This window comes from Hordeum vulgare, chromosome 5H (assembly GCF_904849725.1).
Source record: "Hordeum vulgare subsp. vulgare chromosome 5H, MorexV3_pseudomolecules_assembly, whole genome shotgun sequence".
NCBI classification, from domain to species: domain Eukaryota; kingdom Viridiplantae; phylum Streptophyta; class Magnoliopsida; order Poales; family Poaceae; genus Hordeum; species Hordeum vulgare.
Genome location: NC_058522.1, coordinates 385,975,515 through 386,047,603, shown reverse-complemented (window position 1 = coordinate 386,047,603; position 72,089 = coordinate 385,975,515). Strand labels below are relative to the sequence as shown.

Genomic DNA, 72,089 nt, shown 5'->3' with positions numbered 1-72,089 from the left:
CTGGATAGTTCTTGCCCAAGACTTTGAGGAGAAGCTTTCAAGTAAAGCTCTCCAGATTGTAGCAACAGTAGTGTAGTTCAAGACCTGAAGTAAAACTTCACGGGATAGAGATGCAAGCAGGAACATAAGCACCTATTGATCCTGAATTACCCAGATGGCATGCTTGGGATTTGGCATGGTGATGACCTCCTTCTTCCCGACGACATCCTTCTCGCCAAGAAGAACAGCAGCTCGCTCCTGGATCGATCAGGTAGGCAATCATCCCTGCTGAACTGATGTGCGGAAATACCTGTGCCCTCCACACTAGAAAGTTCTCTCTCGTGAGCTTCTCGGTGATAGTCTGACCAAGCGATGCAAGGCTGTCGACATGGCAATGGGAGTGGAGGAGGTCGACACAGCTAGATGTGTTGGGAGTACCAAGCTATGTATAACATGTGAAAAAGGAGCCTGAAGCATATGCCTATGGGCAGAGACGTGTGCGTGTTATATATGCATGTAGGAAAGCGGATAGATTACATGAGGTTAAGGAGCGGTTTGGCATTGGATTGATCTACAAGGAAACTAGCTATAACTTAGGATCAGATCACAATGGACCGACCTCCTGATTAAAAGACATGCGCGTACAAGTCCTAGCTACATACGGTTTATATCACACCGTATAAAGAATGTTCAACATGTCGATCACTCACTAAGAAGATGGCTGCCTCTCCCACGAACGCGTTGCCAGAGTAGGGAAGCCAGCGTCTTCCCAAAATTGCTGGACGAGCTCGGCTTCCGTCTTCCTCCTCCGGCCAACCACCAGAATCCACTCCGTGCCAATCCCACCATCGTCGAGCACGTCCATGGCCATCTAGCTCTCGATAGGAGGCGCATAATTCTCATCAGATGAGATGTACTCAACGCCGAGGCACAACTATCTTGATCCACTAGAGCATCCTGTAGTGGAGAGCGATGTCGGCGAGGCCAGCGGAGGCGGCGACTCCGACTTGCCCCGTGGCTTGCCCCATGCATCGCGGGGTCAATAGCTCTTGTGCGGAATGTTTCCTGTGAATTGGTGATACGTCTCCATCGTATCTAACTTTCCAAACTCTTTTGCCCTTGTTTTGGAATCTAATTTGCATGATTTGAATGGAACTAACCCGGGCTGACGCTGTTTTCAGCAGAACTGCCATGGTGTTGTTTTTGTGCAGAAATGAAAGTTCTCAGCACATCCTGAAAATTTACGAAGATCTATCATGTAATCGAGTTAGTTTTGACGGGGATTTATCCCTAGTATCCACTATGTTCTGAGATTGATGTTGCTACTACTTTGCCATGCGTAATGCTTGTCACTAGGGCCCGAGTGCCATGATTTTGAGATCTAAAATTATTATGTTGTCGCCAATATATGTGTGTTTTGGATCCGATCTTGCAAGTTGTAGTTACCTACTATGTGTTATGACCCGGCAACCCCGGAGTGACAATAACCGGAACCACTCCCGGTGATGATCATAGTTTGAGGAGTTCATGTGGTCACCAAGTGCTAATGCGTTGTTCCGGTTCTTTATTAAAAGGAGAACCATAATATCCCGTAGTATCCTTTTGGACCCCACTGCCACGGGAGGGATCGACAATAGATGCCATGCAAGTTCTTTTCCCTAAGCACGTATGACTACACACGGAATGCATGCCTACATCACATTGACGAACGGGAGCTAGCCACATATCTGTCCATGTTATAACTGTTGCATGATGAATATCATCCAAACGAATCGCCGACCCATTGGCTATGAGTTTGTCCCACTGCTGTTGTTACTTGTCTTGCTCTGCTGCTACTGCTGTTACTACTGTCGCTTGCTATTGCTGTCTCTTGCTACTGTTGCTACTTGCTACTTTTCTCACTATTGATGTTCCTTGCCACTGCTATTACTCGTTACACTGCTGCTACTTGCTACAATTTGGTTCGCTGGTCGTTGACGGGAACAGACAATTTCCGTCAACGGGCAACTTCTGGCGCCATTGATAAAATCGTTAGGAATAGTCTACCATCAACAGAACGTTTCTGACACCGTTGTTATCATACTACTTTGCTGCTGACACTTTGCTTGCAGATACTAATCTTTTAGGTGTGGTTGAATCTGACTCATTCATCTGCTAATACTCGAGAGTATTCTCTCACCTCATGTCTGGCGTATCAACAAATTTGGGTCGAATACTCTACCCTCGAAACTGCTGCGAACCCACACGTTGGTGGGCCATCAACAACATTCTTCTAGTTTCGTTGTCGGGGAGTGCTAGCAGCATTCTTCTGGTGCCGTTGCAGGGGAAGGTCTGTTGTCACAGAGTCAACATTTTTCTGGCGCCGTTGCCGGGGAGGTATTACTATATTCTCTGGGTCACTTGGGATTTATATCTGCTGATCACTATGAAGAATCTGAAGGATCCAAAAATCAAAATCTTGCCCTCAACTACGAGAGGAGGTAAGGAACTGCCATCTAGCTCTGCACTTGATTCACCTTCAGTTATGAGTAAGTTTGCGAGATCACCTCCTCCTAGAAATCTTGATATGTTGCATGTTCTTGATGATGCTTATGATGCTACTATGCCTGATACTTCTAGAGATGCTATGCTTGATACTGCTATAGATTCTATACGTGATACTGCTATCCATGATGCTATGCTTGATACTGCTTCGCCTGATGATGCTAGAGATGCTATTTTGCCTAATGATGGTATGCTTGATACTGCTAGAGATACTACTTTGCCTGATATACCACTAGGGGTATTCCTTGATGCTCATATTGCTAGAGTTACTACCAATGCTCGTGATGCTTCTGAAACTGCCGATACTATTGAGATAGAACCTGCTTTTGCTCCTGCTAGATCTAGCTCTCCTAGATATGAATTGCCTGATATACCTGATGGTTACGTTATGGAGGGAGAGATAGCTGAGGATTTTCTTGCGTGTAAGGATGCCTATGACGCTGAGAAATTACTTCTCAAGTGGAAGGAAAAATCTCTAAAAGCTAGGATGAAATACGACCTGAAGTTTGCCAATTCACCTATCTTTATCACCGATAAGGACTATGAATTCTCTGTTCATCCTGATATAATCCCTCTAGTCGAATCTGATCCTTTCCACGGTTATGAGTCTGAGACGGTCGTAGCCCATCTTACCAAACTACACGATATAGCCACCCTTTTCACTAGTGAGGAGAAGATCCGCCACTACTATATCCTTACGCTGTTTCCTTTCTCTCTAAAGGATGATGCTAAAGCCTGGTTCACTTCTCTTGCTCCTGGATGTGTGAGTAGTCACCATGACATGGTATATTACTTCTGTGAGAAATATTTCCATGCCCATAAGAAGCAAGCTTCCTTGCAGGAAATATACAACTTTGCTCAACTCAAAGAAGAGAGTCTCCCACAAGCTTGGGGGAGGCTCGTCTAGCTACAGAACGCTTTGGCTGATCACCCTCTTAAGAAGAACGAGATACTTGATATCTTCTATAATGGACTTACCGATGCTTCTAAAGACCACCTAGATAGTTGTGACGGTTGTGTTTTTAGGGAACGAACTATAGTACAAGTTGAGACTCTACTGAATAACATCTTGATCAATGATAATGCTTGGACTATTCCCGAACCACCTCCTAAGCCAACTCCAAAGAAAAGAGGTATTCTATTCCTCATTCCCGAAGATATGCAAGAAGCCAAGATATCTATGCAAGAGAAAGGCATTAGATCTGAAGATGTCAAAAATCTACCAACCTATCGAAGAGATCCCTGGTCTCGATAACCCGATACAGGTAGTGGGAGTAAATTCTCTGCGTAGGTTTGATGAGAGTGATATTCCTTTTGATAAACCTGCTAGCCTATGCTTTGATGAATTTGACAACTTTATTGCCAAACAACAGAGTTTCAATCATTATGTTAGCAGACATTTGGAACAAAGTACTCGTATGCTTAGTCATTTAAGTGCTTGTGTAGACAGAAATGTCAATGATCTGAAGCTTTTGAGTAAACATGCCTCTATGATTAATACTCAGGTAGAACATGTACTTAAAGCTCAGAATGACCTGCTCAATGAATTAAATGACAACTCTGTCAGAGTCATTACTAGAGGAGGCAAAATGACTCAGGAACCTTTGTATCCTGAGGGTCATCCTAAGAGAATTGATCAAGATTCTCAAGGAATTAATGCAGATGCACCGAGTCATCCTAAGGAGAAGAAGAAGGATGATAGAAACCTGCATGTTAGTTCACCAAATACAGTCACACCTGAAGAACCAAATGATATTTCTGCGTCTAATGCAGAAACGCAATCTGGTGATGAACATGAACCTGGTGACAATGTGGACAGCGATATTCATAATGATGCTCAACCTAGGAATGATAAGGATGTGGAGATTGAACCTACGATTAATCTTGATAACCCACAACCTAAGAGATATGATAAGAATGACTTCACTGCTAGGAAGCATGGTAAAGAAACGGAGCCATGGGTTCAGAGACCTATGCCCTTTCCTCCTAAGCCACCCAAGAAAAAGGATGATGAGTATTTTTAGCCCTTTATTGAATTGATAAGACCCGTCTTTTTGCAGATGCGGTTAGTTGATATGCTCAAAATGTCTCCGTATGCCAAGTACATGAATGATATCGTGACCAATAAACGCAAGATACCAGATCTTGAGATCTCCACCATGCTTGCCAATTACACTTTCAAAGGTGGAACTCCTAAGAAACTTGGTGATCCCGGAGTGCCCACTATACCTTGCTCCATTAAAGGAAAGTACGTAAGAACTGCCTGATGTGACCTTGGAGCCGGAGTTAGTGTTATGCCTCTCTCTCTTTATCGTAGAGTTGAACTGGATAAGTTGACACCCACTGAAATTTCTCTGCAAATGGCCGACAAATCAACTTCTTTCCTTGTCGGCATTTGCGAGGATGTGCCTGTTGTGGTTGCTAACACCACTATCTTAACAGACTTTGTTATCTTGGATATTCCCGAGGACGATGCCATGGCAGTCATCCTCGGAAGACCCTTTTTAAACACTTCAGGGGCTGTTATAGATTGCAACAAAGGCAATGTCACTTTCCATGTCAACGGTAATGAGCATACCATGCACTTTACGAAGAACGATATCCAGTACATTGCATCAATGCTATCAAAAAACTTCATCGATTCTTATTGGGAGCTTTGAATGCCATATTCCTCGTGTCAAGATGAAGTATGAATTGCTTGTGGGGGAGATTCATATCCCCATTGAGGTGACTTAGTGGCTATTCGAAGATTCTCCATTCTCTCTTGCGATTCGAGAAGGTTTTGTCATAAGGATTTGATCAACCCCATTGACGGATTTCTTTCGATGACCATGAAATGGATGAACCAAAGAGTCACATACCTCTGTTTTAAGCTTTCACTTTCTGTTGTTTAGAAGAAAAATGATATATTTCGTTTAGTTTTTCATGTTTCCTGTTTTAGCGTCCCGGAGAAAAATACCTCGAAAATAAAAGTTCTCCGATGGTCCTGAAAATCTAGTATGATTTTTTCTGGAATATTTGAAAAATACTGGGACAGAGAGCTGTCCTGGGGGGCCACCCCAGTGGGCCACAAGCCCTGTCACGACGGGCCACCCCCGTGGCCGCGGGGAGCAAGCTTGTGGGGCCCACAGGGGCCCCCTCCACTCACTCCAGCTCCCATCCTCTTCTTCTTCCTCGAGAAAAAATTGTTTCGCAGCTCAAACCCGTGTTTTTGCTCATTTGGCTGTGATTTTCGATCTCCTTGCTCAAAGCATAATTCTCCAAACCGTTTTGGGGAAATTTCTCCTTGGTAAGTGACTCGTCCATTGGTCAAATTAGTTTTTACTCTAGTGCTTTATCCTTCGCGTATTCTTGCTACCTTGGTGACCCTGTTCTTGAGCTTGAAATGTTGATTTTAGCTGGTCCCAAGTAGTTTTAGCGCGTGATACGGTCTCTAGGCACTAGTAGGAGTAGTTGCTACGAGTTGGGTTAATCCTTATGCACTTTTCTTTCGAAGTCTCTAAAAATTTCTGAATTTTTCAGAGCTAGAAAAGGAAAAAGATGAGGAGGTTCTTGAGAGGATCTTCAAGCTGTAACCCCAAGGAGGATGAGAAGAACCTCCTCAAGTACGTGGTTCCTCGAGTCATGGAAGTTCGAGCTTGCGAGTGGCCAAGTGATGAATTTTTATGCGCCATCGGGCTTTATGAAGACTTTTATTACTTGGTGGAGAACGCATGTCTTACCGCGTTCGTTGAAGATAAGTGCTCACAATACCTCGTCCTCACCAATATTTTCCTTCAAAGCTTCAACTTTTATCCGAGATAGAATCCTCCAATGGTTGAGTTGGTCGCTTCCTAGTCTTTTGCTAGCCTTCACCTGTACTAAGCGGAATATTGCTTGTGCATCCACCTTCATAAACCCAAAAGTTTTTCCATGACAGTCCACCATACCTACCTATTTGCGATATTTACCTCCCGTCCCAAGTAAATTTGCATGTTCCATTCTCTAAACCTTCAAGAACTAATATGTTTTGCATGCCCGAACCGCTCATGTGGTGACAGGGAGCTGTTGGTATCTTCCATGTTAGGCGTGTTATCCTTGACATGTGTTTATTCACTGTCATTCACGAGAAAGGGGCCGGTAATTGGATGCCCAGTTACACACTTAAATCGAAAACATAACTATAAAACAAGACTCCCCCTGGATTGATGTTAGTATGGACGGTACCCGAGGATTCGGCTAGCCGTGGAGTGTGATTGATTGGTGGTCGGGGAGTTAAAAATTTACTTTTATATTTGGGAACCGCCAATAGCATGAGTAGCGTGGAAGATATTGAGAACTCTTGGTCATTGCGTTGACAATGAAAGCATGCCACCCAAAATTATTATCTCTGTTTTCAAAGCTTGAGCTCTGGCACCACTGCAAATCAATGCTTCCCTCTGCGAAGGGTCTGTCTATTTATTTTCCTGTTGAGTCATCCTCTTCTTATATAAGCACCAATTAGAGAACACCTTTGTCACTTTATGCTTTGCTTTTGATTGATATTGAGTATGACTATGACTGGATCTTCGTTGCTATGAATTAAAATATTTAGTCAGCCCTTGATCTTTGAAAGTGCTCTGCATTTATTTTTTGCGGTCTGAGAAAGAGCTAGCGAGACACCACCTATTAATATTGCTTCATGCTTGTTTTCATTGAATTGTTGGTATCTGAAACTCATTATTATTTGCTCGCTAGCTGATTATGCCATTGATATTAGTTTACCGTGAGACCTTTGTGTCACTTGCTTATGTGGTTAACTTGTGATCTTGCTGAAATTCTGGTTATGAGTTAGACATAGTTGCAACAACAAGATCAAACAGAGTTTGTCAAAGTTTTTTTCTTTCTCTCTCAGTTTGTCAACTGAGTTGCTTGAGGACAAGAAAGGTTTTAAGCTTGGGGGAGTTTGATACGTCTCCATCGAATCTACTTTTCCAAACTCTTTTTCCCTTGTTTTGGACTCTAATGTGCATGATTTGAATGGAACTAACCTAGACTAACGCTGTTTTCAGCAGAATTGGCATGGTGTTGTTTTTGTGCAGAAATGAAAGTTCTCGGAACGTCCTGAAAATTTACGGAGAATTTTTCTGGAAAATATGAAAAATACCTGCTCAAAGATCCACCAGAGGGGGTGGGCCACAAGCCCTGTTGCCGCGGTCACCCCCCTAGCCGCGGCAACCAAGCTTGTGGGGCCCACGTGGCTCTGCCGCCCCCAATCTCAGCTCTATAAATTCTCTTTCGCCCAAAAAAATCAAAAGAGAAGGTTTCGTCGCGTTTGCGATACGGAGGCGCCGCCACCACCTGTTCTTTATCTGGAGGATAGATCTGGAGTCCGTTTTGGGCTCCGGAGAGGGGAAATCGTCGCCATCATCATCATCAACCTTCTTCCCTCTCCAATTCCATGAAGCTCTTCATCGTTCGTGAGTAATCTATTCATAGGCTCGCTGGGCGGTGATGAGTAGGATGAGATCTATCATGTAATCGAGTTAGTTTTGACGGGGATTGATCCCTAGTATCCACTATGTTCTGAGATTGATGTTGCTACTACTTTGCCATGCTTAATGCTTGTCACTAGGGCCCGAGTGCCATGATTTCAGATCTGAAATTATTATGTTGTCGGCAATATATGTGTATTTTAGATCCGATCTTGCAAGTTGTAGTTACCTACTATGTGTTATGACCCGGCAATCCCGGAGTGACAATAACCGGAACCACTCCCGGTGATGATCATAGTTTGAGGAGTTCATGTGTTCACCAAGTGCTAATGCGTTGTTCCGGTTCTTTATTTTAAGGAGAACCTTAATATCCCGTAGTATCCTTTTGGACCTCGCTGCCATGGGAGGGATGGACAATAGATGTCATGCAAGTTCTTTTCCCTAAGCACGTATGACTACACACGGAATGCATGCCTACATCACATTGACCAACGGGAGCTAGCCACATATCTCTCCGTATTATAACTGTTGCATGATGAATATCATCCATACAAATCACCGACCCATTGCCTACGAGTTTGTCCCACTGCTGTTGTTACTTGTCTTGCTCTGCTGCTACTGTTGTTACTACTGTCGCTTGCTACTGCTGTCTCTTGCTACTGTTGCTACTTGCTACTGCTGTCACTACTGCTGTTCCTTGCCACTGCTATTACTCGTTACACTGCTGCTACTTGCTACAATTTGGTTCGCTGGTCGTTGACGGGAACAGACAATTTCTGTCAACGGGCAACTTCTGGCGCCATTGATACAATCCTTAAGAATAGTCTGGCGTCAACAGAATGTTTCTGACACCGTTGTTATCATACTACTTTGCTGCTGACACTTTGCTTGCAGATACTAATCTTTTAGGTGTGGTTGAATCTGACTCATTCAGCTGCTAATACTCGAGAGTATTCTCTCACCTCCTGTCTGGCGTATCAACAAATTTGGGTCGAATACTCTACCCTCAAAAACTACTGCGAACCCACGCGCTGGTGGGCCATCAACAACATTCTTCTAGTTTTGTTGCCGGGGAGTGCTAGCAGCATTCTTCTGGTGCCATTGTAGGGGAAGGTCTGTTGTCACAGAGTCAACTGGTTGCAAAGTAACATCGTTCTTAAAAACAGCTCTATTGCGACATCTCTCTATGCACAAACAACCCAGGCATGCACTAGTGGAAAACATGGCTTTGGTTCGGGCCTGGCCAGCCCATTAGTCCCGGTTCTTCACGAATCAGGACAAATGGGGGGCATTAGACCCGGTTCATGAGCCCAGGGGGCCGGCTGGGGCCGGCTGGGCATTGGTCCCGGTTCGTCTGGACCCATTTGTCCCGGTTCTAGGCACGAACCAGGACCAATGGGCTGCGCTCCTAGCCCGCATCCATTGGTACCGGTTCATTTCTTGAACCGGGATGAATAATTTGCCTATATATACCCATCGCCGCGGCAGAGCACTCTGTTTTTTCTGGCCGGCGAGGGGAGGGCATTTGGGTGCTCCAGCTCACCTCCTATGCACATGAGGTGTTCGATGAAATGCCCGAGGCACACTAGTTATGATTTCTCCTCTCGAAGCTCGACCTCGGAGCTCCATTTTTCCCGAGATTTGTCTAGATATAGCGGGCCGTCACGCCCCGTCCCCGTTTTCACCGCCGTTGATCGCGCGCACCGATCTCGTCGCCAGCACCACCGTGGTGAGCCTCTTGTTCTTATCTTCTTTCTGATTTTCTTACTTTAGATAGAGACTTGTCTGATTTTCTTACTTTAGATAGATACTTGTCTCATTTTCATACTTTTGACACAAATAATTATGCACGTAAATGAACCGACAATGGATGTATGGTGACAGACACACCTCTGAGTACATTAAGGGCGTGCATAATTTTCTCGAAGTGGTTGAGGCAAACAAGAAGAATTGTTTTATGTGTTGTCCATGCCCTAAATGTGGGAATACGAAGTCTTACTCGGACCGGAAAATCCTTCAAACCCACCTGCTTTACAAGGGTTTCATGCCACACTATAATGTTTAGACGAGGCACAGAGAAATAGGGGTTATGATGGAAGACGGCGAAGAATAAGAGGACGATGACAACTATGTGCCCCCTGAATACGGTGATGGTGCAACGGGGGGAGCTGCTGAAGATCAAGAGGAACGAGACGATGTACCCGATGATGCTGCAACGGGGGAAGCTACTGAATATCAAGAGGAACCAGACGATGTGCCCGATGATGATGATCTCTCTCGGGTTATTGTCAATGCAAATACGCAATACGAAAGTCAAAAGGAGAAGCTGAAGTTCGATCACATGTTAGACGATCACAAAAAAGGGTTGTACCCCAATTGCGAAGACGGCAACACAAAGCTGGGTACCGTACTGCAATTGCTACAAAGGAAGGCAGAGAATGTTGTGCCTCACAAAGGATTTGATAAGCTACTAAAAATATTGAAGAAGAAGCATCCAAAGGATAACGAATTGCCCGACAGTACGTAAGCAGCAAAGAAGGTCGTATGCCCTCTAGGATTGGAGGTGCAGAAGATACATGCATGGCCTAATGATTGCATCCTCTACCGCGGTGCGTACAAGGATTTGAACACATGCTCGGTATGCGGTGCATTGGGGTATAAGATCAGACGAGATGACCCTGGTGATGTTGACGGCGAGCCCCGAAGGAAGAGGGTTCCTGCGAAGGTGATGTCGTATGCTCTTATAATACCACGGTTGAAATGACTGTTCAGAAACAAAGAGCATGCCAAGTTGATGCGATGGCACAGTGAGGACCGTGAGAAAGACGGGAAGTTGAGAGCACCCGCTGACGGGTCGCAGTGGAGAAAAATCGAGAGAGAGTACTAGGATGAGTTTGCACGTGACCCAAGGAACGTATGGTTTGGTTTAAGCGCGGATGGCATTAATCCTTTCGGGGAGCAGAGCAGCAATCACAGCACCTGGCCCGTGACTCTATGTATGTATAACCTTCCTCCTTGGATGTGCATGAAGCGGAAGTTCATTATGATGCCAATTCTCATACAAGGCCCTAAGCAACACGGCAACGACATTGATGTGTACCTAAGGCCATTAGTTGAAGAACTTTTACAGCTGTGGAATGGAAACAGTGTACGTTTGTGGGATGAGCACAGACAAGAGGAATTTGACCTGCACGCGTTGCTGTTTGTAACCATCAACGATTGGCCCGCTCTCAGTAACCTTTCAGGACAGACAAACAAGGGATACCACGCATGCACGCATTGTTTAGCTGACACTGAAAGTATATACCTGGACAAATGCAGGAAGAATGTGTACCTGCGCCATCGTCGATTTCTTCCGACCAACCATCAATGTCGAAAGAAAGGCAAGCATTTCAAAGGCGAGGCAGATCACCGGAAGAAGCCCGCCATGCGTAACGGTGATCACGTACTTGCTATGTGATACTGCAACAAAAGACCTTCCAATGGCACCAGATAGGCACGTCGACGGGAGAATACTTGGCTTGATCCTTCTGCTGCGGCTATGCCTTAAGGGACTTCCTGGGAAAGTATGCAAAGGATTTCCCCCGTGGCCTTGGAGCCTTGCGTTGGTGTTCCCTCAAAGCGGAAAGGGTGATGTAGCGTAGCGGTGGTAAGTATTTGCCCCAGTTTGAGAACCAAGGTATCAATCCAGTGGAGGAGTATCTCAAGATCCTGCACAACCACAAAAGCTTGCTCCCAACGCTATGAAGGGGTTGTCAATCCCTTATAGATTGTTTGCCAAGTGAGAACTGAAAGCAACAAAGTAACAAAGCAAAGTAAAAGCAGAGGTGTAAACGATGGATGTGAATAGACCCGTGGGCCGTAGTGTTTACTAGTGGCTTCTCTCATGAAAGCAAGTAGACGGTGGGTGAACAAATTACTGTCGAGCAATTGATAGAACCGTGTAAAGCCGTGACGATATCTATGCAATGATTATATCTATAGGCATCACGTCCAAAACAAGTAGACCGATACTTTCTGCATCTACTACTATTACTGCACACATCGACCGCTATCCAGCATGCATCTAGTGTATTAAGTCCATAAGAACAGAGTAACGCCTTAAGCAAGATGACATGCTGTAGAGGGATAATCTCAAACCAATGATAAAACCCCATCTTTTTACCCTTGATGGCAACTACTTGATGTGTGCCTTGCTGCCCCTACTGTCATTGGAAAGGTCACCACATGGTAGAACCCAAAACCAAGCACTTCTCCCATTGCAAGAATCACAGATCTAGTTTTCCAAACAAAACCCAAGACTCGGAGAGACTTACAAGGATATAAAATCATGCATATAAGAAATCAGCAAAGACTCAAATATATATCATAGATAATCTGATAACAAATCCACAATTCATCGGATCTCAACAAACACACCGCCAAAGAAGATTACATCGCATAGATCTCTATGAAGATCATGGAGAACTTTGTATTGAAGATCCAAGAGAGAGAAAAAGCCATCTAGCTACTAACTACGGACCCGTAGGTCTGAAGTGAACTACTGATGAGTCATTGGAGGGGCGATGATGATGATGAAGAAGCCCTCCAATGCCAAAGTCCCCTCCGGCAGGGCGCCGGGAAGGGTCTCCAGATGAGATCTCGCGGAAACGGAAGGTTGCGGCGGCGGAAAAGTATTTTCGAGGCTCCCCTGAGTTTTTGCTGAATATTTGGGAATATATAGGCCAAGGATCTAGGTTAGGGGGCGGCCAGGGAGGCCACAAGCCCTGACACCGCCGCCTCCCCTCTGTTGGCGGAGTGGGAGCTTGTGGGCTCCCTGGAGCTCACTTGGCTTGGCCCAGAGGCCCCCTGATCTTCTTCCGTTCGGGAAAAAATCATTTCGGGGTTTTTATTCCGTTTGGACTCCGTTCCAAAATCAGATCTGAAAAGAGTCAAAAACACAGAAAAAACAGGAACTGGCACTTGGCACTGAATTAATAAGTTAGTCCCAAAAAAGATATAAAAGGTACATAAAACATCCAAAGAAGACAAGATAACAGCATCAAACCATCAACAATTATAGATACGTTTGAGACGTATCAAGCATCCCCAAGCTTAACTCCTGCTCGTCCTCGAGTAGGGAAGTGATAAAGAATGAACTTTTGATGCTTTCATGCTACCTAGCATAGATGTCCTTTGTAATTCCTCTTATGTGACGTGAATGTTCAGATCCATTAGATTTAAAACAATAGTTTTCTATTGACGTGGAAACAATAATAATTCAAGCAAACTAGCAAGGTAATCATGAACTTTCAAAATAACAAGGCCAAAAGAAAGTTATCCCTACAGAAGCATATAGTCTGGCTATGCTCTATCATCATTGCACAATGAATTTAAATCATGCACAACCCCGGTATTGGCCAAGTAATTGTTTCACACTTTTACTTTCTCAAACCTTTTCAACTCTCACACAATACATGAGCGTGAGCCATGGTTATAGCACTATAGATGGTGTGGAGTGTGGTGGAGGTTGCAAGACAAAAAAGGAGAAGATAGGCAAGTTAACTAGGCATATCAATGAGCTATGGAGATGCTAATCAATAGATATCAATGTGAATGAGTAGGGATTGCCATACAAATGATGCACTAGAGCTACGAGTATGTGAAAGCTCTTAAAGAAAACTAGTGGGTGTGCATCCAACTTGCTTGCTCACGAAGACCTAAGGCAATTTTGGGGAAGCCTATCATTGGAATATACAAGCCAAGTTATATAATTAAAATTTCCCACTAGCTATATGGTGGTGACAAAACGAGAGACTCTCAATCATGAAGATCATGGTGCTTAATATGCACAAGTGTGGAAAAAGTGGTAGGATTGTCCCTTCTATCTTTTTCTCTCATTTTTTTATTTGGTGGGCTCTTTGGCCTCTCTTTTTTTGGTGTGCTTATTTGGCCTCTTTTATTTCCTCACATGGGACAATTCTCCATTAATGATGATCATCACACTTTCAACTCAAAACTTAGAGTAACGATGACTCTATATGGAATGTCTTCGATAGTGTACCGTGGCAATGATCTAGCATGGCATAGACATTAATGGAAAAATCATGCTAGCTATCTTATGATCATGCAATGGAAATGTAGATGTGGTGGCACATGTCATGGTGGTAGTTGCATGGCAATATATCTCGGAATGACTTTGAAAAAGCCATAGTAGGTAGGTATGGTGGCTGTTTTGAGGGAGGCAAATAGTGGGTTTTGTGCACCGGAGAAAGTTGCACGGCACTAAGAAGATAGTGATGGTGGAACGTGAAACTGCATCTAAACCAAGGACTCAACATTAGTCATGAAGAACTCATATACTTGTTGCAAAAAATTTATTAGTAATCGAAACAAAGCATTCAACGCATACTCCTAGGGGAAGGGTTGGTAGGTGTAAACCATCGCGCGATCCCGACCGCCACGCAAAGGATGACAATCAATATACTAATCATGCTCAGATTTCATCACATAGCGGTTCACCATACGTGCATGCTACGGGAATCACTAACTTCAACACAAGTATTTCTAGATCCACAACACCTTACTAGCATGACTTCAATATTACCATAACCACAACTCAAAACTAATTGAGATGAATCAAACTTCTCTAACTATTCAATGCACATGAAGGTGGAAGTTTTCGTATCCCTTTGGATAACTACCCCTTTTGAGACTACTTTCAAAGAATAGATCAACTAGCAACCCACGCACCGCTATGCTCTAAAAGATATAAGTGAAGCACATAGAGCAAAAGTATCTAGGTCAAAAGATATAAGTGAAGCACATGTGAGCTGAATTGTCTACCAAAAGATATAAGTGAAGCTTGACAAAATCACGGTGAGTGCATGTATCTCTCTATAGGTGTGCAGAAAGGATAATTGTGACACAACAAAAATAAAAGACTCCTACGATACAAGACGCTCCAAGCAAAAACACATAACATTTGGTGAATAAAAATATAGCCCCAAGTAACGTTACCGATGGATTGAAGACGAGAGAGGGGATGCCTTCCCGGGGCATCGTCAAGCTTAGGCTTTTACGACATCCTTGAATCTCTTGGGGTTCCTTGTGCATCCCCAAGCTTGAGCTCTTGCCACTCTTTATCTCTTTGTCCATAAGAACTTCACCCAAAACTAGAAAACTTCACAACATGAAACTTAAACAGAAACTCATGATAACATTAGTACAAGAAAGCAAACCACCACTTCCTTAGGTACTGTAGCAACCTTAAATTCTACTTGTGCTGATGTTGGGTTAATGTACTTTCAATCTTCCATGGCTAATACCCCCCGGTACTATCCATAGTTTCATCAAAATAAGCAACCAACACAACAAAAACAGAATCTGTTAACAGCAGACCAGTCTGTAGCAATCTATATATTTCGTATACCTCTGTTACTTCAAAAATTCTGAAATATTACGACAGGCTGAAGAATTCCGATAGCAATCAGAAGAAAAAAAGAATCAACTCAAAATATCTTACAGAAAAACAATGAAAATTCTTTTCGTGAGCAGAAAGTTTCTGTCTTTTCCTGCATGACCAAACGATCATCCCCAAGACTAATCATAACGGTTTTTCTTGGCAAAAACGCAAAAAGAAACACAAAAATCACAATCATAACAGAATTATGAAAGTGTGGAAAACAAAAAACAGAAATAAAAAGGATAGATTCGTTGGGTTGCCTCCCAACAAGCGCTTTTGTTTATTGCCCTTAGCTAGGCAAAAAGTGATGGAATCACGTATAGTCATCTTTGGTGCTCAAACCATAAGTAGTGTGATCGTTTATCATCTTAAGATTTTCATCTTTATTAGATGACTCACCACTAGATTTAGGAACAAAAATAGGCTTGACGGTCTTTTTGAGAGTAAGATTTGGAGTATTTTGCACAGCGGCAAAAGTGGAACCCAAGTTGGTTATGACATCTTCTAATTTGCCAATTCTAGAAGAATCATTAACTATAAGTTCCTTCTCCTTTAAATTTTTCAAAAAGTTTCCCACTTTGGATCCGTACTGAGTAATTTGATGGATCTTTGTATCCAAACCCTCAATAAGTTCAATTGTGGCAATTTTGTTTTCAATAGCGTCAAGCCTTGGCATCACGTGTTCCAAGGTCAAGATAGTTCCATTAACCATGAGCGGGGGTGAGCCTACCAAATTAATGATAGCTCTATAGGAGTCCACAGCATGGCTCCCCAAAAAGTTCCCGCCTACAATGGTATCAAGGATATACCTATTCCAAGGAGAAATTCCAACATGCAAACTGCGAAGGAGGACGCTAGTGGATTGCTTACGAGTAGATCTACTTTGAGCATTGCAAATCCTGTACCAAGCGTCCTTCAAATTTTCTTCCTCATTCTGCCTGAAATTGAGAACTTCATTTTTAGGGGTGTCGTTTGGAGTGGTGGGTCTAGCCATTGATGGACTGGCTCACACACAAACGGGCGGGAAGAGAGAGTGAAACGGGCAAAAGAAAATGGCAAAAAGGCAAAAGAAAACGGCGAAGGAGAAAGGCAAATGAAAACAGCAAATGAGAAGTGGGGGAGAGGAAAACGAGAGGCAACTGGCAACAAAAGTAAATGCAAGAGAAGAGTTTGTGAGACCTACTTGGATAGATCTTGATCTCTCCTCCCCGGCAACGGCGCCAGAAATACTTCTGCTACTGCAACAAAAGACCTTCCAATGGCGCCAGAAATAGGCACGTCGACGGGAGAATAATTGGCTTGATCCTTCTGCTGCGGCTACGCCATAAGGGACTTCCTGGGCAAGTATGCAAAGGATTTCCCCCATGGCCTTGGAGCCTTGCGTTGGTGTTCCCTCAAATCGGAAAGGGTGATGTAGCGTAGCGGTGGTAAGTATTTCCCTCAGTTTGAGAACAAAGGTATCAATCCAATGGAGGAGTATCTCAAGATCCTACACAAACACAAAAGCTTGCTCCCAACGCTATGAAGGGGTTGTCAATCCCTTATCGATTGTTTGCCAAGTGAGAACTGAAAGCAACAAAGTAACAAAGAAAAGTAAAAGCAGAGGTGTAAACGATGGATGTGAATAGACCTAGGGGTCGTAGTGTTTACTAGTGGCTTGTCTCATGAAAGCAAGTAGATGGTGGGTGAACAAATTACTCTCGAGCAATTGATAGAACCACGCAAAGTCGTGACGACATCTATGCAATGATTATATCTATAGGCATCACGTCCAAAACAAGTAGACCGATACTTTCTGCATCTACTACTATTACTGCACACGTCGACCGCTATCCAGCATGCATCTAGTGTATTAAGTCCATAAGAACAGAGTAACGCCTTAAGAAAGATGACATGATGTAGAGGGATAATCTAAAACCAATGATAAAAACCCCATCTTTTTACCCTTGATGGCAACTACTTGATGTGTGTCTTGCTGCCCCTAGTGTCACTGGGAAAGGTCACCACATGGTACAACCCAAAACCAAGCACTTCTCCCATTGCAAGAATCATAGATCTAGTTGGCTAAACAAAACCCAAGACTCGGAGAGACTTACAAGGATATCAAATCATGCATATAATAAATCAGCAAAGACTCAAATATATATCATAGATAATCTGATCACAAATCCACAATTCATCGGATCTCGACAAACACACCGCCAAAGAAGATTACATCGGATGGGTCTCCATGAAGATCATGGAGAACTTTGTATTGAAGATCCAAGAGAGAGAAGAAGCCATCTAGCTACTAACTACGGACCCATAGGTCTGAAGTGAACTACTCATGAGTCATTGGAGGGGCGATGATGATGATGAAGAAGCCCTCCAACTCCAAAGTCCCCTCGAGCAGGGTGCCGGGAAGGGTCTCTAGATGAGATCTCGCGGAAACGGAAGCTTGCGGCGGCGGAAAAGTATTTTCGAGACTCCCCTGATTTTTTGCTGAATATTTGGGAATATATAGGCCAAGGATCTAGGTCAGGGGGCGGCCATGGAGGCCACAAGCCCTGACACCGCCGCCTCCCGCCCTGGTGGCGGAGTGGGAGCTTGTCGGCTCCCTAGAGTCCACCTGGCTTGGCCCATAGGCCCCCTGATCTTCTTCCGTTTGGGAAAAAATCATTTCGGGGTTTTTATTCCGTTTGGACTCCATTCCAAAATCAGATATGAAAAGAGTCAAAAACACAGAAAAAACAGGAACTGGCACTTGGCACTGAATTAATAAGTTAGTCCCACAGAAGATATAAAAGGTACATAAAACATCCAAAGAAGACAAGATAACAGCATGAAACCATCAAAAATTATAGATACATTTGAGACGTATCACTATGGTCAATGATTTAAAAGTAATCTTCGGAAAGGGTCCCGGCAGACTATCTGTTCCGAGTGACGTTGCGGGACACGCACCCATGTGGAAGAAGAAATCTATATTTTGGGACCTACCCTACTGGAAAGACCTAGAGGTCCGCTCTTTGATCGACGTGATGCACGTGATGAAGAACCTTTGCGTGAACCTGCTAGGCTTCTTGGGCGTGTATGGGAATACAAAAGATACGGCTGAGGCACGGAAGGACCTGCAACGTTTGCATGAAAAAGACGGCATGCCTCCAAAGCAGTATGAAGGTCCTGCCAGCTACGCTCTTACCAAAGAAGAGAAGGATATCTTCTTTGAATGCCTTCTTAGTATGAAGGTCCCGACTAGCTTCTCGTCGAATATAAAGGGAATAGTCAATATGGCAGAGAAAAAGTTCCAGAACCTAAAGTCTCATGACTGCCACGTGATTATGACGCAACTGCTTCCGGTTGCATTGAGGGGGCTTCTACCGGAAAACATCCGATTAGCCATTGTGAAGCTATGTGCATTATCAATGCAATCTCTCAGAAGGTGATCGATCCAGAAATCATACCAAGGCTAAGGAGTGATGTGGTGCAATGTCTTGTCAGTTTCGGGCTGGTGTTCCCACCATCCTTCTTCAATATCATGACGCACGTCCTAGTTCATCTAGTTGACGAGATTGTCATTCTGGGACCCGTATTTCTACATAATATGTACCCCTTTGAGAGGTTCATGGGAGTCCTAAAGAAATATGTCTGTAACCGCGCTAGGCCAGAAGGAAGCATCTCCATGGTCCATCAAACAGAGGATGTCATTGGCTTTTGTGTTGACTTCATTCCTGGCCTTAAGAAGATAGGTCTCCCTGAATCACGGTATGAGGGGAGACTGACTGGAAAAGGCACACTTGGAGGGGAATCAATAATATGAAGGGACGGATATTCTTGGTCTCATGCACACTACACAGTACTAATGAACTCTACCTTGGTGACCCCGTATGCCGATGAATACAAGAACAGTTTGCGCTCCAAACACCCGGAGCGGTGCGACGACTGGATTACAAGTGAACACATCAGGACTTTCAGCAGTTGGTTGGAAACACGTCTCAGAGGTGAGAACACTGTTTGTGCTGAGTTGTATTCTTTGTCCAGGGGACCATCTTCGACTGTATTGACTTACAAAGGATACGAGATAAATGGGAATACATTTTAGACGATCGCCAAAGATCAAAAGAGCACCAACCAAAACAGCGGTTTCCGCTGATACGTCCATTTTGCATCATGCTTTTATGTTGATATTTATTGCTTTTTCGGCTATTATTACATTTCACGGTATAATACTTATGCCTTTTCTCTCTTATTCTACAAGGTTTACATGAAGAGGGAGAATGCCGGCAGCTGGAATTTTGGCCTGAAAAAGGAGCAAGTTTGACATGCCTATTCTGCACAACTCCAAAAGCCATGAAAATCAACGTGGATTTTTTTTGGGATTTATAAAAAATAATGGGCCGAAGAAGTGCCAGAGGGGCGCCAGCAGGAGGCCAGAAGCCTGCTAGGCGCGGCCTCCCCCCTGGTCATGCCTAGGGGGCTTGTGAGCTCCCTGCTGGCCCACTAGCACCCCTCTTTTGCTACAAGAAGGGTTTCGGTCTGGAAAAAAATCAGGAGGAGGCTTTTCGGAGGATTCTCCGCCGCCACGAGTCGGAACTTGAGCAGAACCAATCTAGAGCTTCAGCGGGACGATCCTGTCGGGGAAACTTCCCTCCCGGAGGGGGAAATCATCGCCATCGTCATCACCAACACTCCTCTCATCGGAGGGGGCTCATCACCATCAACATCTTCATCAGCACCATCTCATCTCCAAACCCTAGTTCATTTCTTGTAACCAATCTCCGTCTCGCGACTCCGATTGGTACATGTAAGGTTGCTAGTAGTGTTAATTACTCTTTGTAGTTGATGCTAGTTGGATTACATGGTGGAAGAGTTTATGTTCAGATCTTTGATACTACTCATTACCTCTCTGGTCATGAATATAATTATGCTTTGTGAATAGTTACTTTTGTTCCTGAGGACATGGGATAAGTCTTGCTATAAGTAGTCATGTGAATTTGGTATTCGTTCGATAATTTGATGTGTTGTATGTTGTTTTTCCTCTAGTGGTGTTATTTCAACGTCGACTACATAACACTTCACCATTATTTGGGTCTAGAGGAAGGCATTGGGAAGTAGTAAGTAGATGATGGGTTGCTAGAGTGACAGAAGCTTAAACCCTAGTTTATGCGTTGCTTCGTAAGGGGCTGATTTGGATCCACTAGTTTAATGCTATGGTTAGACTTTTTCTTAATTCTTCTTTCATAGTTGCGGATGCTTGCGAGAGGGGTTAATCATAAGTGGGATGCTTTTCCAAGTAAGGGAAGTACCCATGCACCGGCCCACCCACATATCAAACTATCAAAGTAGCGAACGCAAATCATATGAACATGATGAAAACTAGCATGACAGAATTTCCCATGTGTCCTCGGGAGCGCTTTACCTCCTATAAGACTTCGTCCAGGCTTGTCCCTTGACACAAAAGGGATTGGTCCACTTTGCTGCACCGTTGTTACTTTTGTTACTTGCTACTTGCTACGAATCAACTCACCACACAACTACTTGTTACCGATAATTTCAGTGCTTGCAGATATTACCTTGCTGAAAACCACTTGTCACATCCTTCTGCTCCTCGTTGGGTTCGACACTCTTATTTATCGAAAGGACTACGATAGATCCCCTATACTTGTGGGTCATCAAGACTCTTTTCTGGCGCCATTGCCGGGGAGTGAAGCGCCTTTGGTAAGTGGAATTTGGTGAGGAAACTTTTATATAGTGTGCTGAAATTTATTGTCACTTGTCACCATGGAAACTAATCCTTTGTGGGGCTTGTTTGGGGTATCTTCACCTCGAACGGAAGCACAAAGAGTTTCTCCTCAACCTGCTGCACCTACTGAAAATATTTTCTATGTATTTCTTTCGGGCATGCTTGAGAAACTACTGGCTAATCCTTTTACAAGAGATGGAACATCACATCCAGACTTGCATCTAATCTATGTAGATGAAGTTTGTGGTTTATTTAAGCTTGCAGATTTGCCCGAGGATGAGGTCAAGAAGAAGGTCTTTCCCTTATCTTTGAGGGATAAGGCGTTGACATGGTATAGGCTATGTTATGATACTGGATCATGGAACTACAATCGGTTGAAATTGGAATTTCATGAAAAGTTTTATCCTAGGCATTTAGTACATCGTGATCAGAATTATATTTATAATTTTTCGCCTCATGACAGAGAAAGCATCTCTCAAGCTTGGGGGAGGCTTAAATCAATGTTATATTCATGCCCCAACCTTGAGCTCTCGAGAGAAATTATCATTCAGAACTTCTATGCTCGGCTTCCTCATGATGATCGCACCATGCTTGACACTTCTTGTACCGGTTCTTTTATGAAGAGAGATATTGACTTTAGATGGAATTTATTGGAAAGAATTAAATGCAACTCTGAAGATTGGGATCTTGATGAATCTAAGGAGTCAGGTATGAATTTCAAGTTTGATTGCGTTAAATCATTTGTTGAAACAAATACCTTTTGTGATTTTAGCGCTAAGTATGGACTTGACTCTGAGATAGTAGCTTCATTGTGTGAATCATTTGCTGCTCATATTAATCTCCCTAAAGAGAAGTAGTTTGAATATCATCCTCCCTTAGAATTCAATGTAGTTAAACCCAATCCAGTTGAAGAGAAAGTAATTTCCTATAATAATCCTATTGTTCCCAGTTCTTACATTGAGAAACCACCTTTCCCTGTTAGGGTAAAGGATCATTCTAAAGCTTCAACTGTCATACGTAGGGGGCTACATTAGAACACCTACACCCCCTGAGCAAATTAGAGTTGAACCTAGCATTGCTATATTATCAAAGATCTCCTGTCCGACAATGTTGATGACCATGATATTCACTTTTGTGAAGATGATGCTAGAATTGCTAAACCACATGCTAGAGACAAACGTAGGCATGTTGTTGGCATGCTTGTTGTTTCTGTTCAGATAGGAGATCATTGTTGTCATGGTTTATGTGACGTGTGTGCTAGTGTTAGTGCAATACCTCAATCCTTATATGATGAAATTAAAGACGAGACTGCACCTGTTGATATAGAACCAATTGATGTCACTATTCAGCTTGCCAATAGAGATACTATGTGCCATGTGGGAATTGTTAGGGATGTTAAAGTCTTGTGTGGTAAAACGAAGTATCCTACTGATTTCCACGTTCTTGCTACCACCCAAGATAGCTTTTGTCCCATCATATTTGGCAAACCTTTTCTCAATACTGTCAATGCTCATATTGACTGTGAGAAGCAAACTGTCACTGTTGGCTTTGAAGGTGTGTCACATAAGTTCAATTTCTCCAAGTTTGGTAGATAACCTCATGAAAAAGAGTTGCCTAGTAAGGATGAAACTATTGCCTTAGCTTCTATTGGTGTGCCTCCTACTGATCCTTTAGAGAAATACTTGCTTGAGCATGAAAATGATATGCATATGGATGAAAGGGATGAGATAGATAGAGTTGTCTTAGAACAATATCCTATTCTTAAGAATAATTTGCATGTTGAACTGCTTGGGAATCCACCCCCACCAAAGGGTGATCCTGTGTTCGAGCTTAAACAGTTGCCAGATACTCTTAAGTATGCTTATCTTGATGAAAAAGAGATATATCATGTTATAATTAGTGCTAGCCTCTCAGAGCATGAAGAAAAGAAGATACTAAAAACTCTGAGAAAGCACCATGCTGCTATTGGATATACTCTTGATGATCTTAAGGGCATTAGTCCCACCCTATGCCAGCACAAGATTAAAACATATCCTGATGCCAAGCCAATTGTTGATCATCAACAGAGATTAAATCCTAAGATTAAAGAGGTAGTAAGAAAATAAATACTAAAGCTCCTGGAAGCAGGTATTATCTATCCTGTTGCTCATAGTGATTGGGTGAGTCCGGGGCATTGCGTCCCTAAGAAGGGAGGTATTACCGTTGTCCCTAATGATAAGGATGAATTGATCCCCCAACAGATTATTACTGGCTATAGGATGGTGATCGATTTTAGGAAATTGAATAAAGCCACTAGGAAAGATCATTACCCTTTGCCTTTAATCGACCAAATGCTAGAAAGACTGTCTAAACACACACTTCTGCTTTCTAGATGGTTATTCTGGTTTCCCCCAAATACCTGTTGGACAAGCTAATCAGGAGAAAACCACTTTCACCTGCCCTTTCGCTACCTTTGCTTATAGACGTATGACTTTTGGCTTATGTAATGCACCTGTCACCTTTGAAAGATGTATGATGGCTATATTCTCTAACTTTTGTGAAACGATTGTTGAGCTTTTCATGGATGACTTCTCCGTTTACGGCTCTTCTTTTGATGATTGCCTTAGCAACCTTGACCGAGTCTTGCAGAGATGTAAAGATACCAATCTTGTCTTTAATTGGGAGAAGTGCCACTTTATGGTTAATGAAGGCATCGTCTTAGGACATAAAATCTCCTAAAGAGGTATTGAAGTCGATAAGGCTAAGGTTGATGCAATCGAGAAAATGCCATGCCCCACAGATATCAAAGGTATAAGAAGTTTCCTTGGTCATGCTGGTTTCTATAGAAGGTTCATTAAAGACTTCTCTAAGATTTCTAGGCCTCTTACCAATCTCTTGCAAAAGGATATCCCTTTTGTCTTCGATGATGATTGTGAGGAAGCCTTCGAGATACTTAAGAAGGCCTTGATAACTGCACCTATTGTTCAACCACCTGATTGGAACTTACCTTTTAAAATCATGTGTGATGCTGGTGATTATGCTGTTGGTGCTGTCCTAGGGCAAAGAGTTGATAAGAAGTTGAATGTTATTCACTATGCCAGTAAAACTCTGGATAGTGCCCAAAGAAACTATGCTACTACGGAAAAGGAATTTTTAGCAGTCGTGTTTGCATGTGAAAAGTTCAGATCTTACATAGTTGATTCCAAAGTCACTATTCACACTGATCATGCTGCTATTAAGTACCTCATGGAGAAGAAAGACGCTAAACCTAGACTCATCAGATGGGTTCTCTTGCTACAAGAATTTATTTGCATGATGTCGATATGAAGGGTGCCGATAACCCCGTAGCAGATAACTTGTCTAGGTTGGAGAATGTTCTTGATGACCCACAACCTATTGACGATAGCTTTCCTGATGAGCAATTGAATGTCATCAATACTTCACGTAGTGCACCATGGTATGCTGATTATGAAAACTATATCGTTGCCAAATATATACCACCTAGTTTCACATACCAGCAAAAGAATAAATTCTTCTTTGATTTAAGACATTACTTCTGGGATGATCCTCACCTTTATAAGGAAGGAGTAGATGGTGTTATTAGACATTGTGTACCTGAACATGAACATGGACAGATCCTACATAAGTGTGACTCCGAGGCCTACAGAGGACACCATGCGGGAGATAGAACTGCACACAAGGTATTACAATCAGGTTTCTATTGGCCAACTCTCTTCAAGGATGCCCGTAAGTTTGTCTTGTCCTATGACGAATGTCAAAGAATAGGTAATATTGGTAAACGTGTGGAAATGCCTATGAATTATTCACTTGTCATTGAACCATTTGATGTTTGGGGCTTTGATTATATGGGACCTTTTCCAAAATCCAACGGGTATACTCACATCCTAGTTGTTGTTGATTACGTCACTAAGTGGGTAGAAGCTATCCCCACTAGTAGTGTTGATCACAACACCTCTATCAGGATGCTTAAAGAAGTTATTTTCCCTAGATTTGGAGTCCCTAGATATCTAATGACCGACGGTGGTTCACATTTCATTCATGGTGCTTTCCGTAAAACACTTGCTAAGTACAATGTCAATCATAGAATTGCATCTCCCTATCACCCTCAGTCCAGTGGTCAAGTAGAGCTAAGCAATAGAGAGATTAAACTAATTCTGGAAAAGACTGTCAACAGGTCTAGAAAGAATTGGTCTAAGAAGCTCGATGATGCATTGTGGGCTTATAGAACTGCCTATAAGAATCCCATGGGCATGTCTCCGTACAAGATGGTGTACGGTAAAGCATGTCATTTACCTCTTGAGCTAGAGCATAAAGCTTATTGGGCAATCAAAGAGCTCAACTTTGATTTCAAACATGCTGGTGAGAAGAGGTTATTTGACATTAGCTCACCTGATGAATGGAGAATTCAGGCATATGAAAATGCCAAGTTGTTCAAAGAAAAGGTTAAGAGGTGGCATCATAAAAGGATACAAAAGCGTGAGTTCAATGTAGGTGATTATGTCTTGCTATATAATTCTCGTTTAAGATTTTTTTTGCAGGCAATCTTCTCTCCAAATGGGAAGGTCCTTACATTGTTGAGGAAGTATATCATTTCGGTGCCATCAAGATCAACAACACGGAAGGTAATTGTCCGAGAGTGGTAAATGGGCAGAGAAGCAAGCATTATATCTTAGGTACTCCCATAAATGTTGAAAGCAATATTATCAATACCATAACTCCGGAGGAGTACCTAAGGGATATTTATCAGCATGTTTCACACTCCGAAAACGAAGAGGTATGTGATTCGGTAAGTAAACCGACTCCAAAACTATTCCAGTAGGATTTTTCGTCCATTTTTGAATTTTGAAAAAATAGAAAATTTTGAAGTAGTCCGAAAAGCGCACGAGGAGGCGACAAGCCTGCCAGGTGCGGGCCACCCCCTGGTCGCGGCTGGGGGGCTTGTGGTCACCTCGTGTGACTCCCGAACTCCCTTTTCTTGCGGAGTACTTCTTCTCGTCTGGAAAAAATCATTATATCTTCTTCCGTAAGGTCTGACCCTCGTATCACGCAGATTTCCTCTGTTTTCGTTTCGAGCCTATTTTCTGCCGTAGATTTAGGGCAAGATGTCTTCTCAGGATTCAGAGGGGGAGAGCTATGTGGTCGATTATCTTGCTAGCCCCAAGGTCTATGGGACTTCGATTGTTATGGTTGGACCACTAATGAAGAAGAAGATTATGATCCCAAGGGGAAGGAAGGAACAATATCCGATGAAGAGGAGGCTCCTCTACCTCCACCTGGAGACACCCATGTGGAGTTCAGGAAGTCGAGCCTCCCTGACTCAAGGAAGAAGCCTAAGACTTTGTTTATCCCTTCTTGTTTCTTGCAGGAGAGTAAGCAGGAATTATGCCAAAGGGTGTTGAGGTTTGAAGAGGAAAATGATGATCTGAGGGAGCAGAATTTTATGATCAAGTGGAAATTAAACAAGTTCAAGACATCTGCAACAACTCCACCACCATCACCTCCAAAGGAAGACAACTAAGCACGGGTATGGGCAATCCCCTTGGCTTGTGCCAAGCATGGGGGAGTTGCCCCCGTATCGTATCACAATCACATCTTTTGCCTTTACCTTTGTTTTAGTTTGTTCCTTTTCAGTTTTCTCTTTCTCTAGTAGAATAAAGGTCTTAGTGTTTTAGGCTTGAGTTTTGCTTTGTGTCACCCCCGATGTATTCGAGCTCGTGAGCCATATGATGAAGAGTGACTTAGTTAAGGGCCTTGCCTCACGCCATGATCAAAAGGATGAGAAAAGAACAAAAGCATGAAAGATCATGTAATGATCTTATGGGAAGTGATGGCTTCACATATAAAAAGAATGATGATTGAAACTTGTTGAGGGTAGACAAACGTAGACCTTGGTCATTGTTGCAATTAATAGGAAGTGATAAAGAAGGAGGGGTTCACATATAAATATATCATCTTGGACACCATCTATGATTGTGAATACTCACTAAACTATTACATGCTTAGAAGTAGATGTTGGACAAGGAAGACAACATAATGAATTGTGTTTGCTTGGTTCCGAACAATGTTATATGACTAGAGATCCCTTAGCATGTGACGATTGCTTCCACCTCATATCAGCCAAAACTCCCGCACCAAGTAGAGATACTACTTGTGCATCCATAAACCTTTAACCCAGTTTTACCATGAGAGTCCACCATACCTACCTATGGATTGAATAAGATCCCTCAAGTAAGTTGTTATCGGTGCGAGCCATGAGAGGACACACGTCCAAACCTCAAAAGCGCATGACAATCTCTGCTTCCTTCTGCGAAGGGCCTATCTTGTACCTTTACTTTTTGCCCCTGAAAGAGTCATGGTTATCTTCACCAATTCCTTATTTCGCCTTTATCTTGGCTAACGTCATATGCTAGGGAAAGATCTATATTCATATGTCAACTTGGAAGTAAGTATTCATGAATTATTATTGTTGACATTACCCTTGAGGTAAATGGTTGGGAGGCAAAACTATAAGCCCCTATCTTTCTCTGTGTCCTACTGAAACTTTGATCTCATGAGGACCACATGAGTTCTAGCAATTGTAGAGAACGAAAAGATGATTGAGTATGTGGATTTTCTTTACAAGCTCTTATTTGACTCTTTTCCGATGTTGTGATAAATTGAAATTGCTTAAATGACTAAAGGCTATCGGCTGTTAATTCTCGGTAAGGTTCTTGATCCATGCTTTACTTTGTGAAGGAATTGTCACTTTAGCATAAGAGATGATATGATGGTATTGTGTATCTGATCATTATCATGTTGCCTGCATGTTTGTATCTTGTGTTGTCGACACCTCTCTCCCTAAACATGCGGGCATGTTTATTGATCTAGGCTTTCTCTTGAGGACAAGCGAGGTCTAAGCTTGGGGGAGTTGATACGTCCATTTTGCATCATGCTTTCATGTTGATATTTATTGCTTTTGGGGCTGTTATTACACTTCACGATATAATACTTATGTCTTTTCTCTCTTATTTTGTAAGGTTTACATGAAGAGGGAGAATGCCCGCAGCTGGAATTCTGGCCTGAAAAAGGAGCAAGTTTGAGATGCCTATTCTGCGCGACTCCAAAAGCCGTGAAAATCAACGTGCATTTTTTTTGGGATTTATAAAAAATACTGGGCCGAAGAAGTGCCGGAGTGGTGCCAGCAGGAGGCCACAAGCCTGCTAGGCACGGCCTCCCCCTTGGCTGCGCCTAGGGGGCTTGTTAGCTCCCTGCTGGCCCACTGCCCCGCCTCTTTTGCTACAAGAAGGCTTTCAGTCTGGAAAAAAAATCAGGAGGAAGCTTTTCAAAGGATTCGCTGCCGCCACGAGGTGTTACTTGAGCAGAACCAATCTAGAGCTCCGGCAGGACGATCGTGCCGGGGAAACTTCCCTCCCGGAGGGGGAAATTGTCACCATCGTCATCACCAACAATCCTCTCATAGGAGGGGACTCATCACCATCAACATCTTTGTAACCACCATCTCATCTCCAAACCCTAGTTCATCTCTTGTAACCAATCTCCGTCTCGCGACTCCGATTGGTACTTGTAAGGTTGCTAGTAGTGTTAATTACTCTTTGTAGTTGATGCTAGTTGGATTACTTGGTGGAAGAGTTTATGTTCAGATATTTGATGCTACTCATTACCTCTCTGGTCATGAATATGATTATGCTTTGTGAGTGGTTACTTTTGTTCCTGAGGACATGGGATAAGTCTTGCTATAAGTAGTCATGTGAATTTGGTATTCGTACGATAATTTGATGTGTTGTATGTTGTTTTTCCTCTAGTGGTGTTATGTGAACATCGACTAGATAACACTTCACCATTATTTGGGCCTAGAGGAAGGCATTGGGAAGTAGTAATTTGATGATGGGTTGTTAGAGTGACAGAAGCTTAAACCCTAGTTCATGCGTTGCTTCGTAAGGGGCTGATTTGGATCCACTAGTTTAATGCTATGGTTAGACTTTGTCTTAATTCTTCTTTCGTAGTTGTGGATGCTTGCAAGAGGGGTTAATCATAAGTGGAATGCTTCTCCAAGTAAGGGCAGTAGCCAAGCGCCGGTCCACCCACATATCAAACTATCAAAGTAGCGAACGTGAATCATATTAACATGATGAAAACTAGCATGACAGAATTTCCCATGTGTCCTCGGGAGTGCTTTACCTCCTATAAGACTTTGTCCAGGATTGTCCCTTGCTACAAAAGGGATTGGGCCATTTGCTGCACCGTTGTTACTTTTGTTACTTGCTACTTGCTATGAATCATCTCACCACACAACTACTTGTTACCGATAATTTCAGTGCTTGCAGATATTACCTTGCTGAAAACCACTTGTCAGATCCTTCTGCTCCTCGTTGGGTTCGATACTCTTACTTATCGGAAGGACTACGATAGATCCCCTATACTTGTGGGTCATCATCCGCTTTGATGCAGCAACCGAGAGGGGAATAGACATATATTATGGTTACATAGTGGACATATGGGAACTTGACTACAGACATGATTTTAAGGTCTATTTATTTAAGTGCAAATGGGTCAATCTGTCAGGAGGTGGGGTACAGGTAGACCCACAGTACGGAATGACAACAGTGGATCTGAACAATCTTGGGTACACTGACGAACCGTTTGTCCTAGCCAATGATGTGGCACATGTTATCTATGTGAAGGACATGTCTACCAAACCGAGAAAAAGAAAAGATAAGGAAGCGAATACATCATACGATGAGCCAAAGCTCCACATAGTTCTTTCAGGAAAAAGGGACATCTTGTGATTGGAGGACAAGACATACATGTTTGAAGATTATGAAAAGTTTCATGAAACTCCTACCTTCAAAGTCAAGGCTGACCCAAGCATCCTGATAAATGATGAAGATTATCCATGGTTACGGCGCAATAAGGAAAGGACACAAGCGAAGAAAAAGTGAAGACTTTCTCCACAACTATTATGACGATACCCGTCCAACTTTCAACCTTTTCGTAGTTCATTTGAAATGCTTGTTGTAACAGACAAGTTTCCGTATAAAATCCTGATACTTCGAAAGAGATTGTCCGTTTTGTACACGAAGTGCATCCAGTTTTGTCCTTAACCCTCTCAACTTTCTTGCATATGCTATGTAGATGAAATGATGATACCATGCCAAATTCCAACCTTTTCAGATTTCATTTCAAATGCTTTTCAATTTCAGGGTCTTATAGCTCAAAATAATCAGTAAATGCATGAAAAATAACAAATGAAGTCAGAAAGGGTTGTAAATTAATGATGTGGCTTTGAATGGTGCATTTTGAACACAGAAAAACTATGGAGTTCAAATAAGTTCAAAAAAATGAAATCCCTTTGTAACAGACGAGTTTCCGTATGAAACCCTGATACTTCGAAAGAGATTGTCCGTTTTGTACACGAAGTGCTTCCAGTTTTTGCCGTAACCCTCTCTACTTTGTTTCACATGCTATGTGGGTTAAATGATGATACCATGCCAACTTGGAACCTTTTCAAAGCTCATTTCAAATGCTTTTCAATTTCATTGTCTTATAGCTCAAAATAATAAGTAAATGCATGAAAAATAACAAATGAACTCAGAAAGGGTTGTAAATTGATGATGTGGGTTCGAATGTTGCATTTTGAACACAAAAAAACTATGGAGTTCAAATAATTTCAAAAAAAATGAAATTCCTTTGTAACAGACGAGTCTCCGTACGAAACCCTGATACTTTGAAAGAGTTTTTTCGTTATGTAGATGAAGTGTATCCAGTTTTTGCCATAACCCTCTCAACTTTCTTGCACATGCTATATGGATGAAATGATGATACCATGCCAACTTGGAACCTTTTCAGAATTCATTTCAAATGCTTTTCAATTTCATGGTCTTATAGCTCAAAATAATCAGTAAATGCATGAAAAATAACAAATGAAGTTAGAAAGGGTTGTAAATTGATGATATGGCTTTGAATGGTGCATTCTGAACAAACAAAAACTATGGAGTTCAAATAAGTTCAAAAAAATGAAATCCCTTTGTAACAGACGAGTTTCCGTATGAAAACCGTGATACTTCGAAACAGATCGTCCGTTTTGTACACGAAGTGCATCCAGTTTTTGCCGTAACCCTCTCAACTTTCTCGCACATGCTATGTGGGTGAAATGATGATACCATGCCAACTTGGAACCTTTTCAGAGTTCATTTCCAATGCTTTTCAATTTAATGGTCTTATAGCTCAAAATAATCAGTAAATGCATGAAAATAACAAATGAAGTGAGAAAGGGATGTAAATTTCTGATGTGGCTTTGAATGGTGCATATTTAACATAGGAAAACTATGGAGTTCAACTAAGTTCAAAAAAATGAAATTCCTTTGTAACAGACGAGTTTCCATACGAAAGCCTGATACTTCGAAAGAGATTGTCCGTTTTGTACACGAAGTGCATCCAGTTTTTTCCATAACGCTCTCAACTTTCTTGCATATGCTATGTGGATGAAATGATGATACCATGCCAACTTGGAACCTTTTCAGAGTTCATTACAAATGCTTTTCAATTTCATGGTCTTATAGCTCAAAATAATTAGTAAATGCATGAAAAATAACAAATGACGTTAGAAAGGGTTGTAAATTGATGATCTGGCTTTGAATGGTGCATTTTGAACACAGAAAAACTATGGAGTTCAAATAAGTTCAGAAAAATGAAATCCCTTTGTAACAGACGAGTTTCTGTATGGAACCCTCATACTTCGAAACAGCTTGTCTGTTTTGTACACGAAGTGCATCCAGTTTTTGCCGTAACCCTCTCAACTTTCTCGCACATGCTATTTGGGTGAAATGATGATACCATGCCAACTTGGAACCTTTTCAGAGTTCATTTCAAATGCTTTTCAATTTCATGGTCTTATAGCTCAAAATAATCAGTAAATGCATGAAAAATAACAAATGAATTCAGAAAGGGTTGTAAATTGATGATGTGGCTTTGAATGGTGCATTTTGAACATAGAAAAACTATGGAGTCCAAATAATTTCAAAAAATGAAATCCCTTTGTAACACACGAGTTTCCATATGATATCCTGATACTTCGAAAGAGATTGTCCGTTTTGTACACGAAGTGCATCCACTTTTTGCCGTAACCCTCTCAACTTTCTTGCATATGCTATGTGGATGGAATGATGATACCATGCCAAATTCCAACTTTCCTGAAGCTAAGCAACGTGCAGGTGAGCACTGCGCCACTCCCTTCATCGTCTCTACACTCAGGGCTTGTAAACCGCTGCGACTGCCTCTTTCTTGGCAAGGTGGGATTTAAAAAACAGTTCCAGAAAGAATCAACTAAAAAACTCTCTTACCGGTTCATGCCACGAACCGGTACTAAAAGGTGCTCGTGGGGCCCCAGCCTTAGAACCTGTACCAAATAAAATGCCTTTGTAATAGACTTAGAACTGGTACTTAAGGAATCAACTAAAAAGCTTTTATAAACCTCTAGTATTATTGAAACTAAAATTATACAGAATTTATGCAACTAAAATTATCAAAGTGTTTTCTATTCAAAACATTAAAAGCAAAAAAGAATTATCATAAAAGAAAATAAATAAGTAATTAGAATTTTGTTACAAACTTTAATAGCAAAAATAATTATCATAAAAGAAAATAAATAAGTAATTAGAAACAAAAAAGAAAGCAAAAAACTGGAAAAAAAATGAAAAAAAGTGCCACCTACACGGCCACCACGGCCTGCATACAACTAGAAACCCATTACTAGCGCCAGGATGCAGGCCCGTAGTAGGCCCAATAGGCCCACAAGCACATAGAGTGATTTTAGGCCTGTAAGCCTACAGTAGAGAGGAGCTCGAAGTGGTTGGTTCGGCAGGGATTATAAACCACTCCGAGCCCCTCTCGGCTAGAGAGGTGGGACTAAACATAGCACCGCACCACGCTAGTGCAAGGCCTTTGGTCCCGGTTGGTGGCACCAACACGGACTAAAGGGGGGCACTGGTACCGGTTGGTGCCACCAACCGGGACCAAAGGCCTCTGCTTCCCGCCCTTCGGGCTGCTGAAAAGAGACCTTTGGTCCCGTTTGGTGACACCAACCGGTACCAATGCCCCCCATTAGTCGCGGTTGGTGCCACCAACCGGAACCAAAGGCTTCTGCTTCCCGCCCTTCGAGCTGCTGAAAACAGACCTTTGGTCCCAGTTGGTGACACCAACCGGGACTAAAGAGGGCATTGGTACCGGTTGGTGGCACCAACCGGTACCAATGGCTTTGCTATATAAGCCAGACTTGTGAAAATTTCGTCAGTTTCTTCGATCGATCCCTCCGAGGACGCCGCCAGGCTGCCCGAGCTCGTCGGGCCTCTGCCGCGACGCCGACCACGCCGCCGTTGCCCCGCCCCGACCACGCCGCCGTCGCCCCTGCCCCCCGACCACACCGCGTGCCCTCGCCGCGCCCCCGACCCACCCCGCCGACGCCGTCACCGCCCTCTGCCCCGTCGACACCGTCGTCGCCGTCGTCGCCCCTGCCCCGACCAAGCCGCCGTCCTCTACACCGACCACGCCATCGTCCTCTACACCGACGTCGCACACCCCCGACCCGCCCCATCGACGTCGTCGTCGCCCCTGCCCCTATCTTTTACTTCCCCTCCGGTGCCTACTCCTCCGCCGCCGGCGTGTTCGAGGACGAGTGGCTCGCCGTGGTGGACAAGCCCGCTGGCGTCTACTGCGAGGCCCTCCTCTCTGCCCTCCCTTGCTCCACCGCCTCCTCAGGTACTTCAAAAAGTTTAGGTAGATCGTGCCATTAGCTTGCAATGGCACAGCAAAATCCTGAGATACTCTCGGGGTAGTAAATTTCAAGAGTAGTTCATGCTGATGAAACGCAGATTTGGTTGCTTTCTGCTTTGTGTAGTGTGTACCACTGCAGTTTTTTTGGCGCAGAGGGTGGATGTGCTAGCCGGAGTGTCTAGCCATGGCAAGGGCTTGGCGGTTGTCGAGCCTAGCAGCATTTTCTTTTCTTTCCGAACAATTTAATAATTTTATGAACTATGTGTAGTTATGACTGGAAATATTTTTCTTTTCGATGAAAGAAAAACCATATATCCTTGGAAGCAAGCGTCTAGTCAATGTAAACAAGATCGTGAAGCTTATGAAACATATGGACTATTTTGTTATTGACGGAAGCATGTCTGAAGCAGCTTTCTAGTCATCTAGTTGCCTAGTGGATGGAAGCAAGATCGAGATGCTGTTGTAACATGTGAAATAATTTTATTTCTTGATGAAGGCGGTACGAAGCAATTCTCTAGCCGTCTAGTCGACCGATGCAATATCGTGATGCTTTTGAAACAAAATATCACGTTGGTTACACAAGGCATACATTTTAAATAAAACTAAGCAGATTTCATGCATGAGATAACCAAATTCTTCAATGAACGGAAACATATTTTTTAATTTTTATAGCATGAACGGAAATGTGAATAATATAATTACGAACAAAGGTGGAATCATGTATTAGTTCCGTTATATATATAGCTAGGAAGAAGAAAAAGTTTTATATATGCAAAAGTTACATTTTTAGAAAAGTATTATATATCTAGCTAGGAAGATAAGGAAGAAGAAGAAAAAGAATGAGAGGAAAAAGGAAAATAAGAAGAGGAAGAAAGGAGAAGAAGAGAAGAGGAAGAAGAGGAGAAATAAATAAGAAGAGTAAAAAATAAGAAAAATAAGAGGACAAGAAGAAAGGAATAGAGAAGAAGAAGAAAAAAATAAAATATTTTCTATTTTTTTATTCTTCTTCTCCATTCCTTTCTTCTTCTCCTTTTATTTCTTTTTTTTTCTTCGATCGCTTCTCTTCTATTCCTTTCTTCTTCTCCTCTTTTTATTTCTTCTTTTGTCTTCTTATTTTTTATCGGGTATGTCGTTATCGATATACCCCCTCCCGATAACCTTAACACGAGGGGGGCTCGATATACCCCCCTCCCCGATAACATTATTTTCCCATGTATGTATGTCGTCGTTGTGGATATAACCCCCCCTGGATAACTTCGACATCGGGGGCGGTCAATATATATACCCCCTCTCGACTGTGATAACTTATACCACGGGAGCACCCCCCCCCCCGACCCTCTCGCTCGACCAAAACTCCCGAGGACACCCAAACCCTAGAAAAAATGATGTTGGTCTCCTACCCCCTCACGCTGCACCCCTACCCGACAAACTCTCTCGAGGACACCCAAATTTACCAAGTTAAAAGAGCGTTGTCGTCGAGGCCACCCCAAACCCTTGAAGCGTTGCGGAGGCCACCCCAAACCCTAGAGAAGCAGCGTCGTTGCCACTAATATGATTCTTTATTGTGATTAGCTAGCTAGTTCTACGTTTGCCACTAATATATCCATCTATCATGTTTGAATAATAATTGCCATGTTGTAAATATTTGCAGAAACTATGGAGCACCCCCGAGACGAAGCAACAGAAGAGATGTTGGGGGAAATAATCGCAAAAGGAAGTGATGTCGTCTTGTCGTTTCTCAACGACACCGATGGTCTGGAAGGACAGGGTGAAGAAGAAGGCTATGATTATGATGGCTCCGGTGACCCATTAATGCTGGTACAAGAAGAAGGCTATGATTATGATGGCTCCGGTGACCGAATCGAGTGCGGCCAGGTATATATATTAGTTAAGCATGTGCTGACTAGCTAATTGATGCATTCATTATTTTCGTATGTACACATATTAATTAACTCTCGTCTTCCTTCTTTTCCTAGCCCTCCGGATTGAGCACAAATTCGATAAAGAGACGAGGCCCGAAGAAAAAGTTGCGCTCGGATAAAAGGTTTGAGATCATAGCAATCGCGCGTGATGGCAAGCTGATTTAACCATACCGGACAATGGAAGCATTTTCTAATCAGTGCGGGGTTCTTGTTAGGGACAAGATCCCGATTAGTACCCAGCGATGGTTAAAGCCTAAGAAGGAAGACCCTGAGGTGTCTTATGTCTCCGATAGCAGAAAGAAGATCTTTGGACAATGCTTAAGACAAATTTCACCCTACCGCCAGAGGAGGATCCGGAGAAGCCAGTTATAGAGCAATTGATCAAGTCTCATGCTCTTAAGAACTATTCAGGAGGTGGAAGAATGAGCTGAAAACGTTTGTCGACAAAGAAATTACACCAGAATTCACCGGCCGGTTTGAGAAGATCAGATATCACTGGCCCGCATTTGTGGCCCACAAGACATCGGAAAAGAGTAAGAAGATGTCAACAACAAACAAGAAAAATGTTGCAAAGAAGAAGCATCACCATCGCATGGGGCCAGGTGGCTACCTCAAAGCCCGACCATTGTGGGACAAGGCTGAGAATGACCTGATTGCTAAAGGGGTCGAACCAGAGACATTGAACTGGCCAGACCGTTGCCGTAATTGGTTCTTCGGGGTTGGCAGAACCTTGGACCATATATCAGGGAAGTGCGTTTGGACGGAAGAGCAACTGTGAATACCCGTCACGAGGCTTAAGGAGTATATCGAGAAAGCGCAGCAAGGGATGTTCGTTCCACACACAGAGAAGGACGAGCTCACAATGGCCCTCGGGAATCCTGAGCACCCTGGACGGACACGAGGCATGCCAGGCTCCGTTCCGTGGAAGGTTGGGTTTCCGGACGTAGGGGGTTACAAATGCGAGGAGAGGAGGAAGAAAGAGGAGCATACCAACTGCAGGCGCTGCATGAAAGGGTACAAGGGCTAGAGGAACGAGAAGGAGATCGCAGCAAATGACCTGCCGAAGCTTCCCTTGAAGCTACCCCGCCATCTCAGCGGAGAAGCAGCATGGCTTCCACCGAGCAGACTCAGCAGCTGGAGCCTGTCTTCACGGCTCTTGCTAGCTACCTCGTGGATGCTATCACGGAGTCTCAACATTGCCACCTTATGGCGCGATGGGTGACATTGAAAGTCAAGGCGGCTGTTGGAGCTATTTTACCTACTGAACCAGGCACAACCTACCACGGCCGGTCGATTCCAGAAGGATATGCTAGGGTGATGGTGGATCAAATAACGAACGGATTTGAGGACCCTCAGCTTGACCACCCTACGGGTGAAGGGGAGATTCGGTTGGGTTCTTCTCTAAAGACTTCATGCCTATGGCGGAAGGAGCTCATCAACCTTCCGAACTGGACGCCTCCGCCTCCTCCTCCTCCTCCTCCGGCGAGTTAGGTCACTCCGCCTCCTCCTTCGGCGAGTGATCAGGGCACTCAGTCTCCTTCTCCGACGCGTGGCGGCACTCCGCCTCCTTCTCCGCCTGCGCCGGCGAGCCCGAGCAGCCAGCCTCCTCCTTCTCCGCCTCGTCAACAAGGGCGGAAGAGACCCACCGTCGCTCCGGCTGCTCCGGCGCATCGTCCTTCTCCTCCGCCTCGTAAGAAATGAAAGACAGCCGCAGCCGCTCCGTCTGCTCCGGCGTCTAGCAGTACAACAAGAGGCAGACAATGCAAATACGGTCCTTCTCTGAAGACTCCAGAGAAGTTACCATACGAGAGGAGCCAGGAGGAAAACACGAAGATCGTGCAAGTCGAAGTGAACAACTTCTTTGAAAGGGTGAAAGCAAAGAAACATCCACCTACGGAGGAGAAGATAGATCCGGTAAAAGTGAAGCGTACTCTGGCTGCCTTGAAGAAACCACCAAAGTCTCCGGCGAAAGCCAACTATGAGCGCATTATTACAAAGTCATTTATCGAAGCGAAGTGGTTGGGAAATACTGTCAGTGGTCAAAGGTTAGCAGAACGACGAGCTGGGAAATAACTTGCCCAACTCGGCGAACAAGTGAACCAATCGTTCCCCCGCTCAAGGTGTCTAGCGATATTTTCGCTAATCATCCGGGGATCTTGTTGCCCGGTACTAATCGTGGAGATTACCTGCCCTACGATGCACATTTTGATTTCTTGGAGGTGGACGAACACAAATACGTGTACGGGAAGCCTCTCGTCAAAGATGAAAGATCTCTAACAACGATGATGCGAAGATTCCATGATTGGTACATGAAAACCTACAGAGACTCTGAGGCGAGTAATATTTTAACGCTCAGTGTTAGAGAGGAGCATGACCTCTTTGGAATTGAACTGTTGAATGTTCCATTTGAGGAGTTCTTACCATTTTTCAATCTAAAGGCCCTCGATAAATTAATGATCACTTGCTACTGCCTGTAAGTAGTACTACTTCTGTCATTAAGTCTCTATATATAGGTCAGCTCTTTCATTGCATGTATTTTTAATTATCCTCACTGTATTATGCAGACTGAAGATCGTCGAATTAAAGAAAAGACAAATCGGTGATATTGGGTTCATTAACACAAATCTCATAGATGCATTTATGGTTGAATTTCAGGCCAAAGATACCGAGGCCAACCTGCTACAATTGTTTGTACTGAATCAAAACAAAGCTATAATACTCTTCCCTTACGAATTCCAGTGAGTGTTACTGTCTTGTGCATATTCAGTTTCCCTTATTAGTCAAGGTTATAGTAATGTAATTGATGAGTTATGCATACGTGCGCAGCTGCCACTATATTATCCTAGAGATTAATCTTGAGCAAGGAATAGTAACCGTCTTAGACTCGAGACGAAAAGATCCCAAGGAGTATGCGGACATGACTGAAATTCTACAGAAGTAAGTTAAATCGATCATTATCGCACCATATCGGCAACTTTATTCATTTCCTCATATCAAGTAATTGTTTTCTTTGTCTGGCAGGGTTTGGAAAAAATTCACATCAAAAACTCCGGCACTGCCGAAGAAGCTACAATTTAGACACCCAAAAGTAAGTACTATAGTAGCATGTGCCATGCATCTCCTAGTGATTCAAGCGCTAGTTTCATCAATACCATTTAGCATGCTTGCTAACTATCAGTTTGATTGACCTCAATTTCTTGTAAAGTGGTTGTGGCAGGAACCAGGCAATGATTACTGTGGATACTACATTTGCGAGTCCATCTGCCACACGACCTGTGAGCGGGGCTACTCTGACAAACAATATGAAGTGCGTAAATAATAATATTCACAATTTTATTTTAGTACCATCATTTGTGTTCAGTTTCATTTATTCATATATATGTATTGACCCCCTTCTTCAAATTAGATATTTCGGATGCGGGATGAACTCCTACCACCAGATCGTATGCGAGGAATTCAAGAGGAATTGGCGGCATTCTTTCTTGACCATGTGATCGCTAAAGACGGAGAATACCATGTGGACCCTAATCAGTTGGTTTTTAATTAGGAGATTATATTGTAAGAGATAATTATATTGTGTATATGTAGCCAGTAGCGCCGGATAGACATACGAGAACTTGTTGTTCGACCAATCTCTCACAGAAGGAGATGTGGTCGATATCACTTCTCTGTGTATGCATATGTTCATGACGATCTTCTGTTTCCTTCATTTGCTTACTAGCTAGCGTGTCTAGTCCTCTTTATACGTATAATACGTAGCATCGACCAAGCACAGAGATAAGAGAGGACATTTCTCTCTATTAATTAGCTAGCTAACACAATATATGAAACACCTATTAACCCCCCAAAACCCCCTAACCCCCCCCCCCCTTCCAAAAAAAAAAAACAAAAACCCCAGCACCTGAAAATGCTGACGCGTGGATGCCTATTGGTCCTGGTTGGTGCCACCAACTGGGACCAAGGGGCCTCCTGCCTGGGCTCGCCGCACCGGCCACGTGGAGGCCCATCTGTCCCGGTTCATGTAAGAACCGGGACTAAAGGCCAAAGGCATTAGTAACGACCTTTTTGTCCTAGTTCCAAAACCGGGACAGAAGGCCCTTACGAATCGGGACAAAAGGCCCTTCTTCTACTAGTGATGACATGGCCATTAAGCACAATCTCTGTCAGTATTAGGTGGAGCCGGGCGGGACCCACATTTTTCCATGTCGGCGTGGGACCCAGATGGAGGCTACTACGGTTAAATAGTTTTCCCTTGCGCGCGCATCCTCCCTCTCCTTCTTCTCCGGCGACGAAGCACCGCAACGCTGGTGAGCTCCGATTTAGACAAGAATATTTACAATCATTCAATCAAAATTGATCGAATTCAAGCAACATAGATAGAGATTTTAGCAAACATAGCAGATAGTTTGGTTTGATTACACACGGAGTAGTAGCCGTAATTTTAATGGCGAGCTCATCGGAGCAAAAGCCACACGGAGTACTTCGATTACATAACTCTACGCGGGTATCTCGCAGCTCCTACCCCTAGTTAGATCTCCAAAATTGGGCTCACCTGAGCCCCAGGGGTGCGGCCCCGACGAGGCGGCGGCGCCGCTCAGTCGGAGTCGGAGGCGGAGGCAGCCCACCCCCTGTCGGCGCGGGATTTCTCGATGCCTTGCTGGAAGCGGAACTCGTCGAGCTCCTCTTGCATCTGCCGGCGTGCAACGAGCTGTTGCGGATCGTCCTCGGTGTGCTCCATAATCTCGGCGATTACGCCGTCGAGGTCGCCGGCGTCGACGTAGTCTCCTGGCAGAAAGACGAGGTGTCTGGGCGTAGTGCCAAGCCCAGCTCCTCCCCCTCCCTCTTCGGAGGCGGCATCGGTGCGCGTGCAATGGAGGAGCTCCCCGCGCCACCCGCGCCAGAGGAGCTCCCAAGTGGTCGCCTCGCACCGCAGTCTCGTGCCGCCGCCGCCATCTAGCGGTCGTACTCCTCCACCTCGTGCCGATTGAACGCACGGAGTGGCACGAGCCCCCATTTCATGTACTTGCACGCGATGTGCTTCCGAGCAGCGTCGGAAGCAACCAGCGCCGCCCGTTCCAGGTCAGAGTCGGGCGCCGACCGCTTCGCCCCTTTCTAATCCTTGTCGGAGAGGTTTCCACCGCCGGAATGGCCGTCGCGCGAGCTGAAAGATCCGGGCCTCATGATCGTCGCACGGCAACGCTTGATCTGCGGCGGCGGGCCTGGATTGCGTGCGTTTGATGGTCTCCGGCGGCGAGAGTGGCGCATATTTGGATGTGTAAATAGTTAGGGTACGACACATTTTATCGCATAACTAGAGGATTTAACTAGTAACACTAACATCCCTGGCCCATGAGTCAGATTGACCGGTGAGCCCCCCACGTGAGCTCGAATAAACCTTTTCTATTTACTGAATAATCCAAAAAATGTTATAAACTTGTAAATTCGATATCTTTTGCAATGCAATTCATTTAAACGGAATTGTCAACACATCAGTACCCTATACATCATCTTGCACACGCAAAATCACTTGTCAAATTCATTTTCATGTTTGAAACTTGTTTAAATGTTGGTCAAACTTAGGTTTGACCCAATTTGAAATGAGCATAAAAAATCAAAAAATTTGAAAACCAGTGCACATGTTCTTATTTTGTCATATACTAACAACTCAAATTGATTTGGCTGTTTTAGACATGGTGGACAAAAAACTTGCTTAGAAATGGGTTGTTTATCCTACCTTTGGAGCTAATTTGGAACTCATGTGTGAAGACAAGTGGTTTTGGGTGTTGAACTTGAAACTTCCGAAAACCTGACGAAATCTTCATTTTGGAGTGACTAAGAAGGATCCACGCCTGGTTTTCATTTTCATGTTTGAAATTTGTATAAATGTTGGTCAAACTTAGGTTTGACCAAGTTTTTAATGAGCATAAAAAATTCAAAAAAATCAAAAAATTGGAAAACCAGTGCACATGTTCTTACTTTGTCATATACTAACAACTCAAATTGATTTGGCTGTTTTAGACATGGTGGACAAATAAACTTGCTTAGAAATGGGTTGTTTACCGTACCTTTGGAGCTAATTGGAAATTCATGTGTGAAGACAAGTGGTTTTGGGCGTTGAACTTGAAACTTTCAAAAACCTCACAAAAGCTTCATTTTGGAGTGACTAAGAAGGATCGAGGCTTGGTTTTCATTTTCATGTTTGAAACTTGTTGAAATGTTGGTCAAACTTAGGTTTGACCCAGTTTGAAATGAGCATACAAAATTCAAAAAACACAAAAAATTGGAAACCGAGTGCACATGTTCTTACTTTGTCATATACTGACAACTCAAATTGATTTGGCTGTTTTAGACATGGTGGACAAAAAAACTTGCTTAGAAATGGGTTGTTTGAAAACCATACAACCTTGTTGGTGATAGTCAAGTTTGTGAAGGCTTTTTCATGAAAAACTCCATAGTCCAAGTTTCTTATTTTTTCTATCGAGTTAGTTCATAGAACGATGATTGGCACAAGTTTTCTATTTTTTGATTTTTTTTAATTAGTTATGCTCGACCCTAACCCTTGAAAACCCTACAACCTCGCTCATGATAGCCAAGTTTGTGAAGTCTTTTTCAAGAAAAACTCCATAGTCCAAGTGTATTATTTTTCCTATCGAGTTAGTCACATAGAACGATGATTGGCACAAGTTTTATTTATTTATTTTTTGAATTAATTATGCTCAACCCTAACCCTTGAAAACCTCTCAAAACCCCATCAAAACCCCGCACCTGTCCGGACCATTGGATCACCGTGAATGGACGGTCTGGATTAGGCAGTAGGGCTACGTCAACGATCCAAGGGTTGTGCTTTCATTGGCTGGTCTTTTTAGCTCCTTTCTTTTGGCAGCATTCTGAAGCATGGGTCCACACAGATTGAGGAGGCGTGCCCCGCGTTTTTGAGCTTAATTTAATCTGGCCCACCCCTTGGACCGTCTCTTTCTTTCTCTGCAAAAACGAGGAGCCCGGCCGGCCCAGCTCCACCTAAACGTTACGCTCCTCCCCCTCGATTAACTGAAGAATTGATGGGCATGGTTTCAGACATGATGGATGCCACGAGGGCAACGTGGAAGGAGGATCTGATTCATTTGGTTTTCCTACCGGCTGACGGTGATACAATTCTAGCAATTCCATTGTGCACGATACCGATAGTTGATTTCTAGGCATGGTTGTTCGAAAGAACTGACCTCTTCTTGGATAGTTCAACATACAAAATGGTGATCAATACTAGGGAGAATAGTGTGAATGGAAATGTTGGTTCAGCTGGGGCTCACGGGACTCTAGAAGGGATGGAGGGGCCTTCCTCGCAGTCACATACTATACATCGGATGGGGGGTGGAGGGGCCCTCCGGATTCTTACCTGAAGATCAATGTAGAGATTGTTGTATCACACGACTGCACACAGGGAGTGGCAGCCGCTATATGTCGTGACCGCGATGGTTTTTTCTAAGGAGCTTCAGCGATGGTTTTCAAGGGTATAGGGGATGCACCTACACTCGAAACTCTGGCGATTCGGGAGGCTTTTTCCCTAGCAAATGATCTATACATTCAGCATATACATATTGCTTCGGATTGCAAGGTGGTGGTTGACGATATCAAGGACAAGCAGCCTACAACATACAATGCTATTTTACATGAAATTTTAGAACACAAATCGTCTTTTCAAGCATGCAATGTAGTGCATGAATATATGAGCCCAAATGTCGAGGCTCACAATTTAGGGAAATATGTTTTGAGGTTAGGGGAAGGCCGACATGTATGGCTAGGCACCCCGGGAGATTTATCATTTGTACCTTTGAACGTTGATCAATAAAGTTTCGCGAGATTGACTAAAAAACTGAAGAATTGCTGCACTCTGTTAATTGAAGAATTGCTGCTTTTTATGAATTCAATTGCTGCATTTTATTCGTCAGGGGAAGCAAATAATCAATGGACTACCTAGAACTATAACTGAGAATATCATTACAAGAATTCAGGCAGGTTTAGCTTCACACAAATTCAAATTGAGCTAACAAATGATCCATGACTAACTGAAACTACTTGCTTGACGCACTAAGTGAAACTCTAACAAGTTCTAGCGATTGATGAACATCAAGTAAAAGAAACCCGGGCCACACAAGAAACCCATAGAAATGACACAACAATAAAATGCTCCAGCCATCATACTTGCTAGCTGCTTCAAATCGATCAGCTGCTTTAGTTGCTTGTGGATCAATCTTTGCAAATTCAATCTCCCACTTCACAATTGTATCTCCCTCTATGTCCTGCATGCTACCATCACCTAGCTTCTCCTTAGAAAGAAGAAATTCCACAGTGAATTCGAACGTCCGAGCACCACCACCCTTGTTTGCCAATGACGGGGCAGTGTGAGGTGAGCTAGCAGAAGCAGACGAGGCACAAATCGCATAGGTTGGAAAGGATGTTGTTGTCTCTCGCGGCTCCATCGCGGTCACCTCTCCTCCCCCCCACCCAAACCTAGATCAAATCGACCAAAAACAGGCAATGCGGTGAGATCTAACTCGACACAGAGGAGAAGAGGACAGGGTTCCGGATTCACTCGCCACAGCCGACGCCGTCACCGAGAATGAAAGCCCCGTCGTTGCTGTCATCGAGAACAAAAGCTCTGCCGCCGCCGGCGGCGACTCACCGCCAGAAACGAAGAGGAGGGAGCAACACAGGTTCAGACAGGGGTACCCGTTCGGACAGGCACGGGGACACGTTTCACCTGGTGCAGTGACAAGTGGGGCCCATAACTAGATGCACTGCCGAGTAGGGACCGTGCTTACGTGGATAAGTCGTGGGTCCAGCCCCTAACAGCTAATTAGGGCATCAGTTCATATTAAGGGCCATGTCGTGTCTGGGCTATTTCCTTGCTTAAAATTGTCGCACCAAGGCAATTTGAAGGAAAGACGTCTCACTCCTAATTTACCTCAAAGGTGTCGCACCTGAGCTATTGACCCTGCATCACCATGGCTGCATTGGAGAATTTTACTTCTTCGCCCTCTACACCAACTAATAATGCACAGAGGATATCTAGTCTTGGTTATGCATCGAGCCTAGTCCTTAATATATACGTGAGTATCACAAAAGACTGGTCCTCAAAAATAAATAGAAATCTATATTCGTTTTGGAAGAATTTAACCCTAGGTCTTCATTCTCTCACCAGGTTGAATTAGACTCACTTCCTACAACCTTTTGAAGCACTATCCGTCGTGTCTGTCTAGCAACTAGTACAACCTAGAACAAAAAGGACACCACTTTCTGCTCTCATAATGCAAAAATTCTATACAACGGAATTCAGCCCACTGATCAATATTATCTTATCACCGACTTAAACTAGTATACTAAGTATCTGCTATTAACAACAGCCGACGAAACCATTCGATACCACAAACTCTGCCGCTCCATGACATGGAAGGTGTGAGGTGACATGCCAAGAGGACTAAACAAGCCACAACAATTTCATAGACCAACTATTATAGAACTAATAAAGTACCATCACTGGGCCACTAATCAGTAAACCAAACCCTGCCCCTATCATCATCCACTAATCACCAAGTGGCAGCAAGCAAAGAAAAAATAAACACATTATCAACACCACACACACAATGCAGAGAAGCCATGATTGACCTCCGCTATAAAAAGCACTCCAAAGCCACTCCCTTTCCTCATCTCTCTCTCGCTCACCTATACATCATCATCTCCTCTGCCTAACAAGCTAAGCAGCTCAGCTCAAGCATCGGCAATGGAGGGCAAGGAGGAGGACGTGCGTCTGGGCGCGAACCGGTACTCGGAGCGGCAGCCGATTGGGACGGCGGCGCAGGGCGGCGGCGCGGACGAGAAGGACTACAAGGAGCCGCCGCCGGCACCGCTGTTCGAGGCGGAGGAGCTGACGTCGTGGTCCTTCTACCGCGCGGGGATCGCCGAGTTCCTGGCCACCTTCCTGTTCCTGTACATCAGCGTGCTCACGGTGATGGGCGTGGTGGGCAACCCCTCCGGCTCCAAGTGCGGCACCGTGGGCATCCAGGGCATCGCCTGGAGCTTCGGGGGCATGATCTTCGTGCTCGTCTACTGCACCGCCGGCATCTCCGGCGGCCACATCAACCCCGCCGTCACCTTCGGGCTGTTCCTGGCCAGGAAGCTGTCGCTCACCCGGGCCGTGTTCTACATGGTGATGCAGTGCCTGGGAGCCATCTGCGGCGCCGGGGTGGTGAAGGGGTTCCAGACCACGCTGTACATGGGCAACGGCGGCGGCGCCAACTCGGTGGCGCCGGGGTACACCAAAGGCGACGGCCTGGGGGCGGAGATCGTGGGGACCTTTGTGCTCGTGTACACCGTCTTCTCCGCCACCGACGCCAAGCGCAGCGCCAGAGACTCCCACGTCCCCGTAAGTGCACCTGCGCGTGGAGCATGTCATTTCGTGGACGATGAACAAATTAACTGATATATGTATGGATGGACGGATGGATTTGGTGCAGATTTTGGCGCCGCTGCCGATCGGGTTCGCGGTGTTCCTGGTGCACCTGGCGACAATCCCCATCACCGGCACCGGCATCAACCCGGCGCGCTCCCTCGGCGCCGCCATCATCTACAACAAGAAGCAGTCGTGGGACGACCACGTAAGAAGCATCAATTAAGTAACATCTAGGAGTATCAGTCTCTAGTTAGAGACTAATCATTCATGCTTAGGAGGAATTAAGCTAGCTTGATGATCATGGTTTGAACATGCAGTGGATCTTCTGGGTGGGCCCGTTCACCGGCGCGGCGCTGGCGGCCATCTACCACGTGGTGGTGATCAGGGCCATCCCCTTCAAGAGCCGCGACTAGTATACTCAATCAGCCATGGAATGGATGGAATCCTATCGCGTATTGTTCATCAACCATCATTTGTGCTGATCGTTGCTCGTGCATTGCTACGTGGCTGAATCATCGCCGGCACCTCCTGTAATTATCGGTCTACCGTACTGTTCTTGAGCGAGCGAGCGAGCGTGTGTGTGTATCTTTCAGTGTTGTCTACGTTACTAGTGTGGTGCACTTCTTCACTGCACCTACCCAAAATGTGCAAACGTCAGTACTTGTGGTTCCCTCTCTTTCGTAAGCAATGCATGTAGTATAAAATAACAAGGAATGAAGATCGAATTAACGATCTATCTGTTAAATGGAGTGCTGCTGCATCAATACTTGTTCGGTTCCAAAATTTCTGGGTTTGTACTAAGTCAAACTTCTTTAAGTTTGACCAACTTTCTGGAAAAAAATTATAATATCTACCCCATTAAATGCAGATAATGAAAATATATGTTATAATGAAGCTAATTTGATGTTGCGGATGATGGAACATTTTATAAAAAGTTGCTCACATCTAAAGACACTCCTAGGAGAAAACTTATAAGTAGAAACCTAACACAAGCGCGGGACAGGGACACATCGGTAATCCTAATTAGTAGTAGGGCGGGGCACGTTCTAGCGCTGCTAAGTAAATAGTAGTAGCGCAAGGTGGCTGGCAGGCGCTACTGCTAAGCTGTCTCATCATCACCCACCGGAGCTGTCCATAGTAGTAGCGTTTGGTTCAAACCATCGCTACTACTATTAATTTAGCTGTAGCACTAAAACAAGTCGAGCGCTTGTACTACGGCCAACCCGGGCCCAGCTAACAGGTCCGACTTAGCAGTACTGTGGGACGTCGCCATGCGGTACTGCTAGGTGGGCTAGCAGAAGCGCGGGCCGGTGACCCGCGCTAGTGCTAACCCATCTTATCTCCGGCCCGCGTGCGTGCACGGCCTCACTCTCCCTCTCCATCTCCCCCGACCGCTACCGCCATCTGCTACTGCCGCGCCCGGCCATCGCCGTGCGTTGCCGTCGTCGCCCTCCCGATATGTCTCCCTCCCACCCCTCTCCCTTCATCCCTCCCTTCTCCCTCTGTCATATCCCTCCGTTCTCCCTTCCTCCCTCCTACACTCTCCCTCCATCCATACATCCATCCCTCTCTCCCACTCTCTCCCTCTCACTCTCTCCCTCCCTCCCTCCCTCCCCTTCTGATAGAATTTAGTTTTAGTAATTATATAGGGTTAGAACTAGGATGGATGGATAGATGTTAGGGTTAGAACTAGGATAGTTTTAGTATTTTTTTGAAATGAAAATGTGAAATACAATTGTTTTGAAATGAAAATGAAAATGCAAACGTGAATTGAAAGTGAAAATAAAAAAGTGAAAATGAAAATGAAAATGTGAAAATGAAAATGTGGAAACGAAAATGAAAATGTGATTTAAAAATGAAAATGAAAAGGTGAAAATGAAAATGAAAATGAATATGATACTGTGAAAATGAAAATGAAAATGAAAATGTGAAATGAAAATGAAACCTCCAAGTGGCCTATGTTTTGCCGATATGTTGATTCATTTTCGTTTCGGCAAATTCCATGCGCTCGATATGTCTTGTTTTTAGAAAATGTTATGCCGAAATTTTGTTAGAATAGAAATTAGATGACATTCCAGCAAAACATAGCTCATTTTGATGTCATTACTCCATAAATGTAATGTTAATTGACTAATGCTTATAGGGTTGAATTTCAGTCTGTCAGAGCTCCGTGTGTGACTTTCAGTATGTTCTTAATGAAGGAATATAGACTATTATCGTGGGGGTTGCTTCCTCTTATTCTCTTCTCGCAATATATACCTTTGTATAATGCGCGAGGAGAGAAGAAGAGGTGCGACCATCATCGACGGTCAAAATATTAGTGTGAGGGAGTGTCCACCAACATACACCACCATATCAATGTGAGAGAGTGTGCACCATATACACAATGAGATATGAGAGTTTTTCCAGGAAAGCCTCGACACACCGGAACTCAACCCATGCTGAATATTTTCTGTTATAATTCTCATTGAATTTTAATCCTTGAATCATTAACATAGGAAATGTCTGGCGACGAGGGGATCCATGAGTGTGATTTCTGAAGCAAAGATCGGGGTCTGTGCAATAGGTCTCACCTGTGAAATGGTAGGTTCTTCATCATCAAGTTTGACGAGACATTTGATATTTTACGGTATGCAATGATGACAACTATTCATGCTTCTTTGCTTTGTGTTTCTTTGCTTCAATGTGTAATTTCTTTGTTTTACAATTTCACTAGTGCATCTCCTACCATGCAAGCTAGTATGTCTTGGAGAAGCTCGGTTTCCAAGAAATGGAGAATATGGAGATGAGGAGAGCTCACCTGAGAACTAAACATGGTTTCACATTTCAGGAAAGCCTCGACACACCGGAACTCAACCCATGCTGAATATTTTCTGTTATAATTCTCATTGAATTTTAATCCTTGAATCATTAACATAGGAAATGTCTGGCGACGAGGGGATCCATGAGTGTGATTTCTGAAGCAAAGATCGGGGTCTGTGCAACAGGTCTCACCTGCGAAATGGTAGGTTCTTCATCATCAAGTTTGACGAGACATTTGATATTTTACGGTATGCAATGATGACAACTATTCTTGCTTCTTTGCTTTGTGTTTCTTTGCTTCAATGTGTAATTTCTGTGTTTTACAATTTCACTAGTGCATCTCCTACCATGCAAGCTAGTATGTCTTGGAGAAGCTCGGTTTCCAAGAAATGGAGAATATGGAGATGAGGAGAGCTCACCTGAGAACTAAACATGGTTTCACATTTCTGGTTAAACTATACAATGCAGATAATCACTCGCATTTTGGTTGCTCAAATTGGGAAGCTCTAGGCAAGGCATATAGATTTCAGGTGGATATGGAAATAACCTTCAATATTCGTCCTCGAGATGATATTGAAGGTAATATCGACATTTGGATGGATGTCCATATGCTTCTAATTTTACCTCCATGTGAGTTTGTCAAGCATATTTGTTAAGTAATCTGTATTGTTTATTTAAAAATAGTTGGTGTTCGTCCCTACTTAACTTGTTTATTTTTAATTGATAGCTTATTTCTCTTCTTCAAAAAAAACTCAAACGATAGTAGACACGACCTACTATAGTGTTAGCTCCGATCTAACTTGGTTGGAGAAAAAAACATCTAATCTCATTTCTGACGATTTTGTTAATTTTAAGATCAATTATGAAGATATTGGCGAAAGTTATTCTGAATAAGTTGCCACTATTGCACGAGTTGGACCCCAATAACTCCCATGTAGATAGCATGGAAGATTAATTTTACTATTGTGTCATTAATTAGTCCACATTTTGCATGCATAAATTTTTATTAAGCTAAACTAGATTGCTAACTATGTTATTATTGTGTTCTTCAACAGAAAATTTTGCGAGAGATTGTGTGATGATTATAGAAGGTCATTATTTGAATGTTACCAGCTTATGGCCACGGTGGCCTACAAGTCTCCGCAATGCATACTCGCTTTCTAGAAGGGATGAAAGCCTAAAACTCAAAGGATTTAGTGATGTAATGAAACACCGCAGACAACCACTTGGCGGAAACGCGAAGGATTTAGATGGGCCACATGTTGGAGATAGGTGGATCTCTATTCTTCACAAAGAAGAGAGGGGAGCTTACCTTTTTTATGCTATTTTACCTAGTAGATAGTAGTAGGTTCTACCTCGAAGAGAATAATATGTGCTAGCTAAGCGGGAGGACCTTTTTGAGTTTATGGCATTATGTAATATATAATGGTTAAGTTGTCATGCGTTGTTAGATGATCAAGAGGATGGTGAGTTGTTAGATGATTAAGAGGATGATGAGTTGTTAGATGATTAAGAGGATGATATATTATATGACACATATTAGATTAAAATGGATGGATGCAAGTGACCATTGGCAACATCATATTTTTCTACATTGATCAATTGCACCTATCCACTTTAATCCAAATATTGTTTTATCCACAATTATTATCCATGTTTATATTAATATGTATAACTGTGTGTAAATACAATACAAATATAAAATAATAAATACGCACGTTTAGTAGTGGCGCGGTTTTAGAAAGCTCGTTGCTGCTAACGCACCATTAGTAGTACCGTTGTTTGTGAAAACACGCTACTACTAACTAAGTTTACACTAGCGCTGGACAAACACATGCTATTGCTATGTATATAGCAGTAGTGCGCGAAAACCAGCACTATTGCTGCAAGTTAGGTGTACCGCGGTAAGAGTAGCGCGGACACCCGCGCTAGTGCTAGCTTAAAAACCAGCACTATTGGTAGCATTTTTCCTAATAGTGAGAACTTTGATTTACAACACACCTAAAATTTCAAGTGTTTCGAAATGAAATAAATACTCACTTTGTATCAAAATGCAATACGCTTTTGTATGCTTGTGGTACAAAGGTAGTACAAATGAACATGAAATGCTCTAGAGGTGTGATTCATGTTGGGCTTCTCTCTAAGCACTTACGTGAGATGGCGCCACGCTCACGGGTGGACTTATAGCATCTACAATAGGACCCCTCATTTTCCCTTCAAACGTTCGGACAGGTCATCCGATCATTGACCGGTCACAAAAAACCGATCCAGCCGACATCTCAAACGAGCCTCAAACGTCCACACTGACCGGCACCCCTCATATCCAGTCCAAATATGGGGCAGATATGTAAGAGTTCGAGCCTTTCCGGACCCGACTCCTGACCCGCTCGTAAATTGCACCAAATCCACCCCCTAGAACTGTCTTATCCATTTGATGTTTTCCTCTCTTCTTCATCCTCGCCCGTCCATCTCGCAACTTCGTCGTCGTTCCTAGCCTCTGCCCCGCCAGCTCCATCAAAGGAGTCTTCTGTCCCATCCTCGCCACGGAGGACATCATCGTCGGACCGGAAGACACTGCGGTAATACAACATCACAATGAGCTTGCAAGAAATGTGACTAAGGAGTTAGTCACGGGATGTTGTATTACAGAAGGACTAGAGAGACTTGCCGGTAACGAGATTAAACTAGGTATGGGGATACCGATGTCGTGGGAATGAACCTGACAGTAGAAGTGTAGGGTACGAATGGAGAGGGCAGAGTCCTAGCAACAACAAGCTTGTACACAGGATGTATGAGTTCAGGCCCCTCTCTTAGAGGTAATAGCCCTACATCTTAGTGCTCGGGAGCTCTTGCAGTGTGGATTGTGTATTACAGGGGGTGCGATCCCTTGTGCCAGAGGGGAGGGTGGCTTATATAGAGTGGGCTACCCCTCATCAAGGCCTCAGCATCTAAGGGCTCGATCAATACGGTTTAAAGATATACGTTATTAATAATGTATGCAAGTAATAAGTGCTATTAATGACCATCGGGCGAACGTATGTCCGTTGGCCTTCGTAGGGGTGACTTCTGGTCTTCTATGTCAACTGGAACCATTCCGAGTGGATGTAGGTTGTCGAGTGGATGGGAATATATTCCGAGTGTTTGTGTACCGAGTGACTTTTTAGGTGCCATGTCCATCCAGTCGGAATCTTCTGTGTGACCCTTGGACTAATAATGAGGTACCCTTGGGTAGGACATTTAGTCAAGCCTCTGACCCTACCCTAGGTACATATCCCCATCATTAGCCCCCGAATGGATTGGGGTTGGAGTGACGAAGGGGTCGATGTGGATTCTTGTTGAGCCATACTGACCTTGTTCATTTTGCTGGGATTGATGAAACATCGTGTCGACTGGAATCTTCGTCATTCACCTTGATCGACTCTATTGCAAAGTGTGTCCGAGTGATTTTAAATGCTTGAAGTTCCTTCGAGTGACTGACGGGACCTTTTGATGTAACGGATCACTTTGACACGCCTGGATTTCACGAGATTCAAAATTTCGGTTTCCGCGCGCCTCGCAGGGATGACACAGCTGTCAGGGAGAGTGGAGTAACGATGCCTCGATTATGGCGCCATCATCATCACCACGCGTCATGTCTCCTCTGATATCGGGATAAGCTGAGATCTGGGGGGCCCACCAGTCGGTGACACAGTCGATCGGTTATATAAATGCGGCTGGCGCTAGGGTTAAGGTCGTGCCTTCTTTGATCTTTTATTTCTTCTTCTCCACCTTGGTCCTTTAAGCTTTGCTTAGGTTTTTCTTCACCGCCGCGACCATGACTAAGAGCAAGACCTCCAAGCTCGAGCGCGCCAAGAAGGGCGGCAAGGCGAGGAAGCCAGGTCGGACAACACTGTCGCCGCGGTGGATTCAGGGGGATTTTCACCCATCCACTGTGACGAAGGAGGACGTCTTGGATCTCGTGGAGCATTGGATTGTGGTCGAAAACTCTTGGAGGTTGCTGGAGGGGGAGCTTGAGCCTGTGCCCCGTGAGGGGGAGCGGGTCCTTCTCCTCACACACGTCGAAGAGGTTTTTCTCTGCCTCCGCACCCTTTTATTTGGGGCTTCCTCTTTTACTTCGGGGCACAGCTTCACCATCTCCCACCGAATACCATTGCGTATCATTCTACATTTATCACTCTGTGCGGGTGTTTTCTGGGCTATCCTCCTCACTGGGGGTTGTTCAAGCACATGTTCACTACGCGATCTCACGCGATGAAAAAAGCAAACCCACGCGACACTAGGACCAATGTTTCCCAGTTGTGAGGCGGTTTAGGAATCCAGAAAAGGGGTAGGAGCATTTATCCCCAAATGACCCCTCCTGAATCGGTCCAGAATTCGCAGTCGACATGGTTCTACTACAACGATGTCGGATCTCCGAACATGTCGCCTGGCCTGCCTCCTTCCACCTTAGATCGTCCGACTGCCCCTAGAATACTGACTGTATTCGAGGATGAGAAGGCAGAGGTGGAAATGTTGGTGGGTGAGGTGATCAACTTGGTCCGGAATGGACTAACTAGAATGGATCTGCTGGCGATGTTCCTTAGCCGGCGCATCCACCCCTTCAGGCAAGGGACCATTGATACGTCCCAAAAGTATCTATAATTTCTGCTTGCTCCATGATCTTTTGGGTTACATTGTTATATGTTTTGCTACACTTTTATATCTTTTTACACATATTTGGACTAACCTACTAACTCAGTGCACCCAGTGCCAGTTAATGTCTGCTGATTTCTTTTTTGCAAGGGCTTTTACCCAAATTTCCATAGCCCCAAAAATCGCAAGAAAAATATATAAAAATCAGCGTGACGGAAGCTTCCGGATCACCGAAGATGGGCCAGAGGGGAGCCAGGGGCTGCCCAGGCGGCCACCGTGCGCGGCCTGGCCCCTGGTAGCGCCCACAGGCTACCTGGGTTGGCCCCACTTCTTCTGACGCCATCCTTTGGCCTATATTTACTCCTCCCAGAGGAAACCCTTCCATCACATCCAGAATCGCGAATTTGTCCATCGTTCCGCCGTCGCAATGATTTTAAGATCGGGAGCGTCAGGAGACCTCTTCCTCGCACCCTGTCGGAGGGAGGATTGACCTCCTGGAGCTTCTCCACCGCCATGGATGCTTCCCGGACGTGCCGTGAGTAGTCCTCCTTGGGCCATGAGGTCATGACTAGTAGCTATGTGATGTCTTCTCTCCAATCTTGTGCTTCAGTGATTAGCCCTTGTGAGCTACCCTACATGATCAAGGCATCTATATAATTTTCATGCTATTGGTTTGCTCGGTTTGTTGGGATCCGATGGATTATGAGATTATGTTCAGATTGTTATGAGTTATATATTTGATTATCCTTTTATATTATGTGCTTTAGTGATTCATGCATGTTCTCCGTCTTTGGCCGAGTAGTAGATGTAACTCCAAGAGGGAGTGTTATGCATGATTGTGGGTTCATGCCCCTGATGTCTAGCTTGAGTGATAGTAACATGAGACTAGGGGATGTGTTGTTGCCACCAGGGATAAAACAATGGTGCTTGTGACCACGGTTTCAAGGATTGTTTACCTTACGCATAGTTCGTTAATGCAGTTGTCCGTTGCTTTGAGTTTACACTTTGGGTGGGGCTCGCAACTTAATACCAGCGAGATGTTTTGGATAGATATCTCAAGGTGGATGATTAGTAAGTAGATGTTGATGAATAAACGGTCTACTTGTCTTGGTGTACTGCCCATTACTATTGAGCCTCTAACTTTCAAGTAGCATAATTAGCATTGCGATGCGTTTATAATTCTGTCAATTGTCCAGCTGTAATTTGTTTACCCAAGCATAGTTATTTATCGTCTTTTGGGAGAGAGACATCACTAGTGAACATCATGTGACTCCGGTCCATATCACCACCATTGCATACACCTCCATCATTTACTGCTTTCATTTACTTTTCCGTTGCAATCACTATCACTATTCCCGCTAGTATTTTGATCCTTTGAAAACTACAAGGCCGGAGAGATTGACAACCTCTATCTACTCGTTGGGAGAAAAGTTATTTGTGTGTGTGCAGGTCCACGTTTTCTGCTTGCGCCACGGCAGCGGACACCTACTTGTTGATCCTCGGAGTCCTGTTGGTTCAATAAACCTTACAGTCTCCGTGTAAGGGAAACTTGCTACTGACTACATCCCCACCTTCCACTTGGGGCAACCAACGAGGGGCGAGAAGTATATTAATCAACTCGTCATCAACCATGCCATGTGGCACTACTCGGGCTCTGAAGATTCCACTCGGTCACATCCTGAGGAAGTTTCACAAGAAACGGTAAGTCACTGGATCAGGAGCATCACTAGGCCTTGCGATAATGCCGTGGGATCCAAGTGAGTCGCGCCTTATTCCGCTAAAAATAAGCCATGGAAACTAGTATGTTATATCTTTTCCGATTGTGTTCATGTCTTCGTCGAGCGACTGAATTCTTGTCCGACTAACTCTGTTGTCTTTGTTCTTTGTAGGAGTGGATGAACCTGCACTCTCTTGTACCCAACGGAGAGCAATTTGATCTCGGGGTGGAAAGTGAAGGCGGTAGTGCCGAGAGCGATTACGCTGACGATAGCGAAGGGGGTGAAAAAGAAAACCACTCTCCTCCGCGCCACGAACCGCGATCCAAACAACGCCAAGACCCAGCGGCTGCTCCGAGAAAAATGGTCGCCTCCAGCAGCAGGAACATGAAGTGTGACCGGGCCGCTGCGACTGACTCCGCGGAGAAGGCTACGAAACAGCCCAAGCCTGATGTGCCCAAGCTTCAAAAGGCCTTTCCCCGAATGAGAATTGTCGTGCCGGTTGCCTCAGCTTGAGTATTCGTCCTTTTTGTTTGACCATTATGATTTTCCGGGTTTCTGATGACTGAGTGTAATTCACTCGCCAATGGTGCTACCTCGGTGACGACTCCTGTCGAGGCTAGAGAGGACCACCTGGACTTGGACGTCGTGGATAAGCCTGCTCCTCGACCAGGTATGTTAAGCATTAATTTTACTCTGTTTTATGGATTGGATATGTCGACTGACTTAGACATCATTGTTGCAGCTTCAGACGTCATTTTCTTGGATGACGAACAAGAGCCGTAGTGTACAACTATAGAATGGACTCAAACCATACCTGCATCGCCTGTGTTGGGTATGCCTGCGACGCGTGTGTCGAGTATGCCTCCGGTCGGTTCAGCTGCTACGGTTACAGCCCCTCCGACTAGATCGACTATCGTGACGATTGTGCCGACTACGCCTTCAGTAACCCATGTTACCACTGTTATGATGCCAACCTCCTCAACGCTTGCATTTTCCATGCAACGTGTCCTAGAGGATCAGACTGGAGCTGCAAAGGAGGCTATGATCCTAGGTGAGCTGATGATGCAGCGGACTAAGGAGGCGTTCGAGGCCAGTAAGTTGGCGTATGATGCCAACTCGATGCTAGAGGCGAACATCTGAGTAAGTTCCACTGTAAGTTAGTTTCCGATTTAATCTTGTCAATCTTGTTTTCCGATTGAATCTTGTCAATCTTACTTTACACCCATTAGGGGTATGTTGTGTAGTAATTTGTCTTTATTCAAGTGGAGGCCCGTTGAGTGAACCCACTTGGTGTAGTCCCCGAGACTGTTGTTGAATGCTTGCATTAGCAGGAGTCTGAATTGAAGAGTCATGCTCCGTTTTTGACTCGGCCAGGCCAGACCTAGTCGAGTGGCTTTGTATCTAGCGGGGGAACGCTGAGTGCACCCACTTGGCGTAGTCCCCGAGACCATTGTCCAGTGCTTACCTCGGCAAGGGTCTAATTGGGAAACAGTTGGTATTTCTTTTTGGTTACTCGGTCAGGACATGCCTGATCAAGTATTTTCATCTCCAGTGGGGGCATGCTAAGTGCACCTACTGGGTGTAGTCCCTGAGACTGATGTCAATCGTGTATGAAGGGCATTAGTCTTAAGAACTTGGGTGGGTGCGGCGGGCCGCTAGTTGGTCAAATGAACTGTATTTATCCACTCGGGAGTAGAAAAGTAATAGTGTCGACTGAAACGTATTTCTCCACTCGGAAGTAGAAAAATATTAGCGTAGACTGAAATGAATTGTTGATGTTTTTCAGAAGGCTTGCAAGATTGGGTCGAAATACACCAAGGTAGAATCAGAAAAGAGCCAGCTGCAGCCGGAATACGACGCTTTGAAGAAGGTGCTTGAAGACAAGGACAAAGTCCTTGCAAAGCTTAAGGAGAAGTCCGAAGCTGATGAGCAGAAGTTGCGGACTTTAGTAAGTTGGTAGAAGAAAATGCTAATATGAAGAAAGAAAGACTAGATTGGGGGAAAATCTTGATTCCGTGGAGAAGAGGGGAAATGCTATAGAAAAGTTTGTGAAAGACTTCTTGATGAAGATGCTTGCGACGATCACTGGTATGTTCCTTTCGCCGAGTGAATATTCATGAACTTCACCGAATGAACTGTGACTGATACTTCGTTTTTCCTTTCGCCCAGAATTCTTTCCAAGCATCAAGGAGGAAACTTTCGAGGTCGAGCCAAATCTGGACCCCATCAAGATTCACGTTCCACACGCTTTGGTTAGGATCAACAAGGAATTGTGGATTCAGGGTATATTGAAAGTTTAGGGGTATATTGCTCGGCTGCGAGCTGCTGTGGGGAGGATCGACAAGGAATTGTGGATTGAGGACACTTTCCAAATTAATCTGGAGGTTGTGATGGATCGCCTGGCTCAGGTTCCTGACAGGGTCCAAGCATGGAAGAAGTCAGTCGCGCGGTGTGGAGCTGATGTCACCCGCTCACTCGTGAGGGTCCATTGCAAGGAGGCGAGAGAAGACAAGCTGAAGGCGCTCCAAGTGGCGAACACGAAGAAACTCCAGTTCGATAATTTCATGGAGACTTTCATCAGCGCTGCAACTCGCATTGCTGATGGAATTGATCTCGATACCTTCGTTGAGCACGCAAGTCCCGGGGAGCCTTGAGAAGAAAGTTGTTGTTATTCCCAAAACTTAAATTCGCCTCGGTATGCCGAGTGTTTTATGTATCGTTAAACTTCATTCGGGTGTGGAACCCGAGTACTTTATGGCTGCACGGATGACTTTGATCCGTGTCAAGCTCTTTTGAACTTCTCTGCTTTTGAGATTTGCTTGGTTTCTCTCGAGTGAATAGATTGCTATTCGTTCGGGAAAAGTTTTTGACTTAGGCGATTTACTCGCAGCTAAGTCTCCGATTGTAAAGTTTTCCTTTCACTCGGAGTATATTTGTACTTAGGTGAATCATGTTCCCAGCTAAGCCCCCGAGTGTGAGACTTGCTCTTCACTCGGAGTACGTTCCATACTTAGGCGAAAACTGGTTCGCCGCTAAGCGTCGAGTGAATAGTTTTTTATTCAGTCGGATGGGTTTTTTAACTTAGGCGAATCATGTTCGCACCTAAGCCCCCGAGTGAGAAGATTTCTCTTCACTCGGAGTATGTTTCATACTTAGGAGAAAACTGGTTCACAGCTAAGCGTCGAGCGAATAGTTTGTTATTCACTCGGAAGGGTTTTTTAACTTAGGCGAATCATGTTCGCAGCTAAGCCCCCGAGTATGAAGATCGCTCTTCACTCAGAGTATGGTTTGTACTTAGGCGAAGACTGGTTCACGGCTAAGCATCCGAGCGAATAGTTATTTATTCACTCCGAAAGGTTTTGTTACTTAGGCGAATCATGTTCGCAGCTAAGCCCCCGACTGTGAGAATTACTCTTCACTCGGAGTACATTTTGTACTTAGGCAAAAACTGGTTCGCAGCTAAGCATCAGTGAATAGTTTGTTATTCACTCGGAAGGGTTTTTTAACTTAGGCGAATCATGTTCGCAGTTAAGCCCCCGAGTGCGAGGATCGCTCTTCACTCTGAGTATGGTTTGTACTTAGGCGAATACTGGTTCGTGGCTAAGCATCCGAGTGAATAATTTGTTATTCACTCGGAAAGGTTTTGTTACTTAGGTGAATCATGTTTGTAGCTAGGCCCCCGAGTGTGAGGATCGCTCTTCACTTGGAGTATGATTCGGACTTAGGTGAAGACTAGTTCGCGGCTCAGCATTCGAGTGAATAGTTTGTTATTCACTCAGAAAGGTTTTGTAACTTAGGCGAATCATGTTCGCAGCTAAGCCCCTGAGTGTGAGAATCGCTCTTCACTCGGAGTATGATTCGTACTTAGGCAAACACTGGTTTGCAGCTAAGCGTCGACTGAATAGTTTGTTATTCACTCGGAAGGTTTTTTTAACTTAGGTGAATCATGTTCGCATCTAAGCCCCTGAGTGCAAGGATCGCTCTTCACTCGGAGTATGGTTTCTACTTAGGCGAAGACTGGTTCGTGGCTAAGCATCCGAGTGAATAGTTTGTTATTCACTCAGAAAGGTTTTGTTACTTAGGCGAATCATGTTCGCAGCTAAGCCCCTGAGTGTGAGGATCGCTCTTCACTCGGAGTATGATTTGTACTTAGGCGAAGACTGGTTCGCAGCTAAGCATCTGAGTGTATAGTTTGTTATTCACTTGGAAAGATTTTGTAACTTAGGCGAATCATATTCGCAGCTAAGCCTCCGAGTGTGAGGATCACTCTTCACTCGGAGTATGATTCGGGCTAGACGTCGTTCGATCGGAATCGACACAAATTGAAGGAGTTATGACTTTGGCAAGCAACATTGTTCAGCAAACTTCATCTGTTACATCAGATCAATCAGTGATCAAGCATAAAAACATTTGAGTACATTTACATTCCATGCACGCGGCTCGTCGATCATCTTCTAGAGATTGTAGAGTCGATAAGCCCCATTGTTCAGCACCTTGGTGATGAGGAAAGGCCCTTCCCAAGTAGGAGCTAGATTATGAGGCGTTGCTGATCCACTCGGAGCACCAGATCGCCTTCGTGGAATGCCCGACTCCTGACATGTCTTGAGTGAAAACGCCGTAGGTCTTGTTGATAAACTGTCTACCGAATCAACGCCATCTCGCGCTCGTCCTCCAAGGGATCTACTCCATCTGATCGTGCTTCCTCGGCTTAAGCTTCTGAATAGAGATCCACTCAGGGTGAGTTATGGAGTAAACCACTCGGTAGAACGGCTTCAGCACCATACACCAGCAAGAAGGGTGTTCGCACAGTCAACCGATTCAGAATTGTCCTCAGACCCCAGAGAACAGAAGGTAGTTCAGTCACCCAAGCGCCCGCGGCATACTCAAGGTCTCGCATGAGTCGAGGCTTCAATCCTTGGAGGATAAGACCATTTACTCGCTCAGCTTGGTCGTTGGTTTGGGGATGGGCAATGGATGCATAATCCACTCTGGTCCCTTGGTTAGAGCAGAAACGTCTGAATTCATCTGAGTCGTAGTTTGACCCATTTTCCGTGATGATGTTGTGCGGGACTCCATATCAGAATGTAATTTTTTCATGAACTTGATGGTTGTGCGGGAATCCAGCTTCTCGATTGGTTTAGCTTGGATCCATTTGGTAAACTTGTCGACTGCAATGAGCAAGTTTGTGAATCCACTCTCACATGTTCGGAAAGGGCCCACCATATCTAGGCCCCAAACAACAAACGGCCAGATGAGAGGGATAGTCTTCAAAGCACATGCAGGTTTGTGAGACAAGTTGGAGTAGAACTAACAGCCTTCACGACGATCAACGAGATCTTTGGCCATTTCATTCGCACGTGGCGAGAAGAATCCGGCTCGGTATGCTTTGGCAACGATGGTCCGAGAGGACACATGATGGCCACAGGTCCCCGAGTGGATTTCTTCCAGAATTAGTTTGCCCTCCTCACGGGAGATGCATCGTTGAGCTATGCCAGTAATGCTCTCTCTATAGAGTTGATCGCCCGTCACTGTGAAGGCCTTTGACCTGCGGACAATCTGTGTGGCTTCATCTTCGTCTTCTGGCAAGTCTCGCCTTAAGATGTATGCAATATACGGCACATTCCAGTCGAGTGTGATTACCAGAATTACCATGATCAAATCAACGACAGCTGGAACATCGACTTCAGTCGGATTGGAAGCACTTGTAGGTTGCGGGGGCTCTTCAGTGAAAGGGTCTTCTTGCACAAACGAAGTGTGCAAGTGTTCCAAACACACATTGCTGGGTATAGCCCTCCGAGTGGATCCGATCTTAGCCAACTCATCAGCTGCCTGGTTTTTCATTCGGGTACATGGTGGAGTTCTAGGCCTTCAAACTTCTTCTCCAGCTTCCTCACTGCATTGCAGTATCCAGTCATGGCGGGGTTCCTCACATCCCACTCCTTCATCACTTCATTAACCACCAAATCTGAGTCGACGTAAACCATGAGGCGTCGGGCACCGAGTGAAATGGCCATACGCAACCCGTAAAGGAGAGCTTCATACTCAGCTTCATTGTTGGATAAATCAAAGTGAATCTGGAGGACATAATTAAGCTTGTCGTCTTTCTGAGACACCAATACCACACCAGCACCGGACACATTTAACATTTTGGAGCCATCGAAGAACATAGTCCAGTGTGCCAAGTGAATCTGAGATGGTTGTTGTTGTTCCGCCCACTCGGCCATAAAATCAGCAAGGGCCTCAGACTTGATGGCTTTCTTTGCCTCAAATTGATGTCCAAAAATAGAAACTCCATGGCCCATTTGGCTACTCGACCTGTTGCATCCCAATTGTGAAGAATCTCTGGTAGTGGGGCATCACTAACGACTAATATAGAGTGATCTTGAAAGTAATGCGCCACCTTTTTTGCTGACAATTATATTCCATAAATAAGCTTCTAATAATGGGGATACCTTTGCTTTGAAGGGGTCAATAATTCTGCAATGTAATAGACTGGGCGCTGGACATTGTAGGCTTTACCTTCTTCTTCTCTCTCGACTGTCAGAACTGTGCTGACGACCTGATTGGTGGCTGCGATGTATAGGAGGAGTGGTTCTTTCCTAAGCGGAGCAACAAGCACCGACTGGGTGGAAAGCATAGCTTTGAGCTCTACAAATGCTGCTTCTACTTCATCATTCCAATCGAACACATCTGATTTCTTCATCAGTCGGTATAAAGGCAGTGCCTTCTCACACGAGATGAGAGATGAACCGACTCAATGCTGCGAGGCAGCCTGTGAGTTTTTGTACGTTGTGTACCTGCACAGGGCTTTGCATTCGGACGATGGCGCCGATATTCTCGGGGTTAACATCCGTTCCTCGTTCGGAAACGAGAAAACCGAGTAACTTGCCGCCAGGAACACCGAAAGTGCACTTGGCTGGGTTTAGCTTGATATCATACTTCCTCAAATTAGCAAATGTTTCTGCTAGGTCAGTTAGCAGGTCAGAACCTTTGCGTGACTTGACCACAATATCATCCATGTACGCTTCAACGTTCCAACTGATCCGATCGAGCACGCACTTCTGGATCATGCGCATGAAGGTTGCACCAGCATTCTTCAAACCGAAAGGCATGGTGATAGAACAGGAACATCTAGAAGGGTGATGGAGGCTGTTTTTATTTCGTCAGGACCAAACAGACAGATCTGATGGTAGCCAGAGTAAGCATCCAAAAAAGACAAATGCTCACACTCCGCAGTCGAATCGACAATTTGATCAATGCGGGGGAGCGGGAAGTGTTCTTTCGGACAGACCTGATTAATGTTCTTGAAGTCGATACACATACGAAGGGATTTGTCCTTCTTGGGGACCATGACAACATTCGCGAGCCACTCGGAGTGGTAAACCTCACAAATGAATTTGGCCTCCAGGAGTCACGCCACCTCCTCATCGATTGCTTTCCTATTCTCTGTTGCACATCGTCACAGACGCTCCTTGACCGGTCTCGCCTTCGGATCCACTGGGCACACCTGGCATGTCAGCAGGCTTCCATGGGCACACCCGGCATGTTAGCAGGCTTCCATGCAAAGATGTCTCAGTTCTCACGGAGGAACTGGGTGAGCTTGGCTTCCTATTTGTTGTCGAGTGTTGTAGATATGTTGGTAGGAGCAACATTGGGATCCGTCAGTTGGATGTGCACTGGCTTGACCTCACCTGTCGACTGGAAAGCAGTCTCGGAAGCAGGCTTCTTGGAGCGCATTAGGTCGGCAGGGTCGGCATTCTTCCGATACTCTTCCAACTATACTACAGCCATCTGTTGATCTGCAATTTTTGATCCTTCTTGCAAACACTCTTCAGCTCTCTGTTGATTGCCTGAGACAATGATGACTCATTTAGGCCCTGGCATCTTCATCTTCAGGTACACGTAACATGGTCGGGCCATGAAACGTGCATAAGCAGGATGACCCAGAATAGCATGTTACACACTCTGGAAGTCCACCACCTCGAACGTGAGCTTCTCTTTGCGTAAATTCTTGTCACAACCAAAAACTGTTGGGGAACGTTGCATGGGAAACAAAAAATTTCCTACGCACACGAAGACCTATCATGCTGATGTCCATCTACGAGAGGAGATTTGGATCTACGTACCCTTGTAGATCACACAGCAGGAAGCGTTAAGAAACGCGGTTGATGCAGCGGAACGTCTTTGCATCCCTCGAACCGTCCCACGAACCGTCCCTCGATTCGTCCCATGATCCGTTCCGATCTAGCGCCGAACGGACGACACCTTTGTGTTTAGCACACGTACAACTCGACGATGATCTTGGCCTTCTTGATCCAGAAAGCAAGACGGAGAAGTAGATGAGTTTTCTGGCAGCGTGAAGGCGCTCCGGTGGTCGTGATGATCTACTCCTGCAGGGCTCCGCCTGAGCTCCGCAGAAATCCGGTCTAGAGGTAGAACTATGTGGTCTAGGGTTGAGTTGCACGTGGCAAAAGTTGTCTCAAATCAGCCCTAAAAGACCACTGTATATAGGAGGGAGGGGGAGGGCTATCCTTGAGGGACAAGCCCTCAAGGTGCGTCGGCCAAGGGGAGAAGGAGGACTCCTCCTCCAATTCAGTTTGGGAAGGAGGAGTCCTCCTCTTCCTTCCCACCTCCCTCTTTCCCCTTTTTCTTTTAGTTTCTTTTGGTATTTCATTATGTGGCACCAAGGGCCCCTTGGGCTGACTCCACCAGCCCACTAAGGACTTGTGGCGCCACCCTAGTGCCTTGGGCTCACTCCCGGCTGGGTGGGCCCCTCCCGGTGAACTCCCGGAACCCATTCGTCACTCCCGGTACACTATCAGAATTGCCCGAAACTTTCTGGTGACCAAATGAAACCATCCTATATATCAATCTTCGTTTCCGGACCATTCCAAAAACCCTTGTGACGTTCGTGATCTCATCCGGGACTCGGAACAAGTTTCGGTAACCACACATATAACTCAACTATACTAAAACATCATCGAACCTTAAGTGTGCATACCCTGTGGGTTCGAGAACTATGTAGACATGCCCCGAGGCACTCCTCGGTCAATATCCAATAGCGGGACCTGGATGCCCATATTGAATCCTACATATTCTCTGAAGATCTTATCGGTTGAACCTCTGTGTCAAGAATTCATATAATCCCGTATGTCATTCCCTTTGTCCTTCGGTATGTTACTTGCCCGAGATTTCATCGTCGGTGTCCGCATACCTATTTCAATCTCATTACCGGCAAGTCTCTTTACTCGTTCCGTAATACAAGATCCCGTGACTTACCCTTAGTCACATTGCTTGCAAGGCTTGTGTGTGATGTTGTATTACCGTATGGGCCCCGAGATACCTCTCCGTCACACGGAGTGACAAATCCCAGTCTTGATCCATACTAACTCAACGGACACCTTCGGAGATACCTGTAGAGCACCTTTATAGTCACCCAGTTACGTTGTGACGTTTGATACACACAAGGTATTCCTCTGGTGCCTGTGAGTTATATGATCTCATGGTCATAGGAACAAATACTTGACACGCAGAAAACAATAGCAATAAAACGACACGATCAATATGCTACGTTCATAGTTTGGGTCCAGTCCATCACATGATTCTCCTAATGATGTGATCCAGTTATCAAGTGACAACACTTGCATATAGCTAGAAAACCTTGACTATCATTGATCAACTTGCTAGCCAACTAGAGGCTCGCTAGGGACATTGTTTTGTCTATGTATCCACACATGTATCTATGTTTTCATTCAATACAATTATAGCATGGATAATAAACGATTATATTTAAACAGGAAATATAATAATAACTATTTATCATTGCCTCTAGGGCATATTTCCAACAGTCTCCCACTTGCACTAGAGTCAATAATCTAGTCCTCACATCGCCATGCGATTTACATTGTAATAAATCGAACACCCATACAGTTTTTGTGTTGATCATGTTTTGCCTGTGGAAGAGGTGTAGTCACTTGTTCTGCAACATTCAGATCCGTATGCACTTTGCAAATATTCACGACCTCTCCTTCGACGTAGTCGCAGATGAGGTTGAAGCGTCGTTTGATGTGTCAGGTCTTCTTGTGAAACCTTGGTTCCTTTGCTAAGGCAATGGCACCAGTGTTGTCACATAACAGAGTTATTGGATTTAGTGCGCTCGGCACAACTCCAAGATCTGTCATGAACTGCTTCATCCAGACACCTTCCTTTGCTGCCTCCGTGGCAGCTATGTACTCCGCTTCACATGTAGAATCTGCTACGACGCTCTGCTTGGAATTGCACCAGCTTACTACACCCCCATTAAGAATTAATACGTATCCGGTTTGCGACTTAGAGTCATCCGGATCGGTGTCAAAACTTGTGTCGATGTAACCTTTTACGACGAGCTCTTTGTCACCTCCATAAACGAGAAACATTTCCTTAGTCCTTTTTAGGTACTTCAGAATATTCTTGACCGTCGTCCAGTGATCCACTCCTGGATTACTCTGAATCCTGCATGCCATACTTATGGCCAAGCTGATGTCTGGTCTAGTGCACAACATTGCATACATGATAGAACCTACGGCTCAAGCGTAGGGGACGGAACTCATTTGTTCTCTATCTTCCGCAGTTGCTAGGCACCGAGTCTTACTCAAATTTATACCTTGTAATACTGTCAAGAACCCTTTCTTGGACTGATCCATTTTGAACTTCTTCAAAACTTTATCAAGGTATGTGCTTTGTGAAAGTCCAATTAGGCGTCTCGATCTATCCCTATAGATCTTAATGCCTAGAATGTAAGCAGCTTCTCCTATGTCCTTCATAGAGAAACTTTTATTCAAGTAATCCTTTATGCTCTCTAAAAGCTCCATGTTGTTTCCAATCAGCAATATGTCATCCACATATAATATTAGAAACGCCACAGAGCTCCCACTCAGTTTCTTGTAAATACAAGATTCTCCAACCACTTGTATAAACCCAAATGCTTTGATCACCTCATCAAAGCGCTTATTCCAACTCCGAGATGCTTGCACCAGTCCATAAATGGATCGCTGGAGCTTGCACACTTTTTAAGCATTCTTCAGATCGACAAAACCTTCGGGTTGCATCATATACAACTCTTCCTTAAGAAAGCCATTAAGGAACTCCGTTTTGACATCCATCTGTCAGATTTCATAATCAAAAAATGCAGCTATTGCTAACATGATTCGGACGGACTTAAGCTTCGCTACTGGTGAGAACGTCTCATCGTAGTCAACTCCTTGAAGTTGTGAAAAACCCTTTGCCACAAGTCGAGCTTTATAGACAGTCACATTACCGTCTGCGTCCGTCTTCTTCTTAAAGATCCATTTGTTCTGAATAGCCTGGCGGCCTTCAGGTAGTACTTCCAAAGTCCACACTTTGTTCTCGTACATCGATCCTATCTCGGACTTCGTGGACTCCAGCCATTTGTTGGAATCTGGGCCCACCATTGCTTCTTCATAATTCGCAGGTTTATTGTTGTCTAACAACATAATTGATAAGACTGGATTACCGTACCACTCAGGAGCAGTACGTGATCTTGTCGACCTGCGAGGTCCGATAGGAACTTGATCCGAAGTTTCATGATCATGTTCATCAACTTCCTCCTCAACCCGTGTCGCAATGACAGGGGTTTCCCCTTGCCCTGTGCCACCATCTAGAGGGATTAGAGGTTCGACAACCTCATCAAGTTCTATCTTCCTCCCACTCAATTCTTTCGAGAGAAACTCCTTCTCAAGAAAAGCTCCGTTTTTAGCAACAAACACTTTGCCCTCGGATTTGAGATAGAAGGTATAACCAACTGTCTCTTTTGGGTAACCTATGAAGACGCACTTTTCCGCTTTGGGTTGTAGCTTTCAGGCTGAAGCTTTTTGACATAAGCATCACATCCCCAAAATTTAAGAAATGACAACTTTGGTCTTTTGCCATACCACAGTTCGTATGTTGTCGTCTCAACGGATTTTGATGGTGCCCTATTTAAAGTGAATGCAGCTGTCTCTAATGCATAACCACAAAATGATAATGGCAAATCAGTAAGAGACATCATAGATCGTGCCATCTCTAATAAAGTATGATTACGATGTTCGGACACACCATTATGCTGTGGTGTTTCAGGCGGTGTCAACTGTGAAACAATTCCACATTGTCTTAAGTGAGCACCAAACTCGAAACTCAGATATTCACCCCCACGATCAGACCGCAGGAACTTGATCTTCTTGTTACGATGATTTTCAACTTCACTCTGAAATTGCTTGAATTTCTCAAACGTTTCAGTCTTGTGCTTCATCAAGTAGACATAACCATATCTACTCAAATCATCAGTGAAGGAGAGAAAATAATGATATCCGCCGCGCGCCTCCACACTCATCGGACCGCACACATCGGTACGTATGATTTCCAACAAGTCACTTGCACGCACCATTGTTCTGGAGAACGGAGTCTTAGTCATGTTGCCCATGAGGCATGGTTCGCACGTGTCAAGTGAATCAAAATCAAGTGACTCCAAAAGTCCATCGGAATGGAGTTTCTTCATGCGCTTTACACCAATATGACCTAAGCGACAGTGCCACAAAAACATGGCGCTATCATTGTTAACTCTAACTCTTTTGGTCTCAATGTTATGTATATCTGTACCATAGCTATCAAGATTCAATATGAACAATCCTCTCACATTGGGTGCATGACTTAAACAATATTACTCATATTGGGTGCATGACTTAAAAGATATTACTCATAGAAATAGAACAACCATTATTCTCTGACTTAAACGAGTAACTGTCTCGCAATAAACAAGATCCAGATATAATGTTCACGCTTAACGCAGGCCCTAAATAACAATTATTTAGGTTCATAACTAATCCTGATGGTAACTGAAGTGATACTGTGCCGACGACGATTGCATCAACCTTGGAACCATTTCCCACGCGCATCATCACTTCATCTTTCGTCAGCCTTCGTTTATTCCGCAGTTCCAGTTTTGAGTTGCAAATATGAGCAATAGAACCGGTATCGAATACCCAGGCACTACTACGAGAGTTCGTTAAGTAAACATCAATAACATGTATATCGAATATACCTGATTTTTCCTTGGCCGCTTTCTTATCAGCAAGATACTTGGGACAGTTGCGCTTCTAGTGACCCAGTCCCTTGCAATAACAACACTCTGTTTCAGGTTTAGGTCCAGCCTTGGGTTTCTTCATCTGATTGGCAACAGGCTTGCCGCTCTTCTTGGAATTACCCTTCTTTCCTTTGTCGTTTCTCTTGAAACTAGTGGTCTTATTCACCATCAACACTTGATGCTTTTTACGGAGTTCTGACTCTGCGACTTTCAGCATCTCGAATAACTCGCTGGGTGACTTGTTCATCCCTTACATGTTATAGTTCAACACAAAGCTCTTGTAACTTGGTGGCAGTGATTGAAGAATTATGTCTGTGATAGGCTCTTGCGGGAGTTCAATCCCCAGCTCAGCTATACGGTTTGAGTACCCAGACATTTTGAGCACGTGTTCACTTACAGACGAATTCTCCTCCATCTTGCAAGCATAGAATTTATCGGAGGTCTCATACCTCTCAATTCGGGCGTTCTTCTGAAAGATAAACTTCAAGTCCTGGAACATCTCAAATGCTCCATGACGCTCAAAGGGATGTTGAAGTCCCGGCTCTAAGCCATACAAGACTGCACATTGAATTACTGAGGAGTCCTCCTTACGTGTTAACCAAGCATTCTTAACATCTTGGTCAGCCGTAGCAGGTGGTTCATCTCCTAGCGCAGCATTAAGGACATAATCCTTCTTCCGAGCTTGCAGGAGCAACTTAAGATTACGAGCCCAGTCTACAAAGTTGTTTCCATCATCTTTCAACTTAGCTTTCTCTAGGAACGTATTAAAATTCAGGGTGACTGTCGTGTGAGCCATTGATCTACAACACAAATATTTCAAAGTGTACTTAGACTATGTTCAAGATAATTAGAGTTTAACTAATCAAATTACTTGCTAAACTCCCACTCAAAAAGTACATCTCTCTTGTCATTTGAGTGGTACATGATCCAAATTCACTAATTAAAGTCCGATCATCACGTGAGTTGAGAATAAATTCAGTGGTAAGCATCTCTATGCTAATCATATCAACTATACGATTCATGCTCGACCTTTGAGTCTCATGTGTTCTGAGGCCATGTCTGCACATGCTAGGCTCGTCAAGCTTAACCAGACTGTTCCGCGTGTGCAACTATTTTGCACCCGTTGTATGTGAATGTTGAGTCTATCACACCCAATCATCACGTGGTGTCTCGAAACGACGAACTGTAGCAACCATGCACAGTCAGGGAGAACACAATTTCGTCTTGAAATTTTAGTGAGAGATCACCTCATAATGCTACCATCTTTCTAAGCAAAATAAGGTGCATAAAAGGATTAACATCACATGCAATTCATAAGTGACATGATATGGCCATCATCTTGTGCTTCTTGATCTCCATCACCAAAACACCGGCACGATCTTCTTGTAACCGGCGCCACACCATGATCTCCATCAACATGTCGCCATGGAGGTTGTCGTGCTACTTGTGCTATTACTACTAAAGCTACGCCCTAGCAATATAGTAAACTCATCTGCAATCACAAACGTTAGTTTAAAGACAACCCTATGGCTCCTCCCGGTTGCCGTAGCATCGACGTGGAAGTCGATATTAACTATTACAACATTATCATCTCATACATCCAATATATCACATCACGTCATTGGCCATATCATATCACAAGCATACCCTGCAAAAACAAGTTAGACGTCCTCTAATTTGTTGTTGCATGTTTTACGTGGATGCTATGGGTATCTAGTATGATCGCATCTTACTTCCGCAAAAAACACAACGGAGATGTGCAAATTGCTATTTAACCTCTGGAAAGACCGCCTCGGTCAAAACCATTTCAACTAAAGCTGAAGAAACCGACACCCACCAGTCATCTTTATGCAACGAGGTTGCATGTCAATCGATGAAACCAGTCTCTCGTAAGCGTACGAGTTATGTCGGTCCGGTCCGCTTCAATCCAACAATACCGCCGAATCGAGAAAATACTAAGGAGGGCAGCAAATCGAACATCACCATCCACAAAACCTTTTGTGTTCTACTCGAGATAACATCTACGCATGAACCTAGCTCATGATGCCGCTGTTGGGGAACGTTGCATGGGAAACAAAAAATTTCCTACGCACACGAAGACCTATCATGGTGATGTCCATCTATGAGAGGAGATTTGGATCTACGTACCCTTGCAGATCGCACAACAGGAAGCGCTAAGAAACGCGGTTGATGTAGTGGAATGTATTTGCTTCCGTCAAACCGTCCCACGAACCGTCCATCGATCTGTCCCACGATCCGTTCCGATCTAGCGCAAAACGGACGGCACCTGCGCGTTCAGCACACGTACAGCTCGACGATGATCTTGTCCTTCTTGATCCAGCAAGAAAGACAGATAAGTAGATGAGTTTTTGGGAAGCGTGATGGCGCTCCGGTGGTGGTGGTGATCTACTCCTACAGGGCTCCGCCCGAGCTCCGTAGAAATCCGATCTAGAGGTGGAAATATGTGGTCTAGGGTTGAGTTGCACGTGGAAAAAGTTGTCTCAAATCAGCCCTAAAATACCACTATATATAGGAGGGAGGGGGAGGACAAGCCCTCAAGGTGCACCAGCCAAGGGGAGGAGGAGGACTCCTCCTCCAATTCGGTTTGGGAAGGAGGAGTTCTCCTCTTCCTTCCCCCTCCCTCTTCCCCCCTTTTCTTTTATTTTCTTTTCGTATTTCTTTATGTGGCGCCATGGGCCCCTTGGGCTGACTCCACCATCCACTAAGGTCTTGTGGCTCCACCCTAGTGCCTTGGGCTCACTCCCGGGTGGGTGGGCCCCTCTCGGTGATCTCCCGGAACCCATTCGTCACTCCTGGTACACTGTCAGAATTGCCCGAAACTTTTCAGTGACCAAATGAAACCATTCTATATACCAATCTTTGTTTTTGGACCATTCCGGAAACCCACGTTACGTCCGTGATCTCATCCGGGACTCTGAACAACATTCGATAACCACACATATAACTCAACTATACTAAAACATCATCGAACCTTAGGTGTGCAGACCGTGCGGGTTCGAGAACTATGTAGACATGCCCCAAGGCACTCCTCAGTCAATATACAATAGCGGGACCTGGATACCCATATTGGATCCTACATATTCTCCGAAGATCTTATCAGTTGAACCTTAGTGTCAAGGATTCATATAATCCCGTATGTCATTCCCTTTGTCCTTCGGTATGTTACTTGCCCGAGATTTGATCGTCGGTATGTGCATACCTATTTCAATCTTGTTACCAGCAAGTCTCTTTACTCGATACATAATACAAGATCCCGTTACTTACACTTAGTCACATTGCTTGCAAGGCTTGTGTGTGATGTTGTATTACCGAGTGGGCCCCGAGATACCTCTCCGTCACACGGAGTGACAAATCCCAGTCTTGATCCATACTAACTCAAAGGACACCTTCAGAGATACCTGTAGAGCACCTTTATAGTCACCCAGTTACATTTTCACAGTTGATGCACACAAGGTATTCCTCTGGTGCGAGTGAGTTATATGAGCTCATGGTCATAGGAACAAACACTTGACACGAAGAA

General features: G+C 44.4%; 1 protein-coding gene across 1 annotated transcript; it reads left to right on the top strand.

Moving 5' to 3' along the window:
* The first annotated feature begins 45,512 nt into the window (after nucleotides 1–45,512).
* LOC123398882 (aquaporin PIP1-5) lies at nucleotides 45,513–47,024 on the top strand. The gene is made up of 3 exons (XM_045093327.1): nucleotides 45,513–46,252; nucleotides 46,344–46,484; nucleotides 46,597–47,024. The coding sequence occupies exons 1-3, from the start codon at nucleotides 45,611–45,613 to the stop codon at nucleotides 46,690–46,692; spliced, it is 879 nt and encodes a 292-aa protein (XP_044949262.1). The 5' UTR covers nucleotides 45,513–45,610; the 3' UTR covers nucleotides 46,693–47,024.
* The last annotated feature ends 25,065 nt before the right edge of the window (nucleotides 47,025–72,089 follow it).

Bases quoted from the DNA above. Each gene is read 5' to 3' on its own strand.
- LOC123398882 (XM_045093327.1), top strand. From the start codon at position 45,611: ATGGAGGGCAAGGAGGAGGACGTGCGTCTGGGCGCGAACCGGTACTCG. The intron at 46,253-46,343 runs GTAAGTGCACCT...GATTTGGTGCAG, and splicing joins CCAGAGACTCCCACGTCCCC to ATTTTGGCGCCGCTGCCGAT. The intron at 46,485-46,596 runs GTAAGAAGCATC...TTGAACATGCAG, and splicing joins AGCAGTCGTGGGACGACCAC to TGGATCTTCTGGGTGGGCCC.